The 72,089-nt window shown below is 45.9% G+C and overlaps 1 protein-coding gene across 1 annotated transcript; it reads right to left on the bottom strand.

Annotated features, from left to right (window-relative positions):
* Nucleotides 1-25,295: 25,295 nt before the first annotated feature.
* On the bottom strand, nt 25,296-52,136 carry LOC138283055 (lymphocyte antigen 6E-like). Its single transcript, XM_069221197.1, has 4 exons — nt 51,993-52,136; nt 48,443-48,562; nt 28,053-28,241; nt 25,296-25,602 (listed from the first exon to the last, which is right to left on the bottom strand). Exons 1-3 carry the CDS (start codon nt 52,042-52,044, stop codon nt 28,054-28,056), a joined length of 360 nt encoding a protein of 119 aa, XP_069077298.1. The 5' UTR covers nt 52,045-52,136; the 3' UTR covers nt 25,296-25,602; nt 28,053.
* Between the last annotated feature and the right edge of the window lie 19,953 nt (nt 52,137-72,089).

Here is a 72,089-nt window from a genome sequence, read left to right on the forward strand (position 1 = left end):
AGCATTTTACATGAGGACAAAGGCTGTCTAAAATATTCCCTGGAAACAACAGGAATTGTACTAGGGACTTAATATGCACAAAGAATATCGTACTTTGCATTAAGCATCTTCACAGAAAATCCAAAAGCTCGGCATAAATGTGTGCACCTAAACAAACACAACACACCAAAGTTTTCAATGGCATGACATGATCGCACACACTGTTGAACTAAGAGCCAAGCGCTTTATGACAGAGTTGAATCACGCACACTGTTGCCGATTCAAACAAGAATATGTAAATACCATGAAATGATCACGCACACTGTTGCCGATCTGAATGCCAAGTTTTAATGAGAGAAATGAATCGGGCACTCTGCAGATTCGAACAAGAATATGCAAATGACATGAACTGATCTGAATGCCAAGTTTTACATGAGAGAAATTAATTGCGCACTCTGCCGATTCGAACAAGAATAAGCAAATGCCATGAACTGATTGCGCACACTGTTGCCGATCTGAATGCCAAGTTTTACATGAGAGAAATGAATTGCGCACTCTGCTGATTCGAACGAGAATATGCAAATGCCATGAAGTGATCGCGCACACTGTTGCCAATCCGAATGCCAAGTTTTACATGAGAGAAATGAATCGCGCACTTTGCCAATTCAAACAAGAATATGCAAAATGCCATGAAATGATCACGCACACTGTTGCCGATCTGAATGCCAAGTTTTATATGAGAGAAATGAATCGTGCACTCTGCAGATTCGAACAAGAATATGCAAATGCCATGAAATGATCGCGCACACTGTTGCCGATCTAAACGTCAAGGTTTACACGCTAGGAATGAATCGCGCACACTGAAAGTTTCACAAGTAGGCCCAAAACTCGAAAGTCTTTGAGAACGGGGTCGGGGCCCAGCCCGACCTCCGCCTTACCACCCTGCTTAAGGATCACCAATATAATGAGGGCAGGCGTGGAATATCAAGGTAGGCCTCCGGAACAGGAGCTCAGAAAGTTGCTGCTGCTCTGCACCGGGACCTCTGAATAGTGAGCACGTGGAGCTGGGCTGGCTCCCTTATATAGAGTCTGGCCCAGCCCACAAACTATACCCAGTCATGCTGCAGGGAAAGCTTCTAGAAGGTCCTGCAAAGGGACCACACCCAAACACTCTCAGTAAGCCTGCAGCAATACCTTGCAAATTAACATTATTTGCAAACATTATTAATAGTGGTTCCAAGGTAAAACTCTGCATTGCAAAAGGTTAACAAACTGCATATAAACGCAATGCATGAATTATGCTTTTGCATAAAGCCTGGGTTTTTTCATTTTAGTCGCCCGTAGAGCACGCACTGTCCTTATGTTGACACTCATACAGACACTCACATTCCTAGTCACTAACCCATAGAGCCACTCGCATTCCACGTCATTCAATTATACAGCTGCTCATGCTCCCAGTTGGTCACTCACACAGCCACACTAACAGCCACTCACTCAACCATAGAGCCACCCACATTCCAAGTCACTCAGTCATACAGCAACACACAAACCCAATCACTCATCCATACAGCTACTGACACAGCCACTCAGTCACCCATACAGCTACTCACACACCCAGTCACAAACCCATCCATCTACTCACACACCCACTCACCCATACATCCACTCACACATCCAGTCACACACCCATTCAGCCACTCACACACCCAGCTACTCACTCATATAGCCACTTACATTTCCAGTCACTTGCCCATAGTTCTACTCACACAGCCAGTCACTCACCCATACAGCCACTAACACTCTCAGTCACTCACTCTTACTGCAGCTCTTGTTCCTAGTCGGTCACTCACACAGGCACAAACACTCACTTATACAGACACTTTCACTTACTCACTCATTCAGCAGGCCACAGACCCAGTCACTCACCCATACAGTCACTCTACTTCCAGCCACTCAGTCATACAGCCACTCACCCACCCACTCACTCATACAGCCACTACCACAGCCACTCATTCTTCCATAGAGCTGCTCACACACACTCACTCCTACATCCACTCACACTCACAGTCACTCACTCATGTAGTCAATAATACTGTCAGTTACTCACAAATACAGCAACTCATACACTCAGTCACTTGCTCATACAGCCACTCACACCCCAGTCGGTCAGTGAGACAAAAACTCACACAGCCAGTCACTAATCCATAGAGCCACTCGTAATCCCAGTTGCCCACTCATACAGCCACTTAACACACCCAGTCACTCATTTATAGAGTCACTCTTTCTTATACACTCACAGTTTGACCTTTCTTTAACCTTGAAAGGTGTTTCTAACGAAAACATTTTTTAAAATATTTTTCTGAATTTGTTTTTTTTATTTTTTAAGCCTTTTTATTTTCTTGTTTCTTTTTTCATAAATAAAATGGCAACTGTAAAAAGTAATAACTGCAGAAACTCAAAAACAGGGTAACAAGTGGCATAAATAAAAAAAAAAGATTAAAATTTGTAATTATTTGCTTTCTCCAAAACTACAGCAATTGACTGTTTGCCTTCTTTAAAGCCTTTATAACAATCCAAACAAAATGTCCCTATTCTGCTATGTTCTGTGGACCTCATTGGCAGACGTTGCTCCCCTTTGCTTGGAATTCACTGTTCCACAGTAGTTGGTGTACCAGTAGAAGTGAATGTTCCCCATGCACTTCGCTTCCTCTGTGCTCTTGCCAAATGCTTAATGTGATATGTCTTCAAATGGGACAATATACTTGTAATACATCATTGATATTTTCTAGATGTCCCCCTTGAAAGAGCTTTTTCACATAATGAACACTTTACATGCTTGGCCACTATTTGTTTTCCCCAAAGCGGATAGTGAAAAATTCCCAAGCGATGGATTGTTGCTTTGATGGGCTTTCCTAATCTGATGAGTTTTCTGCTCAGACCTTTGCTCCTCCTTCTCTCTTTTAGCCAATGCCATTTTATTTGTGAAATAGAACAAAAAAACTCAAAATGGAGTAACAGTAGTTCAATATAGAGGACAGCTCCAAAGATGCTTTCAATATCTCCACTAGAAGTGTGAAAAAAAGAAAGCTGGTTAGGAACTTCCCTTCAAGATTAATAAAAAGTGTCTTGTCCAATGAAATCTCTCTTATGTAGTCATGTGATATTTGCGAATGCCGGCATCATTGCAAATACTGGTGTCATTGCGAATACTGGAAATAGAATAAAAAAGTGTTCAACAATAAAATTACTTACAGAAATATCAGTACATGTATCATATAAGTACACTGCTGATCTCAAACATTAATTACAATATGTGTATAGATATGCTTTACAGTTTTTGCAAAACATGCTAAATTCGCGAATATCCACTACACCGGATTATACGTAATGCAACTTTTTGCAACAAATTTGTGAACAATATTTTTTTTAAATACAGTAAGCAAACCACTCCATAAATTCCTTAAAGGAATTCTTTGTATCCATGCACTTTTCAGAACAATATCACATATATTGATTTCTCAACATATTAAAATGACCTAGAAACCCCACTTGATACACATTAGTGGTATGGATCACCTTCCACCATATTTCCCAGGGTGATAAGCATCTTACCAAAACTCAAGCACATTTCCCACTTATTTTAGAGATGCATTATTGATGCACAGAAATAAGATCACATCACCACAAAAAGAAAAAAACACTTACTTGTGTATAAAACTAAGAATGTGAATGTGTACACATTGTGAAAGCAACTATGTCACTATTCTCCACTGCTCTAACTATGATTCAACTCGGTGCATACCTTACACACACCTCTGCAGTGCATTAACTAATAAACAGGTGTTATATTTAGGAAATAGATTATAAAAAATTCACTGAAAAAAACAAAGGTTACTGTGATGTTGTGTTTTGGTAATAGACAAAAAAAATTGGGAAATTCACTAATCAAAAACAAAGGTTATAGACGCATTATATGTAGGCACTGAATTTACTCGTACAAAACCACAAAAATTCAGCAGTTATAGATACCAGACCTAATTATAACTTATGCCTCCGTAAACCACTGCTTCTGACGTCACGTATTACATAACTCATGACATGGTCAAGGACATCCCTGATTACATCAGTCACCAAACACCCACCCCCCATACACTCACACCCCAATACAAACCTCTGATACACCCACTCATACAACTACTCACATATATATTCACACACCCATACAAATACACACAAAACCACTCACTCATTGCACCCATTCACTTTCTCATATAGCCTGTCAGACAACCACTCACTTACCCATACAATTACTCAAACACCAACTTATACATCAATACAGTTATTCAGGAAACTACAAAGCCATCTACACTGCTAATACTATCTGCACTTATTCTTGTATGCAGATACTGTCAAAGTCACTCACACGCCCATATATTCACTCATTCACACACTTACTCAGCAATACAGCCACTCTGACACCACATCATACAGGCATGCAGCCATCCAGACACTGAGTCACTCACCCATCCAACTACTCTGCCCACTCACTCACCTGTACAACAAACAACATAACCGCTCACTGAACCACAAATATACTCACACACCTAGTCACTTAGTCATATATGTACTAACACATGTAACCCGTCACCTACACAGTCACATGTAAAAGTACATACTCACCCATACTTTCAGTGACACACTCATTCCCTCATACAGTCACTGAAATATCCAGTAACTCATCCATTCAGAGGCTCACACAGTCTCTCTTTTAAAGAACCAGTCATTCAGCCATAGAAGCACTCACTTACTTACCACTACAGCTACTCATAGAACAACTAACTCACACATGGAACTACTCACACATTCACTTTTTCACCTATAGAGCCACACATAAATCCACCCAATCATAAAACAGCTACTAACACAGTCAGTCACCCAACTGTACAGCCTCTCACACACCCATTCACATACAAATGCAACGCTCACATACCTACTCAGATGACATACGTTACAAATAGTATCACTGATCAGTAGTAATGGAAGAATAGTAATTTAGCTTATACAGTACCTTAGTATGTATATTTAACTTTCTGAAATGTTTTGTACACACTTTCACAGACTGGATGATGTCATGAGTGATGTCATGAGCGTTGTCAAGAGTGATGACACTGACCATGCAGTGAGTGATGTAATATGTAAGGTCATAAGCAGTACTTGCGGGGTGTAAGTTATAATAAGGTCTTGTAGCTATAACCGCTGAATTTCTGTGGTTAAGTAGTTATAGTCAGGACCACATGTCCATAATAAAAACATTTTTTGACTTGCCTATATTTGTGGCATAGTTTTACAAGTCTTCATTAAATTTCCCCCAAAAAAGTGTGCCAGTGATTCTTGTTGTGCACAAAAAGTTTCGGGTGATCCGTCAAGTGAGAGTCAAGAAAAAGGGGGAGGGTCAAAAAACATGTGTGTCCTATGTTAATGCCCATAGGGGTTTGAACACAACTACAGCCCGAACCTCTGGACAGAATTAAACCAAATTTGGTAGTAAGGTAGCTTTCGGTACACAGATTATGCTTTCAGTTATTTGGTGTAAATCCATTCAGTAGTTATTGAGAAATGTAAGGAAATCCAAATGTGTATATCTCTGCCCACGATGACTTGGCTTGACAAAAGAACTGTGCATGGAGGGGGCGCGATATATAGTTACCATAGGCACAAGTTATAGTTACTTGAGGTAACTCTAATGATAACAGGTGCATTTCTGTGGTTTGGTACATTTAAAATGTGAGCCTAGCTATAACGTCCCTGTAACCTTTGGTTTTTTAAGTGAATTTCTATGTTTTTTAAAATTCTGTTACCTAATTACAATGTCCCCATAATCATGGGCCATGCTTTATTAAGTCAGAGGCCCAGGCCTCTAAGTGACGAATATGAGGTGTGTTGCCTGGTATGAAATCAATGTGCTTCTTGGAAGAGACGGATAGCAATTTCTGACTACTGTTTCCAACTCTATCCCCGTCTATTGCCTTTGGTATGTACAGGGCCCTGCACTTGTAAATGTTATCTAGGTTAATACATATGACCCACACCTTGTTCCTTTGTTCAACCTTTGTTTAAGTTTACCTACAGAGTTGTTGGAGTCGTCAGTTCATAAACTGCTGGCTACATGGTTTCTGTCCGTGTCAAGGACTAGCTCAGGTTAATGCTGCGATTGTCAACAAGTTGAAAACAGCGTCATGGTTTCTCACATAGTTGAAGGCAGACACCAACGAGAGAGGAGACATTCTACAACCTTATTACTGGAGGTGGGCCCAGCCCTGCACCAATCCAGGAGAGCTGAAGGCAGTGCGCATTCTTTGCACCTATCCAGGACAGAGGAAGGCAGTGTGCAGGCCCTACACCGTTGCATGGCAGAGGAGGGCAGTGTGCAGGCCCTACACCTATGCAGAGCAGAGGAGGGCAGTGTGCAGGCCCTACACCGTTGCATGGCAGAGGAGGGCAGTGTGCAGGCCCTACACCGTTGCACGGCAGAGGAGGGCAGTGTGCAGGCCCTACACCGTTGCACGGCAGAGGAGGGCAGTGTGCAGGCCCTACACCTATGCAGAGCAGAGGAGGGCAGTGTGCAGGCCCTACACCGTTGCATGGCAGAGGAGGGCAGTGTGCAGGCCTTGCACCTATCCAGGACAGAGGAAGGCAGTGCGCTGGCCTTGCACCTATCCAGGACAGAGGAAGGCAGTGTGCTGGCCTTGCACCTATCCAGGACAGAGGAAGGCAGTGTGCAGGCCCTACACCGTTGCATGGCAGAGGAGGGCAGTGTGCAGGCCCTGCACCAATCCAGGAGAGCTGAAGGCAGTGCGCATTCTTTGCACCTATCCAGGACAGAGGAAGGCAGTGTGCAGGCCCTACACCGTTGCATGGCAGAGGAGGGCAGTGTGCAGGCCCTACACCTATGCACAGCAGAGGAGGGCAGTGTGCAGGCCCTACACCGTTGCATGGCAGAGGAGGGCAGTGTGCAGGCCTTGCACCTATCCAGGACAGAGGAAGGCAGTGCGCTGGCCTTGCACCTATCCAGGACAGAGGAAGGCAGTGTGCTGGCCTTGCACCTATCCAGGACAGAGGAAGGCAGTGTGCAGGCCCTACACCGTTGCATGGCAGAGGAGGGCAGTGTGCAGGCCCTGCACCAATCCAGGAGAGCTGAAGGCAGTGCGCATTCTTTGCACCTATCCAGGACAGAGGAAGGCAGTGTGCAGGCCCTACACCGTTGCATGGCAGAGGAGGGCAGTGTGCAGGCCCTACACCTATGCACAGCAGAGGAGGGCAGTGTGCAGGCCCTACACCGTTGCATGGCAGAGGAGGGCAGTGTGCAGGCCTTGCACCTATCCAGGACAGAGGAAGGCAGTGCGCTGGCCTTGCACCTATCCAGGACAGAGGAAGGCAGTGTGCTGGCCTTGCACCTATCCAGGACAGAGGAAGGCAGTGTGCAGGCCTTACACCGTTGCATGGCAGAGGAGGGCAGTGTGCAGGCCCTGCACCAATCCAGGAGAGCTGAAGGCAGTGCGCATTCTTTGCACCTATCCAGGACAGAGGAAGGCAGTGTGCAGGCCCTACACCGTTGCATGGCAGAGGAGGGCAGTGTGCAGGCCCTACACCTATGCACAGCAGAGGAGGGCAGTGTGCAGGCCCTACACCGTTGCATGGCAGAGGAGGGCAGTGTGCAGGCCTTGCACCTATCCAGGACAGAGGAAGGCAGTGCGCTGGCCTTGCACCTATCCAGGACAGAGGAAGGCAGTGTGCTGGCCTTGCACCTATCCAGGACAGAGGAAGGCAGGACAGAGGAAGGCAGTGTGCATTCCTTGCACCTATCCAGGACAGAGGAAGACAGTGTGCATTCCTTGCACCTATCCAGGACAGGGGAAGGCAGTGTGCAGGCCCTACACCGTTGCATGGCAGAGGAGGGCAGTGTGCAGGCCCTACACCTATGCACAGCAGAGGAGGGCAGTGTGCAGGCCCTACACCGTTGCATGGCAGAGGAGGGCAGTGTGCAGGCCTTGCACCTATCCAGGACAGAGGAAGGCAGTGCGCTGGCCTTGCACCTATCCAGGACAGAGGAAGGCAGGACAGAGGAAGGCAGTGTGCATTCCTTGCACCTATCCAGGACAGAGGAAGACAGTGTGCATTCCTTGCACCTATCCAGGACAGGGGAAGGCAGTGTGCAGGCCTTGCACCTATCCAGGACAGAGGAAGGCAATGTGCAGGCCTTGCACCTATCCAAGGCAGAGGAAGGCAGTGCAGTGTGCATGCCCTGCACCTATGAATGACGGATAAAGGTAGTGTGCAGTCCTTACACCTGTTCATGACAGAGGACAGTAGTATACAGGCCTTGCACCTGTACAGGACAGAGGAAGACACTGTGCAAGCCCTTCTCCTTTTCAGGACAGAGGGAGGCAGTGCACAGGCTGTGCACCTATGAAGGTCAGCAGAAGGAAGTGTGCAGTCCTTGCACCTATCCAGAACAGAGGAAGGCAGTGAGCAGGCCTTGCACCTATCCAGGACAGAGGAAGGCAGTGTGCAGGCCCTTCTCCTATGCATGACAAAGGAAGGCAGTGAGCAGGCCTTGCACCTAAACAGGACAGAGGAAGGCAGTGTGCAAGCCCTACACCTTTGCACAGCAGAGGAGGGCAGTGCGCAGGCCTTGCACCTATCCAGGACAGAGGAAGGCAATGTGCAGGCCTTGCACCTATCCAGGACAGAGGAAGGCAATGTGCAGGCCTTGCAGCCAAACAACCATGAAAGACTACGTCGGAGGTGCACACTGTAGCATAATGTTGGACATGGTTCCTGAATGTGCTAATTGTTAGATCTTAACCAGAGCTCAAAAAATGTACTCAACCACTCCCTTTCAGGTCGTACTATTGTTAGATCCTACTCGCCCCTTTTTGCAATTTGACAGAACAGGTGTTCTTTTCAGTCAGATACTGACTTAGCAATTAAGATGCCTTTAGATCTTATTCTTGTCACATTTGTTGAAAGTTGCTTTGTCTTCTTGCATGCAATTACTTTTCTGCGTGACTGCAGAGTTCCAGGAGTTTGTAAAGTGAACTGTCTGAGGTGTGTGAAATGAAATGCTGTTGGTATCAGATTTTTCCTAACACACAACATTTATTTAACTAAGTCAACTTTACAAACGTATCAAAACATATTTCAGTAGCTATCAAAGACCAGATTTTGTACTTCTGTGTGATGAAGAAAATATTTTTAGGATGAAAACAAAATTAGAACACTTTACTTGGTGATGTGCAAATGTTAAATATGTTTTCTGAAACTCAATTTTCACAAATTATTGTTGAAACACCATATAGTTTCATCTGTAAAGCTGCAAGTTGGTGGGAAGGTTTTTGGAACTTTCTTTGAAATTTACTGTCTTTACGTGACAGTGCACTACCACTGTAGACGGTTGGCCTAGTTTGTAGTGGGTACCTAAGGTACTTACACCTTATACCAGGTCCAGTTATCCCTCATTAGTGACAAGTAGACAGTGTCGAGAAGCCAGGCTCTCTAGGGGTAGTGTGGATGAGCAGCCAAGGCCTAACTAGCAGACATGCAAAGCTCATGCAACACCACTGTAGTCACACAGTACTCACACACATGAAAGAAAATACTCTGGTGTTATAAAAATAAAGGTACTTTATTTTAGTAACACAAATGCCAAAAATACCATAGAGACTATACTTTCTTAGGAGGTAAGTAATACACAAATTAAATACACTAGTATGTAGAAATAGCTGTAAAAACAATGCAAATAGTGAAAATCACAATGATTAGAAATTGGCCTAGTGGGAACACAAACCATATACTAAGAAAGTGGAATGCGAATATTGGTTTCCCACCTAGGCAAGTGTAGTGTGTGAAGGGGCGCTGGGAGTATTGGAAAACATCAAAGGTAAGTAATAGAACCCACCCCAGAGCCCAGGAAAGCAGGAGTGAATCACAGTAACTTTCCTAGAACACACAAGACCACGAGAAAGAAAATAATGCAAGAACGAGAAGAGACTGCAAGACATCAACAGTGGATTCCTGGACATGAAGACCTGTGGAAGAAGGGGGACAAGTCCAAGAAGCACAGACGAGTCCAGGGAGAACAGGAGCCCCTGCTAACCTGGATGAAGGCGCAAAAGAAGAACCACCGGTGAAGAACAACAGTCAGTACAGTAGCCAGGAAGAAGGATGCAGTTTCCTTGTTGGTGCAGATGATGTCCTACACCGGATGGAAGATTGCAGTCTGGTTTGCATTGCTGGATTCGGCCAACAAGCCTTGGCCCATGCAAAAATCACAGTTTGCGTAAAATGGCACTGCCCGGGACCTGGAAGGACCAGGTGGACTCTAGCCAGGAGGGGAAGCCAGAGGGGGCTCTCAGCAACTCAGAGAGCCCACAGAAAACCAGGCAGCATTCACAAGAGACCAACAACATGGGGACAAAGAAGGAGCAAAAAGATGCCCACACAGCACTACACAAAGGGATCCCACGCTACCGGAGAACCACTCAGGAAGCTGTGCATCGCAGGAGGGAGTGCTGGGGGCTGGAGATGCACAGTACATAGAGAACTTTGTGGAAGGATGCAAACAAGCCTTGGCAACTGCAAAAAACTCAAAGTTGGACAGAAGCGGGTCAGGGCTGTTGGGACCACTTCAGTCCATCACCGGTGATGCTGGATCCACGTACTTTATCAGGAGAGGGGACCCAAGTCATCGGTCGTCACTTGCGAGGGGTGCCTGCTGAAGCAGGGGAGTGACTCTTTCACTCCAAGGGAGAATCTTTCGTTCTTCTGGTTCAGGCTGAAGACAGGCTGTCCTCTGAGGATGCACAACCTGGAAACAGTTGCAGTTGCTGGCAGGAGCTAAAGTTACAATGTTGCAGAAGTCATCTTTGCTTCTTTGTTGCAATTTGTAGAGTTCCTGGAGGGTCCAGATACAGTTTCTTCTATAACAAGGTGAAGTAAAAGATGGAGAGGATTCTTGCTGGTGTCTTGCAATTGGAATCTCAAGAACCACCCAAGAGAGAGACCCCAAATAGCCATGAAAGGGGGATTGGTCAGCCATACAGGTAAGCACCCATCAGGGGAGGGCTTTGACGTCACCTGCTGGCACTGGCCACTCAGATGATCACAGAGTGCCCTGCCAACTTGGTACCCAACATGGTAAAACCCAGGGACCCTCTGGAGGAGCTCCAACACCACCCCTGGGGTAGTGATGGACAGGGGAGTGGTCGGTCCCCTTTCCTTTGTCCAGTTTCATGCCAGAGCAGGGACTGAGGGTCCCTGAACCATTGTAGACTGGATTATGCAAAGAGGGCCTTCAAAGCATTTCCAGTGGCTTGTGAAGGCTACTCCTCCCAAGCCTGTAACACCTAATTCTAAGGGGAGAGGGTGGAACACCCCTTTCCCAAAGGAAATCAGCTGGAGCTGCCTGGAAACCTCAGAAGGCTGTAATGGCAGAACAGGGGGTTCCCCTAAGGTGGTGTGAGTATGTGGGTGTGGTGTGTATGTGTGTCAGGTTTGTGTATTTTGCATTGTCCAATGTGGTGTAGTTTTGTTGGTGTGTGTGTATTTTGAGCGGTGGTTCGTGGATCCTGATACTGTGGGCATATTTCTGTTGGTGTAACGGTGTGGGTTTTGGTACCACCAGTTTATCACTGACCTTTGGGCTGGCAGACTTGTGTGGGTATCTGTATAATGGCAAATTTCTCTATGTGGGTCATAATACCTGTAGCGGTATACCACTGCGGTCACAGTATGTTGGCGGCCGTCAGCACGGCGGTAGGCGGCATTTACTGCCAATGTTGTAATGAGGGCCTATATCTTCCAAACGGGGCATGTTAATTTATAACAAACGCAAAGTTTTTCGGACCACTGTCTCTTACAGGTAAAAACATATATACAAAAAAATAATAGCAAAAAACAAGAACTTTTTTTCCGTTCAAAAATTCATGCAATCGATTACACAATTTATAAAACTCTGATTAATGATTGTTACACAGGTACTCACAGTCCAGAAGTCTGTCTAACTGGTGGTTTTCAGGTGCATGGTGCACTTGCCACTTTACAACGAACAGGCCCTCCCCAAGCACCGGTAAGTCAATGCAATGCTGTGGACGCAAGGGAAACAAGTGTTGGGGCCAGTTACGCTCAATCGATGCTTGACCTCTCTGCTGGAAGACTGAACTATGGTTGTGTCTTTAAGCGCTCCTTGGGAATGGGTGGCGGACTGGGTTTGTCTAAGAGATGGCCGGGTGTCTACAAACTGAGAAAATTATTTTTCTTACTTTCATTTGGTGCACAAGTAGTTAACATCAGATCACTTTAATAACCATTTGCAGTGACCAGGGTGCCTGAAAAAAGACACTCTAAACTATGTACATTTAGAGTTCTCATAAATGGCCTTCCATACATGACAGAAGTGATATCTGAATGAACAAAAGTTGTGAGTGAAGCACTTGAAGCATTGCTTAATTTGTGCTTGTTGTTTCTGGTGGAGAGCACCCGCACTTATTTTTGAGGACCATTGGTTATTCTTCTGCATCAAGTATTTGCTGTGAGCAAAAGACACATATTGGAAAGGCGGAGGAAGAGAAAAATGAAAAAGCGCCACAATGGAAGAAAGCAGAAAGCTGTAAGAGTGAGCTGAAGGGGCAGGGAGTGGATGTAAATGGACTAAAGAGGCCTGAGAAGGCTTCAGGATTACTATGCCTTAGTTTTCTGAGTTTGTTCATATATGTTTTATTGACAGGATCCCCGTATTTACATGGATAGAAATATGGATTTACAATGTTTGATGTCTCATTAGGTGGTTTTATTCCAAGCAGGACCTTAGTATATAATACGTGTTTATTTATCATATGGTCTGGGAATATCAACTGGGTTGAGTTACATTGTTATGTCCTGTTCTATTTCATTTCCCTTTGAGGGTAACATATAGGGATATGAATTTATCTTGTCTAATCGAATAACTAAAAAACAAAAAAACAAATTTTCTATAATAGAAATCAATAGAAACTAATAACTGCTAGGTATTGCCTGGTATTAAGATCTATAGATATATTGAGGCTATTTAGATGGGATTTGTTAGCTTTATTTACTCAGTTTTATTTATTTAGTTCGATTTACTGATTTTCTTATTTACGTATTTATTGTCCTATTTCTATGTTTATGGAGGGAAGTATTTAAGGGGGCTCTCATTGGTGGTAATTATCATGTGATCATATATATATATATATGTATATATATATATATTTATAGCTTTAGCCGAGTCCCAGAAAAATAGTCGGGGAACAAAGAAAAGAGGACAGGGTAAGTACAACCTGACCCCTTAGCACGTGCTTGGGTAAGAAAAATCACTTTTTATAACTCACGCCCTCCCAGTGCACTGCTTATTACCCCAAATATTACAGCACTCATAACAACTTTTATTACACCAGTAAAAGTATCAATGAAAAATTAGAAGTCAAATTATTGAAGAAGAAACTGTGCATGGCAGGGGTGTGAGTTATAGTTACCTTAAGCCGTGAGTTATAGATACTTGAAAGACTTCTTAACTATAACTGCTGAATTTGTCTGTTTTTTTGTGAATACATCCTAAACCTAACTATAACAACCTTGTAACCTTTGTTTTTTAAGTGAATATATATATAAATACCAAGTATTGTTAATGTGGTTTGGCTACTGAGTTGAAAACACTGTGAATGAAGGTGTTGCGTAACTTATAAATTATAGGTTTTGAATACATTTTTGTGTACTTTAAGATTCGCTTGTAGCTGAAGAATAAATAAGGTTATCTGAATGTAATTCTGGTGCATAACTTATAAATGTAATAATGTATAACTATAACTAATGTTGTATTTTAAATGATTTGTATAGAATGAATAAATAGTTTCCCTAACTATAACTAAGATTTAACCTTTGTTTTGTTTTTTTTCATTCAGTTTTAATGGTTTTTATTGTGGAGTTTGCTGTCATTGAGTGGAGTATTATTAAAGGAATGTGGTACAGTACAGTAGAGGAGAGTGCTGTTAAGTGTACTGTCGGACAGTATAGTGTTGCAGAGTGAAGTAGAGAGGAGTGGAGTAGTGTGGAATGTGGTACAGTGGAGTGGCATTAAGTGGAATAGCACACAATGGAGTGGTGTAGAATGGAGGGCCGTAGAGATGACTGTTGTAAAGTGCAGTGGGTAACAGCAGAGTGACGCATAGTGGAATGGCATAGACTGGAGTGTTGTAGAGTGGAGTGGCGTAGAGTGGAATGGCGTACAGTAGACTACAGTACAATGGAGTTGCGGAGAGTGGAATGGCATAGAGTGTAGTTTTGTAGAGTTTAATAGCGTACGGTGAAGTAGCGTAGAGTGCTGTGACATAGAATGGAGAAGGATACAGTAGAGTGAGGTACAGTGTGGTGGCATCCAGTACAATAGTGTATAGTTGACCGTTGTAGAGTGGAGTGGTTGGGGAGTGAAATAGCTTATACTGGACTGTTTTACCGTAGAGTACCATAGACTGTAGTTACATATAATCTAATAGTGTACAGTGGAATGGCATAGAGTGGAATAGCATAGAGGGGACTATTGTAGAGGGCACTAGTGTAGAGTACAGTGGAGTGATGTGGAATAGAGTGTCATACAGTGCAGTGCATACACTGCAGTGGCATACAATGCAGTGGCGTATAGTGGAGTTGCATACAGTGCAATAGCTTAGAGTGTAGTCTAGCACAGTGGAACACCGTACAGTGGAATACTGTAGAGTGGAATGTGTACAGTGTAGTGGTGTATAGTGCAGTGGTGTGCAGTGGTGTGCAGTGGAGTGGTATACAGTATAGTGCTGTACAGTATGGTTGCACACAGTGGTATAGAGTGGAATGAGGTACAGTGTAGTGACATAGAGCAGAATAGTGTAGACTGGAGTGGCATAGAGTGGTGTGTTGTAGAGTGGAATACCATACAGTGGAGCTTTGTAAAGTGAAATGGGGTATAGTGTAGTGGTGTACACTGGAGTGTGGTAGAGCAGAGTGGCATTCAGTAGAATAGCATAGAGTGGCGTACAGAGGAGTAGCATAAAGTGGAGTGGCGTGGAGTATTGTAGTGTGGATGACAGAGTGGAGTGAGGTACAGGATAACGGAGTACAGCGGAATAGCGTAGAGTAGAGTGGTGTAGGGTAGAGTAGTGTTCATAGGAGTGGCATACAGTGGAATAGCATACACTGGAGTGTGGTAAAGTGGAGTGGTGCTCAGTGGAATAGCTTAGAATGAGTAGCACACAGTGGAGTAGCATAGAGCAGAGTGGCTGTTAGACTTGGCATCCTTAGCATGGTTTCCCCAGACTTTTGCTTCCTTCAGACCTCCAGTTTTTACTGCTTTTGTTGACTTTGTTTTGCTGGCTTTATGAATCTGGGCACTTTACCACTGCTAATCAGTGTTAAAGTGCATGTTCTCTATACCTAAAACATGGTAGCATTTGCTTTTCCACAAGTGTCACACTTAATTTACTTAAAAGTCTCTAGTAAAGTACACTACATGTGCCCAGGGCCTGTAAATTAAACAATACTAGTGTGCCTGCCGCACTAATTGTGCCACTCACTTAAGTAGTCCTTTAAACATGCATCAACCCTACCACTGCAAAGCATATGAATGCAATTTTAAACTATCTATCACTATAAAAAACCCAGGCCTGTAACCAGGACAATCTAAGGTAAAGGAAGAAAAGGGAAGAAAAGAGAAAGAACACGCAACGAGGCCTAGCTACAGTGAAAGCATATTTTATAAAGATAAAATTCCCTCACCCATCCGAAGGTGGCATGCTTCATCATAGGGAACTTTCTCGCACTGTGATAACTAATCACAGTACGAGCTACAAGCCCCTCCTCCGAGAGAAGCTCTGCACTTTTTAGAGGTAGAATCAACCTGCAGTGATGGTCAAACTGTGGTGAGAGAGCAGAGTGTAAACCGAAACAACAGAACAAGAAAAAAAGGATATGTGTTAAAACTAACTCCAGAGTATGCTTGTAGATTTATTAGTGCATCTCTGGGTCAGGATTAAAGACAGAACAACAATAATCCATAATCCAGAAATGTCTGTTCACATTTCAAAGAAGGTCAACATGTTTCTGCCTATAGCCCTCAGAGGTGTTGGGGCTTCTTCATGACCTAACGTGAAATTTAATAAGTGCTCAAAATGCAGAGAAACAAAAAGTGAAAAATATACAACACCATCCAATGGTCCTCAACAGCTACCAAATAGTTTGGAGCAGTATGGGTGGTCCACTGGCAGAACCTGTGAAAGACAATACAGGAGGTTTTTATGCATTGATTAAAAAACATCCAACTCTTGGTACGGTGATACCAGCACCTGACCCCAAAGTAAGCCTTTGGTGTATCCACCTCGGATACTCAATTTTACAAAACTATGAAACATTCAAATGATTAATATGATCAATTAAAATAAGCTTGAAGTTGGAGCTCAGGGATAATATTCACCTATACATTCATAGCTAGGAATACGAAAGAAAAACAAACCAAAATAATGAGAAAATATTTTTTTTAAAGGTGCGGAAGACTGAAAAAACTTGATATTACATCACAATTTCTGTATTCAAATGTTCAAAGTAGAACATTCCTATGTATGCGCATGGTTAACATAGTGAAGTTGGTGAATGCCTCCCCTATATGGGTGGGCACAGCACCCTGGCTCTTTGTTTTTGTCATGGACTAGATAAATGTCTCCCATCAGGTTCATGTCAGGGAACATCAATTGTGCACCATTTGCTATTAGTGTTGAGAGTGAGGCACCTCTCTATATATGCCCATATGGACCAAATGAGATGGGTAGGTCTGTGGCCCTAAGTGAGTTAACTTAGTCTGCATAAAGGGGCAGATTTAGGAAAAGTGGCGCTGCACTATGTGCAGCGCCACTTTTTTTGCACCCCGCCCCCTACCGCCACCATGTGTGCACCGTATTTAAAATACAGTGCACCATGGCGCAGGGTAGGGGGCAGCAGCATTAATTTTAATGACGCTATTGATGTACTCTGCAGGAAAAGCGCCAGAGTACATAGGGGCCCATTTAAGATAATGGAATCCCCCTTTTAACGCCTGCTCTGAGCAGTTCTGTTAGATTTCCTTGCGCCATTTTTTTGGCCCCCACAATGGGAGAACGCCCCCTTTCCATACATTATGCCTGGCGCATGCATAATGTAGCGCAAAGGGTTACAAAGTGGCGTAATGCATGCTTTGTGACATTTTGTAAATGTGGCATGAGGATTTTGGCCTCATTGGGCCACATTAGTGTAAAAAGAAATGACACTAACGTGGCCAAGGTGGCAGTAGGGGCTTTTAAATATGCCCCAAAGTGTCTCTATACTTACAGAATAAGCAGGGTGAACAACTGCATGTCATTCTAGTGGAAGGGAACCTCTCTTTCATGCTTAGCTCCTGTGCCCATATCTCTGTGACCTCTACATGCATAGATGGAAGAACTGAGGCACCTGATAGACTGGTGCAGCAGTACTGACTACCAGGTGGTACAGAAATGCTGCTGCATGCTAGGCATGTCGTTTCACTGCTCCAATGATTATAGCGCTCTTAGTATGAAAGCACTAAGGGATGCAATACCATTTGCGACCGCGTACGCGGTCGCAAATGGCATCGCAGTTACCATCCACTTCAAGTGGATGGTAACCCACTCGCAAATTGGAAGGGGTCCCCATGGGACCCCTTCCAGTTTGTGACTGGACCCCAAAATATTTTTTCAGGGCAGGGAGTGGTCCAAGGGACCACTCCCTGCCCTGAAAAAATACCGAAACAAAAGGTTTCGGTTTTTTTGCAGTGCAGCTCGTTTTCCTGTCAGGAAAACGGGCTACACTTCAAAAAAAAAAAACTGCTTTATTTAAAAGCAGTCGCGAACATGGAGGTCTGCTGACGTCAGCAGGCCTCCATGTTAGCGAGTGCCTATACTCGCAATGGGGCCGCAATTTGCGACCCACCTCATGAATATTCATGAGGTGGGTCATTGCGACCCCATTGCGAGTCGCAGTCGGTGTCTGAGACACCGTACTGCATTGCAAATTGCGACTTGCAATTTGCGAGTTGGATGGACTCGCAAATTGCAAGTCGCAATTTTGCATTTTGCTACATCTGGCCCTAAGTTCCTTACCTGTTGCAGTTTGTCCATGTGCTCACTCCATAGGACTTAGACTAGGGGCAAACAACAAACCCTGCTGTCCGGTCTCCAACTGAGAGCAGCTGCGGTCATGAGCCTGCTGGGTCGTGTGACGTACTAGGCCCCTGGGAAATGTAGTCTCTATGTCTAATGTCACTTTCAAACTGAAAGTATCTGCGACCTCCAGGGCAGTCTTTAACCGCACAGGTGATATTTTGGATGGGGGGAAAAGGAAGAAAATCCAATAGATTTAAACACACATCGATAACAAGTTAAAATGCAGAACACCTATGCTGGGAAACATTCTAAACCCTGATAGGTGTGGTGCAAAATACTCAATGATCTGATTTGTCATGGTGTCCTAATTAATTAGTTACAGGATACAGATGGGGCTCCCCTGCTATGGTGGAGGAGCGCAGCCCCCCTGCCACCAGCACCAGCTGCTAAAAGTTTACTACAAAATGATAATAAACTAAGTTTATTATCATTTTATAGTAAAGGGGCAGGCCCACGGGCTATGATGGGTACAAAGGGGAGTTCTCAGCACTCCCCCTCAGTGCGCATGTGTGTTTGGCTGGCCGTCTGGAGCTGCCCAAACACACATATGCACTTGGCTCTCTCCAGCCCAGTAACACAGTTGCCGGGCTGGAGAGAACAGGCACAGGCTCCCAGTCTACCTGGTCAGTCAGCAGCGTTCGGATTGGCTGCAGGGCAGGCTGGAAGCCTGTGCCTGTAGTGTAGGAGAGGAGCAGCGCGTCAGTAGCGGCGGCAAAGCAGGTAAGTGATTTTTTATGTTTTTTATTGATTCCCTGCACCCCCTGACCCGCACGCACCGCCCCACCCCACCAAAGCCCAGCGAGCCGCTCCTGACTGGATACGTTAACTCTCTACGTAGTTGATACTAGCAGATATACATACTATCCTGTTAATGGGAAAACAAGTATATCTAATGCATGCATTAGTTAGCAAAAAGCACAATTGTGGCTATCCTAACCTATATGGAAGCACCTAGATCCCAGGAGCGAAATGATCAAACTAGAGCACCTATCCTCTCTGATGCATGTGTTGTTTGTAAAGCAACAGGTCTGTGGGAGCCTCTGCGACCCAGTGGTTGTAATGTCTATCTGTTAGTTAGCTTAGTTGTCAGAAAGGGGGAGAACAGCCACAAGTATCACAACTTGGCTTCCAGCCATGGCAGTACTCAGAGCTAATTCAGGGAATGGGTAGCCATGGGATGTCATCGTTCAGGCCGTTCTTCTCACTGTGTAAGCTGTACACCATCCATGTTCTTTGATGAACAAAAATTGTGTGATATTTGTAACTGATGTGGTAATGTCTGGCTTGTTAAGAACTGTTGATCGTAAATCCTCTGCTGAATGTCCATTCTCTATAAAGTGGTTCGTTACTTTGGTTGCTTGTCTTCTGCATCTTATTCTGCTCTTGTGCTCAGTAATGCGGGTCTTCACTTTGCATGCTGTCATCCCAACATAGCACAAGCCACATGGGCATGAGATCAAGTATATCCGTTTGTTACTGTTGCAGATGTTGTGGTATCTATGCCCCCATTGTGTTGGTGTGCCAATGTCAATGTGGGTTGAGTGTGTTGTCTGCTCACAGGCCTCACATGTACCACAGGGAAAGTGACCCTTCACTGGAGGGAGACCCCACAAAGTCATTGATCTTTTGGAATTTGTTGGTACGGGTCTTGTATGAGCTAGTTCGTCCTTCAAATTGCTACTGCATTTGAAGGCAAACAGAGGTGAAGGGATCCTTCTGTCACCCTTGTTTAGAATGTGCCAATTCTTACAGATAGATTTTTTCATCAGTCCTGAAAGGCTGCTGAAGGTATTCAAACACACAAATCTCTCAATAGGTGGTTTTGATGGTCCAACTTCCAAGAGTGCTTCTCTGTTATTGTTATGCACGCTTTTGGCTGATTTACATGTGATCAGAACTGGATAGTGTCTTTCTTGTAGTTGAGCACATAGTTTTGGTCCAGAGATCCCCCTTGTTCCCAGCTAGGACTAAAAAGAACTTTTTTCAAACTTCTCAGAGAAATCCGGGAATAGATCCGCAGATTTTACAGAGAATTTATTTTAAAAGCCCAGTTTCCGGTGCTCTTAATTTATTTTGCCCCTGGATGGGTCAGATCCTGGGGGCATTAGGGGATGTAAAAATAGGAGGTGGACACATGGAGTCCCTTTCCTAGGGCTTTTAGAAGCTGTGAGGACCACCAACTCCCTGGGGCAATGTGTAATAACTATATGTGGGACGCTTGCCCCCTCCATGCCCTAGGGACCACCACCTCCCTGGGAATATATTTAAAAAAATATATATGTGGATCCCCAGCCCTGGGGACCACCACTTTCCCAGAGCCAAATAGAGAAGAAAGTGCCATGCATGGATCTGGGAACTGCCACCCCCCAGGACCGGCTCCTCCTACCTCCTGAGGTACCCACCCTCAGGAGATAGCGCTGTGCTTTTGCTTCGTGGGAGCTGTGACAGGGTCTGTGAGTGGGTGCATCAATGTCTGAGTGGGTCGATGAATGGATGTTTCAGTTTCTGTGTGGGTCTGTAAATGGGTGTATGAGGGTCTGAGTGGGTGCAACAGTGTCTGAGTGGGTCTGTGAGTGGGTGCATGAGGGTCTGAGTGGATTTGTGAGTGGGTGCTTGAGGGTCTGAATGGGACTGTGAGTGGGTGCATAAGGGACTGTGTGGGTCTGTGAGTGGGTGTGTGAGGGTCTGAGTGGGTCGGTGAGTGGGTGCGTCAGTGTGTGAGTGTGTCTGTGAGTAGGTGCATGAGGCTCTGAGTGGTCTGTGAGTGGGTGTATGAGTATCTAAGTGGGCCTGTGTGTGGGTGGATCAGTGTCTCACTGGGACTGTGAGTGGGTGCATCAGTGTCTGAGTGGGTCTGTGAGTGGGTATATGAGGGTCTGAGTGGATCTGTGAGTGGGTGCATCAGTGTCTAAGTGTTTATGTGAGTGGGTGCATGAGTCTATGACGAGTGTGTGTGTAAGTGAATGAATTAGTGTATGAATAAGTATGTGGGTTTTCTACCCAATATCTTCATAATTGAGAACATTTTGTGAATAAATCATGAAAATTCATAAATATTTGTAAATTTTCACCAATCTCTTGCATGGCGACACAATTGTTTTCATCATAATTTGCCCCTAAAACACACATATATCACACCCCTGGGGTCAGGGTAACTCCACCCAGTTCCCTTATGCTATTTTCAATTATGATTTTCATCCCTGGGGACCATGTCTCATGAATTAAAATGTTGCCGCAACTTTCTAGTCAGGCTGCAGTCAGCAAATTACATTGCTTATTTTCGCACGGGCATTTGCAAGTATTTGCGAATTATTAGTGAGCCCAGATACACAAATGTGTTTTCCCCTTAATATCTCCTAAACTACTGGACAGAATTTTTTGTAATTCGTCCAGTAGTTAGGGCTGTAGTTGTGTCTAAAGGTACTATTGGAATTAACTTGGGAAATGCAACTTTTTTGCCACCCCCCCTTTTTCTCAGGCCATTCTTGACGAATCACCCCAAAACATTCTGTGCGCTGGCAGGGCACTTTTTTTGGAAAATTTCGTAAAGATTCGTCAAACGGTGCTAAAAATGCAGGCACGTAAAAAAAAAAAAATCTATGGAAACTAGGTCCAAAATGTAACTACTACTGATGACTGCCTGTAGGTAATATATACATCAAATTCACTGACAGCAATACTAAACAGAAGAGTCATCCCCCTTTTCTGGATGTGTTACTCACCATTCATGAACAGAAAATTATAACTGATCTGTACCACAAGCCTAAAGATGCTCATTTGTATCTAAACTGGACTTCCTGTAACCCACGCCACGCTAACCTCAGCATCATCTAACAGCCAAGCACTCAGAATAAGACGCATCTGCAGCAATGAAGACACTTGTAAAGACCATCTACAGGAGCTTGTTACATTATTTAAGAAGCGAGGCTATCCTCTGCAAATCATTCTGCAGCAAATTGACAAGTCTTTGCAGTTACCCACGGAAGCACTTTTTTGGAATACCAACAGAAGAAACAAAAGTGACAGAATCCCATTTGTGGTTGACTATCATCCATCAACTCCCAACTACAGAAATATTATACAACTTTTATCTTACTATCCACTTGTGAAAAATTGCAAAAGCTTTTTCCAAAACCGCCAGTCATTGTTTACCGCAGAGCTCCCAATTTACGTTCACTTATTGTGAGAGCTGAACTTAAGCAAGCTGTAACAAATGTAGGAGTTCATTGCAGTGATTCTAAAAGGTGCATCACATGTGAATACCTTTTACAAACATCATCAGTAACTAGCTCAGTTACAAGAAGGACCTATGGAATAAGACAAAATGTTACATGTCACTCATCATGCATTATTTGTGTGATTCACACCAAAGCTTTAAATGTAAAAAAACAATATGTAGGCCAAAGAGTGAATGACCTCTGTACAATATTCAGGAGCCACAAATCAGCAATAATTAACAAGAAACTTGACCAGACTGTAGCCAATTATTTTAACCGTGTGGACCATTTACTATCAGATTTGAAGATTTTTCCTGTGGGACATGTCTTAAAGGAAGAACTACTGGACATCAGAGAAAAAGTTTAAAAATCACTGCATCCAGATGGACTGAACATCCCTGACAATACCACTTGATTTCTGCATATCTGAAGAGTTCTGAGGACTGCATTGATTCCACATTCCAACTGGAATCTTCACTCATGATGCTTTTTGAAAATCCACCAGCGTCAGATGTGCAGCCACTGAGCAAACCATCTTATACTACCCGAGGAAGGCTGAAGCTGAAAACGTAGTGGAAATATATTTTTGTTCTTCGGTGAGATCATCTGTTTGAGTCACTTCTTTCTTGGATATATATACTGTATATATATTTACATATATATATATATATATATATGTAAAACAGAAGAATACGCTGAAGCTTAGGTTTCCAAATCGTCATGCACTTTATTCAACATTCAAGGTAGCAGCACAACTCTCCATGCTGACATGTTTTGGCTCCTCCTCGAGCCTTAATCATAGGTTCACATCTTACTGGTAACAGGTGACACTCACACTTATTAAAGACAGATTCCACTGTGATTGGCAGTCCTAATGAGCCTACATTGACCAGAATGCACCTTGAATGATATAACTCCTTTTAGACTGCAGTTCATTGATTTTCGATTTCAATTCATTATTGAAAGTGCTGCAGTTTTAGTTTCAGTCACATCCTTTCAAACCGCAGTGCAATACTTTTCAATTTAAATCCATCATATGTAAAAGCCTTAAAGTCTTGTAACTAATCTGCATTGTTTTAAAAATAATGGGGCATATTTATATTCTGTTTGCACCAAATTAGCGTCATTTTTTTTACTCTTATTCGGTGCAAAACTAACTCCATATTTATACTTTGGCGCTAGACCTGTCTAGCACCAAATTTATGGAGGTACAGTCAAACCATGGAAACCTACCTTTCCTTCATGAGATGCAAGGTAGGCGTTCCCGTGCAAAAAATGACTCTATGGCCTTAACGCCATATTTATATTCCTGTGCAAGAATGGTGCACAAGAGGGAGGAGGGGTCAAAAAATGGCCCAAAGCTTACTTTGCCCAATTTCTTAACGCCTGGGTCAGGGCAGTTGTTAGGGGACCTGTGGGCTTATTTCCATGGTGAAACACAATGGAAATGGGCCCATGGGTGCCCTCCCCAGGACCCAGGGTCACCCCTACCCACACCAGAGGGACAGCGGAGGATGGGGGACCCCATCCCAGGTAAGTACAGGTATGTATTTTATTTTTTAAAGTGCCATAGAGGGCCCTAAACAGGGTGCAATGGCCATGCCCAGGAAACCCTGGTCCCCTGTGCTGGCCATTGGGGTGGTGGGCATGACTCCTGTCTTTTCTAAGACCGACGTCATGTAGTATGGATGGTTTTGTGTAGGAAAATGACTCTGGGCAGGTTAGAGTCATTTCTTTTTTTACTCTAACCTGCCTAATGTCATTTTTTGGTGCAAAACCCCCTTCTCCCATACCGCCAGCCCCACCTGACTAACGTCATATTTTTTACAGTAGCCTACCCTTTGCACCGGCTTGCACCATTCCATAAAGATGGTGCCCGGCTGGTGCACAGAAATGGTGCAAGCCTGTGCTAAACTTTTTGGTGCAAAACTGCGTTAGTGCTGTTTTGCACCAAAAAGTATAAATCAGGGCCAATATGAGTTATAACTAGGATAAAACAGAACAGCAGCTGGAACTTATACAAAAGGGGAGTAGCTCCTGGTTTTAATGGCCGGTAGAAGCCCGGAGCTCAAACATTCCAATGTTTTTGTTCGCAGCTGTTGCTGTGAACAAAGGTCTCATGGAGCACAAGGGGGTTATAATCCCCTCGGGCTCCTGTGAAGCCTTTGTTTTATTTATTAGAGCATTCTGCCCTCTAGTGACAGAATGTTGTAATAGCCTTATAGCCCCACTTAGCTGGTTTATACTGGCATTAAAGACCTGCTCACTTGTTAAAGGCCTTGCCTTTGGCTCATGCCTTTAACGTTCCAGCGGACATTTAATGGTCATTAAAGCCTGCTATGGCAGGCTATAAGGCTATATTAAATACATGTGAAGGAGGGGTTATTAAGAGAGGAGGGGCACCGTTGGGGGATGGTAGTGAGGGATGCACCAAGATAGATTGTCAGACTGGGCACCACCAATGCTGAAGCCAGCAATGGCTCAGATTTATTTTGGAGGGATATTGATGTTGCTGTGTGTTGAGGCTGTAGGTTCGGTGGATGCAGCCAGCTGACCAAGAGGACCTCTGACCTCTCACCTCTGAGGTCCCAGGGAATGCTCCAGCAGCAGCTTTCTACTGTAGGCTGCAACAGATGGCATGGGTTGGCGAGGATCACAGAGCTGCTTTAGTGACCTAATGACTGTTTTCCATGACATGCTGTAACCTCAGGTCTATTTACACCTGCACATTGAGGCCCTGAGGTTGGACCTGTGCTCTCCTGGCGCCCTTGGAACTGAATGAATAAACGTTCATTGGAAACATCTTTATAGGTCTTTAACAATTACAAAGTGCCACGAAGCCTAGTTTGAGACATGCTAAGCAAAAGCTTAGGGAAAGCATTTCTTTATTTATGGTTGACAAACAATAAAAATGACAGCTTGGCTGTATCCACATTTACTGAACCATGGAGGGTATAAAGTGATGGGCCAGCTTCAATATATTAGTTTATAAAAGAACAGAAAGCACACATGTATATTCATTTAATCCGACATTATCCGATCACCATCGCTGATATCAGAGTCCGTATTGTTGCCTTTTCTCTAAATCACAGACAGCAGGAAACGTGCGGGCGGACCGGGCGTAGACCTCTCTGTGATCTTGGTCACCTCAGCTAGGAAGAAACAAACAGGAGATCATGTCACGGCGTTTTAAGAGACAGTAAATAAAACAAGCATTTTCAATTCAAGGTCTCGAATTTGCTCGAGTTAGAGCTATTAGTGGTGTAAAGAAAAAAAATGCAGCGCAATTGCACTATGTAAAATGCAGCGCGATGGCGCTGCGTGGAAAATAAACAAATAAAGTAGTCCGGACTCCAGGCTGAAAACATCGAGCCTCGTATGTTTTCAGTAGTTTACCGGTGCTGTGTAGGTGGGCTAAACACTGTAAAAGGCATGACGTATGCATGCCTTTTACAAATGAAAGCAAGCGGGTTTTAAAAGGCAAGCCCACCAACCAATGTGAGTGACTGACGTGACATGGGCGTGGTTTGAAGCCCAAAGAGAGATTACAGAATGGACTGAGCACTTTGCGCTCGCCCATAACAACTACTGACCCCTAAATTGAACCTTTTTATTAGAGGATGAAACAGACAAGGCTTAGCAATAGAGCCTCACTTTAGGACCTGCCCCCTCCCCTCCCCCCACCAGGAAATGCTGCTGAGGGGGTCACACCAGGCAATAGCCTGAACATTTTGCTAGAGGTACCCCACAGGGGCAAAGTATTTTTGTGCCCCGGGGGGTCAGTCTGTTGGGCTGTGTGGGCTCTGACACACACAGTAGTATTTACACTACTGCGCACACAGAATGAGAATCAGTAAGTGTATGGTATAATTTAGGGTCACTCAGAAAACCAGCGTCAGTGCACCTCAGTAGTTGTTATAAAGTTTAGTTCTTGCAGGTCCTTTCCCACAAAGTTCAGCTGAGGTCAGGGTGGATGCCTTGAACCGAAGTAGGGTCCCTTCTTTCTGAGTACCTCTACAGAAGCTAGCAACCCCTCTACGTGGGATGGGGGCACCCCTGCTTCTGGCAAAGATCTGCTGTAGTTATCGGGCTCCGTGTAAGTCATGGTATGTTGTTACTAACTCCAGATGGAGCTTTCCAGGCGTACTCCTGGGAATGTTTGTGAATTCCAAAAAGCCAGAAAATTCATTACAGGCAGAGAAAAAGATCTTTGCAGGTACCTTTCTGCCTGTTTTGCCAATAGTGGCCTTGGCTGGGGTTTCAGTAGAGATTGGAATAATTGTTGGCTGAACCAAAAGCAATTATGTGATTTGCAAATCCCGAGTTATCAGGGTGATGGCTTTTCTCACATCGTTCAGAATTAAGGATCAAAAACACTGGGAGCAGATGATTGGTGCTAGGATTCTGGCAAAATCAATATATGTTCTGTCCCTGTGAGGGAGGACTCGTAGTGTTTGCATCTTCGGGTCGTGCCTCAGTGCACCCTGGAACACAAAGGTGTTTTTCTGGTTGTGCCAAGCTGAAGATGGAGTGAACCAATGAGATCCTGAGCTAGGCACCTCCACTGTGAGTAATTCAACATGCTATGGACTGAGGTTCATTGCTTTAAAAGGCCAGGTACCAGTGCTTTAAATGGGCAGGTACCGCCTGGCACTGAGTACCTGCACTTCTGTCATTTCACCGGGAGAGGGACTGCACTTCTCTGAACTGCTGTAATAATTGAATTGGAGAGTACCAAGAGCAAACAGGTACTCTAATTAGTGAGTACCTGCACTTCTAGGGTTCAGCAGTTGCTATCAGGCACTCAGTATCTGGAAGGAATAGTGCCAGCACTGATCAGCAAAACTTCATTGATTTTTATGGAACAGTACTGGTACTTCTCAGCACCAAATAGGTACTCTGAAGTCTGCGAGGCAAGGAGCAACTGCACTTCTAAATTTCCATTTCAAGCACTGCTGAGGTGTGTATCCCCCTTGGCACCAGAAGGCACAGTATCCTGGCATCAGAGGGACATCCCCCCATCCATCGTGCTGCATGCTGGGATACTCTGCAGTACATCCTGGTGCATGCCGGGATACTCTGCAGTACATCCTGGTGCATCCTGGGATCTCTGCAGTACATCCTGGTGCATGCCGGGATACTCTGCAGCCAGTCCCCGTGAAGGTATGAGGTACAGAAAGGGAAAGAGATGCTTGAGTGTGTGATAGGATGCTGCGGCAGGGGCAGCTAGAGGGGCGGGGCTCCAGACGGCCAGGTGGGTGATTGGGACAGCTGGACCAGGACTTTTTCCCGGCAAGTGTGTTCTTGAATCTGGACGATGCTTGCTTGATTCACACAAAACACATCCAATTGCAATATCGCTACATAGCAGCTGTTCCTTGGCATAATGTGAGCTGTGTGTGCTGTGTAGGGGCCACCCATGGTTGGCATGGCATAAACGGGCCACTAATCCAGCACTGAAAGGTGGGCTTGCTTTTTTCTTTCTTGTTTGAAATCATGGACACGCAGCATGTGTAGCCACACCGTGAGAAAGTTTGACAACTACCAGCATCTTCCAAGGGTTCTTCCATGGGCGGCTTTTATCCAGCCCCACTTCCCTTACCTTACAGAGCACCTTTGACCAGGAGGGCGCTGATGCCCGCTGCCAGGGAGAGAAGGGTGTAGCTCATCCTGGCACTGGAAGCGCCATTGCACAGGTCAGACTTGCAGCAGAAAACACTCCCTGACGACCCTTGCGCAGAGACGGACCCTTCCGTACAGTCTGGAGCACAGCTCTTGGAAACCGCTGACACTGTAAGGAAAGAAAAGGGCTAATATGTAGAAATCCACTGCTTGAAGGTCATCACATTCAAACATGGCATCCTACCCTGATTAAAAATAAAAAGTATTTAGTGTCAATATCTCTACAAATTCTGAGTCCCAGAGACGAGATAAACTAAACATTTCATTATGTGATTCTATTTATCATCAATTATTCATTATTATTTATAACAAGTTAAGTGGTGCCACCTCCTAAATTAAGTTTCAAACCACGGTTATAAAATCTGATGAAAAAATCTAGTTGTGGGGAGGGGTATAATTACAACACCAGAAATACCACAGTGTTGATCAGGTATGTGTTAGATCTGGCACCTTTTTGGCGTGTCTCCCCTGTCTTTTTGCCTTGAGACCTCCTGTTTTTATGGTTTCGTGGAGTCTGTGTTTGGTGATTTATTGTCTCTGCACACTTTACCACTGCTGATCAGTGCTAACGTGCAAGTGCTCCCTAGGTAAATTGTACTGTTGATTGGTTTATTCATGATTGGCATATTTGATTTACTGATAAGTCCTCAGCAAAGTGCACCAGGGGTGCCAAGGGCCTATAAATCCAATTCTACTAGTGGGCCTGCAGCACTGACTGTGCCATCCACAGAAGTAGTCCTGCAAACATGGCTCAGACCTGCCACTGCAGTGTCTGTGCGTGCAGTGTTAAACTGCCAATTCGACATGGCAAGTGCACCCACTAAGGTAGGCTCTAGGTAGCCCTATGGGCAGTGTGCAGTGTAGTTAAAAGGTAGGACATGTACTGGTGTATTTTGCATGTCCTAACAGTGAAACACTGTCAGATTCAGGTTTCACTGTTGCAAGGCCTATCTCTCTCGTAGGTTAACATAGGGGTTGCCTTTAAATCACTTTAAAGCTCAGATTTCCTTTGAGTGCAGATAGAAATATGGAGTTTAGGGTCTCTGAACTCACAATTTAAAAATACATCTTTTAGTGAGGTTGTTTTTTGGATGGCGAGTTTGAAAATGCCACTTTTAGAAAGTAGGCATTTTCTTGCTTAAACCATTCTGTGGCTCTTTGTGGATTCCCCATCTGGGTCAGTATGACAGTTGGTCTGTTTACACCTCTCTTCTACACAGTGACACAAAGGGAGCTATGGTGTAGCCGGCATATCTGGATGAGCCATCTGAGCTAGAGTGGAGGGAGGAGCGGTCGCTTGCACCTGAAAGGACTGAGCCTGCCCTCACACAATGCATTCTCCAACCCCCTAGTGTGGCCTGGATAAGGATGGATCTTGCAAACACTTGAGACTTTGCTTTGAAAATTGCCAACTTCAAAGGCAAAACGGGGTATATGAAGAAGACCCAAAACCCCAGACTTTTATAATCTTTCTAGAAACCAGAGAAACCTCTGCCCAGGAGAAGAGTAGGAGGAGGAGTACTGTCCCTTTGCTGTGTTTCTTTGCTGGACTGGCCTGCAGTTGCTACTTCTGCCTGAAAAGAGTGCAAAGGGTGAACTTTGCTGTGTGTCCTGCTTGAGAAAGTTCTCCAATGGCTTGCAGTAGAATTTGCCTCCTTTTGGAAGTCTCAGGGACACCAAACACTTCAGTTTCCTTGACTTGCTGCACTAGGAACTGTGGCCCATATTTATACTTTTTTAGTGCTGCGTTTGCGCCGCTTTTTGACGCAAAAGTGGCGCAAACTTACAAAATACGATTGTATTTTGTAAGTTTGCGCTGCTTTTGCGTCAAAAAGCGGCACAAACGCGCCGCTAAAAAAGTATAAATATGGGCCTGTGTGTTTTGTGCTGTTCAAGAGCAGAAACCACTGTGACACCGCCAATGAAGCCGCTACCTGCATCGTGACCTGATGACGTGCCACGGAGCTGCACTGCCCCGCTTCGCACTGCGACCCTGGTTCCACCGACGCCGTCATCAGATGACTTCACCTCATGACCTGTGGGCCCACACTCTGGCATCGCCTGCTCACACCGCAGCCTGGACATCCCCGGTGACGATGCTCCTGCTGAACCAGCGCTGCTTCCTGCACCCTGGCCTGTGGACACTACTCATAAGGTACACAAAGCACCGTCCCGCCCGCATCACTGGCCTGGGCTGACTGATGACAGTAGTCCATCATCTATGTTGTGAACGTGGCTGCAGAAGCTAGTCCTCTAGAAGCCTCTGTGGTTTAACCACTGCACTTATTGTTGGTTGCCTAAGGAGAATGTGCACACATTTTAGCACAACAAACCCCTCACTGTAGTGAATGAGCTTCATAGACTAAAATCGGGAGACTTTATATTCATTAATAGAGTCCAAATAGGAGCCAGATATTTCTACTTTGGCATCAAAATAACTGCTACAATAAATCCCACAACCTGACATTGTTAGATTTAATATAACTAATTCAGGGAAAGATAATAAACAGATGAGACCACAGCACACACAGCATATAAAGTAGCGGAGTACAGGTACAAGCTTAGATGCAGCAAATCGGTTGATGAATGGTACAGTACTCCTCTTAATGTTCAAGAGAATTGTTGATTCGGACCAATAGTGGTGTGTCCAGAAATACAGTCAATCAAGTATTTCTGAACATTCCTGGACTCCCTGAAGGTAGCAAAAACCAAGCTACTTCCTGTGCAACCTTCAATGAAAAATGTATCCCCCAAGTACTCAATATAAACTTAGATATGGACTTTGAAATATCCCAAGCGCACAGAGTGCCCACACATGAGCCTGCAAACACCAAAGCCCCAAGAGCCCTCCTTTTCAGACCCCTCCGCTACTCACATACTGAAGCCATCCTAACACAGATGAAGAAAATACAGAGAGTTAAGTGGCAAGGTGCCTCTATTCGAATCTTGCAAGATTACTCCAAAGAGACTGTCAAGAATGTCAAGAAATGAAATGTATTCCTTTCCCAAAAGACAACTTTTAAATATAAGTCAATACAATTTTTGTTTACTGGTCCTGTATGAATAAAAACAGCTTACAATGGCAAGACCCTAAGGAACTGGACTCCTACGTTGCGGAAATCAAAGACCTGAAAATGACATCTTAAAGACTCAGACAGAATGGCTAAAACTTAACAAAAATCGTTCCTACTAACTTTCACTAGCTTTCAACTTCTTTAGTAACATACAATAAAAAAGTCTGCCCACAAACGGCCTAATGAAAACCCAATTCATGTTCTTTCCATAACGTTACAGAACTCTGAATGGCCCATGTGATCGACACATGGGTGTACAAGCTCATTCTTCCATAATAACTATAACAGGCTGAAATATTTGTTTGAGTTGCTTCCACTTCTTTAAGCCGGGACAGAATAAATAAAGTGGTCAGCAGCCTACAAAACCTTAAATAAACTAACTAGCACTTACTAACCTACCAATAGCCTAACAATAAACCTAACCACATAGTGTTAAACCCTAACCAATGGTAAGATTTTTCTTCTCTTCTTTAATGACTGGTACTGTATCTCTTTAACGACATTCAACCTACTCTGGTTAAATTGAATGTTTCATAATTGCCTTCAACCTGATGACAGATTTATTGCAATGTTTCATCACCTCACTTTCAACACAATTTAGATTTATCAAATCTCATATTGACATTTATTAATATTGATACCATTCTCACATTGATAATAATATCATTCAAATCCAGTGCCATCCAATGGGTGCTTATCGGTTGTCCAATTGCTATCGAAACTACAATACAGTAACCTGAGGTCACTTGACTGAATCACTTTCAACATAATAGTGCCAGCATGTTAAGAATATGCTGGCACTACGTGAACATTATGCTGGTACTGGGTTGCTAATATGTTGGATCTAGGTGGACACCTTACTGATAACTCGTTGAAACTCTGTTAGCTCACATTGACACTATGTTGATATAATGTTAGCACTATAATGACAATAGGTTTGCGCACTTACTGCAAACTGCACATTGTTCCCCATAATTATGAAACACATTGAGTTCCATTTTTCCCAACACTTACTGTTGACATAAAATCGTAGCTCGGCAGAAATAATGACACTTGTCACCAACTAACACCCACCCCACAAATAGCCACCTCACTCACTACAAATATTACACTTTCTCTATCTACTACAACTACTATACCTGCAAATGCATTAATATAAAAAGCAGAATACACATTATTATCCACTGCCGCTAAATGGCAACGAACTCACTAGGCACCACTATGGAAAGAATGCCAGGTACTCCAGCCACCATACAATATAGGTACACATACCATACTTAGACACTGCAGTGACTCTTAATACACACCTTATTCTAAACCGGGCTCCGCAAGACTGCACTCCGGACCTAGGCTTGACCACTCGTGGCCTCTATCACCTCTCCTCAGTTAGATTTTGTCAGATACCTCTCCATGGTATCTAGATTACCATCACAAATATTTAATCTATCACTATACTATAATTTTCGTCTTCATTTTATTTTTACCTTTTATATCTTTCCTCCTGTCCTGTGCTACTCTACTATCCCCTTTCCCTCCTCCATACCCCATCTCCCTCGCCTTTCAAAATTTCAATTTCCCCTCAGCCATGCCATCCCTTCAAACCCACTCAAACAGCCCCCTGCCAGCCTAACCTCACTGGCAAACAATAACTGGCATTTAGCTGGTTACATTGATGAGAAGACTCACCTCCCACAAAAATGCAGAACATAAAAATACTCTCCCTTAATGTCCAGGGTCTAATTCACCCAACCAAATGACAGATAATCCTAGATTATACACATAAACTTAAGGGAGACCTCATTCTTCTTCAAGAAACCAAGGTGTCCATGAAAGAGGCAAAGAATGGGTTAGTGACTTGTCATGCACCCCAGCCACAAACAAAAAAAATGGGCTGATCGCCCTTATCTCGAAAACCTCTGGCCTCACTATCCTGTCATGAACATCTATTTCCCAATAACGACAATCCTACCTTTTGGATTAATCTCAATAAAAACACTCTCAACTTTACCACCAAATTGCAGAATGATCCAAGAGGAGATTTCAATTTACCTTGAGGCGCCACCCTTGACAGAATTCTGCATGCCAATTTAAACCCAGTAAACCCCAAAAACTAATGCTAAACATGTGCAATTCTCTAAAACTTAAAGACATATGGAGACTATTCAATCCCACAGGGAAAGATTACTTATTTTTTTCCAGGCCGCACAATACATTCTCTCACATCAATTATATCTTAATTGATGAAACTCACCTCCCAGCCGCCTCTCCCCCAACCATTGAACCAATCCTAGTCAGTGGCGTAGCGTGGGGGGGTGCAGGGGGGGCCAACCGCACCAGGCGCAACAGACTCGAGTGCTAAAATCCACGGGTTAGGGGGCGCAAATTACTTGCCTTGTCCGGGGTTAGGGGGCGCAAATTACTTGCCTTGCCCCGGGTGCTGACAACCCACGCTACGCCACTGATCCTAGTCTCAGACCATGCCTGTATTTTATTACTCTATGATATCGCTTGCAATACTCAGGAAGAAAATCATGGAGAATGAATGACCTCCTCACGGAGGAACCCTCCTTTAAGGAAATAATAAAAAAAGAGATAGATAAATACATAGAAGTCTATAGGTCTTCTGGTCCAAACGCAAATTTGATCTGGGATACCCTTAAAATGCGCTATCCACGGGCACTTGTTGAACTTATGTCAAAGAAAAACAACTTAAACAACAAAACACAAACCAACTAGAACTAAAAATAAAAGCATTAGAGAAAGATCTCAAACACACCAAAAACAAAACTCAGTTAAACAATTCAGTTGAACTCAAGTATGAATACAACAGGATTCCGGGAAACAAAGCCCACCAAAGAGTTCAAAATTGCAAAGGCATCAATTTCTGTGGATGTAATAAAGCTGGCAAAATACTTTTGTCTTATTTAAAACAGAGCAGTCAGAAGACAAGAATAACCTCAATAACCAATGAGCATGGCATCACATCAACAAACGAAAAGGACATCCTAAATACATTTGAAAAATATGACCATACCCTCTACTTCAAAAGTAATAACACATCTTATGACACATGCTTAAACTACCTCAACAAAGTTAATGTAACTAAGATAGATGAGTCAACAAAAATATCACTAGAACAGCCTATTTCTTGCAAAGAAATCATAAATGTGATCAAAACAATGAAAGCTAGGAAGGCTCCGGGCCATGACGGCTTCTCCGCGTCATTCTATCAAACTTGGCGTACCTCCCTGATCACTTACCTAGAAGACTTATTCACCCACTTCTCCTCCACTGGCTCTGTTGAGGGCTCCACCACGGAGACAACCATAGTTGTTATACCCAAAGAAGAGACCAATCAAATCCTAAGAACTACTGACCTATATCCCTCATAACGACAGACTGCCAAATATACACAAAGATCCTAGCCCTCAGAATAGAGCCCATTCTCAAAAACATCATCCATCCATCTCAATCAGGAATTATCTGAGGGAGATTCAGGGTGGATAATATCAGACTTTTTAGCCATGAGATTGAAATAGGCAAACTCCTGCCCCAACTAACCTGCACAATAGCACTAGACGCAGAGAAGGCCTTTAATAAGGTATCATGGACCTTCCTCCAAGCCTTACTTACCTCCTTCAACTTTGGCCCTGCTCTCTCAAAAATAATCCTTGCTCTGTACAAACAACCGAAAGCTAGAATAAACATCAGTGGAAAGTTGTCAAATCCCATTTACCTCCAACAAGGAACCAGACAAGGATACCCTCATCCCCCCTTACTATTTTGACTAATGCTAGAACCCCAGATTACATTGATCATGGAATATCCATTCATCCCTTGTATCCCCTTCTCGTCAGGCCCACAAAAACTAGCCGCCTACACGGATGACATTCTCCTTTTTACCACCTAGGCATACTCAGCCTTACAGCACATCATATCCAACATCAATGAATACTCTAAGATGTCAGGCTACTGCCTCACCAAGGAAAAAGTTATTCCTCTCAATGTGTACTGCAACAGTTAATACATCAGCCCCTATGGACTCAAATGGGCCCAAGATAAGATAAAATACTTGGGTGTATGGTTCACCCATAACTTTAAAGACTCCATCAATCTCAACGAGAACAATACGCTAGATAACATCAAAGATAGCTTAGACAAATGGTCAACCAGCTTCATTACTTGGTGGGGTAGAATAGAATCCATCAAAATGATGATTACCCATTCATTAACTCTTTATTCAGCATGTGCCCCATATACCTCAAAGACACCTTTTTTTCTAAAATAGACAACGTTACTTGCCGAATTCCTATGGAAATCTAAAAAGCCCAGAATTGCCCTAAAGAAACTGAGACTTCAGAAAAAACTTGGAGATCTAATCTTATCCAACCACCGGAGATACCAACATGCCTTCCTAGCGAAACGGGGGAGCCGCTGGTTCCTAACCACCACCAACCCCTCGCCACCATGGCTTGCTATTGAAATTACCCTCACTAACACTTAACCTGCATTTCACTTTTGTCAAAAAAATTAAAACACACCACTCTATAAACATTATAAAAACAGTCTATCCAGCACAGTACAGGCATTTTGAAAAATTAACAACAAACTACTGGTCAAAATTAAATACTCATATCTAGCCTCGCTATGGCACAGTGACAACTTAAAACTAGAAGAGAGAAAAATGTATATAAGTATATAGGGAAATGGGCAGAAAAAGATATTCTCCTGGTGGGAGATATCGGCACCCTCTCACCTATACCATTCTCTCAAATTAAAGACAAATTTGACTTAAAGTACCTAGACTCTTACTATTTCCTTCAAAAATCACTTATAGCCAAACATAAAATTCCAACCCACCTGACCTATTCGACACATTAGAAAATTACCAAAGCAGGTCACTTAACTTCTAAACTTTACTCCCTCCAATCCCCCACAAAAACCTCACTAAATAAGCCAACACAAGACAAGTGGGAAATTCTACTATCAGATTCCAACAACACTCCAAAGGTCTCAGAGAACTGGCCAATTACCTAGAGTAACCTCACTTCCAACATAATAACTCCATGGTAACTCAAGCTGGATTACCAATATGGCCCCCTGAACTCCAGCCAAACTTTATAAAGTAGTCCTCCAATCCTTCGACATCTGCTAAAGCTGCGGGAAACAGGAGACTTAAAACACATGCTAATGGAGTGCACCTCCACCAAAACATTCTGGCAGGACATCAGTAATGCAATATCTCAAATACCTCATACAAAAAGGATTCCTACTGTAGACTCTACTACACTGGGCATCCTCCTCACTGACATTAAACAGGCATTAAAAAAGAAATGATCATCTCCTATGGGACACTCCAGTCATAAATGGCCTTAAAGCTATCCTCAATGAATGGAAAGACATCCAAACTATCCCCCCACACATGGTGCGAAAGGGTCCAGTTCACCAGAACCACCTGTAATTCACTAAACTTATACTTGATAACAACACAAATGAAGAATGGTAAACTCTGGTGCAAACTAGACAACTTTGGGGGTGATTCTAACTTTGGCGGCCGGCGGAGGCCGCCCGCCAAAGTTCCCCCAACAGAATACCGCTACGCGGTCAGAAGACCGCCGCAGTTATTCTGTGTTTCCCGCTGGGCTGGCGGGCGACCGCCAGAAGGCCGCCAGCCCAGCGGGAAACCCCTTCCCACGAGGAAGCCGGCTCCGAATGGAGCCGGCGGAGTGGGAAGGGTGCGACGGGTGCAGTGGCACCCGTCGCGATTTTCAGTGTCTGCATGGCAGACACTGAAAATCTTTTTGGGGCCCTCTTACGGGGGCCCCTACAGTGCCCATGCCATTGGCATGGGCACTGCAGGGGCCCCCAGGGGCCCCAAGACACCCCTCACGCCATCCGGTCAAAACCGCCAGGAACAGGATGGCGGTGAGGGGGTCGGAATCCCCATGGCGGCGCAGCAAGCTGCGCCGCCATGGAGGATTCCTCAGGGCAGCGGAAAACCGGCGGGAGACCGCCGGTTTTCCGTTTCTGACCGCGCCCATACCGCCGCGGTCAGAATGCCCTTGGGAGCACCGCCAGCCTGTTGGCGGTGCTCCCGCGGTCGTTGACCGCCAGGGTCAGAATGACCCCCTTTATGTCCCACTCGTCTGTGTAACCTGCATCATTAGATCACTTGATCATTCATGCATTCACTCACTCATTCTCCTCCTCTCCCCCTCTCCCTACCCACCCCCTTCCCAATGTACTCCCTACGCTTCACCTCCTATCACCTTCTTCTTCTCTTCTCTTGTCTCCGCTCTTTTACTTTCACTCTTTCATCTACAACTGTGGTATCTTAATCATTCAACACAACATCAAAAAACCACTCTGTCATATTATATACAATGATCAAACTCACCTCACCTCACCATTTCAAACAAATACACTTATATATCCTCTCTACTTTTAAATATGTGTACCGACTGCTCATGCTGTACCCTAATCTACTGTTCCTACTTGATGTTACCCTACAATTGTAGGAACGTACCCTCTTTTGGTATGGTTACCCCATTTTTCTGCCTGAGGTCAGTGTGTTTTTCTGTGTTCTCTGGGATTCTGCTTACTAGGACCCGAGTGATTATGCTCTCTCCCAAAAACTCTGTATATCATCCCACAATTGGCACAATAGTGCCACACTATAAGTTCCCAGTATATGGTACCTAGGTATCCAGGGCATTGGGGTTCCAGGGGATCCCTATTGGCTGCAGCATATATTTTGCCACACATTACTAGCCTACATGAAAAGGTGCAAGCACCCTTTCACTGCCACTTTTCACTACACTAGATCACTTATAAGTCACCCTTGTGGCAGGCCTTTTAGCACAGAGAGCAGGGTGCAAAGTACATGTTTGTGAGGGCACCCCTGCACTAGTAGAGGTGGCCCCATGAACTCCAGGCCCATTTCCCCAGACTTCGTGAGTATGGGGACACCATTTTAGCCGTGTACTTGACACAGGTCAATACCTGTGTCCAGCTACATAATGGTAACTCAGAACATAGGCATGTTTGATATCAAACATGTTGGAATAATACCCCAATGCTCTTGCAAGCATTGGTTGTATGATCCCATGGACTCGGGGGGCTCCTTGGAGGACCCCCAGTCTTGCCACTTCTGCCTTCTGAGGTTTTCCAGACAGCCCAAGCTGCTGCCACCTCACAGACAGGTTTATGCCACCTGCTGCTTGAGCAGCTCAAGCCCACGAAAGCAGAACAAAGGATTTCCTTTGGGAGAGAGGTGTCACGCTCTTTCCCTTTGGAAATAGGTGTTACAGCACTCCCCAAGCCCCTGGCAATACTTTGAAGGACACATTTGGTGCCCTCCTGGCATAAACCAGTCTAGTCTAGTCTAGGGCTATTTCTTTCCATTGTTATTTTCACTAATTGCACTGTTTTCTAACTGTTTTTATGCCTATCTATGCAAACTAGTGTATATAATTTGTGTATTACTTACCTCCTAAGGAAGTATAGCCTCTATGGTATTTTTGGTATTTGTGTCACCAAAATAAAGTACCTTTATTTTAGTAACACTTGGTGTTTTCTTTCATGTTTGTAAGTGCTGTGTGACTACAGTGGTATTGCATGAGCTTTGCATGCCTCCTAGACAAGCCTTGACTGCTCATCCACAGCTACCTCTAGACAGCCTGGCTTCTTGACACTGACTTCACTACACTAATAATGGATAGCTGGACCTGGTATAAGGTATAAGTGCCATATGTACCCACCACACACCAGGCCAGCCTCCTACAGCAACATATAGGCCCTCATTCTGACCCTGGCGGTTTGAAACCGCCAGGGCAGAGGGCCGCGGAAGCACCGCCAACAGGCTGGAGGTGCTTCATGGGCAATTCTGACCGCGGCGGTAAAGCCGCGGTCAGAAAAGGGGAACCGGCGGTTTCCCGCCGGTTTACCCCTGGCTCAGTGAATCCTCCATGGCGGCGCTGCTTGCACCGCCGCCATGGGGATTCCGACCCCCTTCCTGCCAGCCTGTTTCTGGCGGTTTTCGCCGCCAGAACCAGGCTGGCGGGAACGGGTGTCGTGGGGCCCCTGGGGACCCCTGCACTGCCCATGCCACTGACATGGGCACTGCAGGGGCCCCCTAACAGGGCCCCACAAAGATTTTCAGTGTCTGCTTTGCAGACACTGAAAATCGCGACGGGTGCCACTGCACCCGTCGCACCCCTGCAAATCCGCTGGCTCCATTCGGAGCCGGCTTCCTCTTTGCAGGGGCTTTCCCGCTGGGCTGGCGGGCGATCTTTTGAAGATCGCCCGCCGGCCCAGCGGGAAAGTTGTTATGACCCCCGCGGTCATTTGACCGCGGTGCGGTCTTTTGGAGGCTTCCGCCCGGCGGGCGGCGCCCGCCGCCCACCGGGGTCGGAATGACCCCTATAGTTTCTTTTCATGTATGCTATTTAATATAAAATTCCAATAAAACAATCTTGACATAAAAAAGAAGCATCTAATAGTGTTAGACTCCTTTTAGAGGTAGTATTGTGTTGAGGTTAAATACCATCATCTGTGTCTGTAGGTCTCTAGGGTAGTCATTCTCAACCTGTTGTCCACAGCGCCCTCAGCGTCCCCAGTGGCGTTTCACGGGGTCACAGGGTCTGCAACTATTATAGTCTATTTAATTCTTCAGGACCTATAAAGCACATTGGTACCCGGAGGCTTCCCAGTGCCAGACCCAACACAGCACTAACCACTCTGCAACAGAAGGAGAGGAGGCTAACTCATGAACAACCAAGTTTTCAGGGCCTTTCTACAACGAAGTTCTCGGTCCAGTTGGAATAATTCAATTGTTAAAGAGTTCAACTATTTAGAAAAAAAAGAATATTATCTGATTAATAAGGTATATATCCTTAAATTTTTTTAATTTAAACATTTACAAATCTCTGTCAATGTGAAGGGCTTTAAAATTGAAGACTAAAAATTAAGGGCCTGATTCAGGTCTTGGCGGCGTTACTGCCAACCTGCAATAGTGCTGGGCCCGAAAAGATCGTCAAGTTGACGTTGTTCCACCAGCCCTATTTAGATGTATCGGGACTGAGACGCAGACTGCCATGACAGAGTTCTCTTCCTAGCCGCCAGGTAGGCAGGATCTCGACGGACGTATTTAGATTTGTAGGTGTCCTGCCAACAGTTTGCTGATTGAGGGAGGACATTGCTGGACCCAATGGACATCGGACAACGGCCGTGGCTACGGAGTACAGGTAAGTCTCACACAGACACACACTCTACAGTCTTGACATATGCCCACTCCTGCATCACACATGGCACCACACACCACATACACACCATTATCCATTGCCATCCCAACACAAGACTTACATGCCACAAAGACACATTGACACAACATACTCACACTAGTGACACTGCACTCGCACATGATAAAAACAAAACAACTACACACACATCTACACAAACAACGTGCACACAAGCACAACTACACACATCACAACAATGACCACCACAAAACAACACTCACCTGAATGTTCCACACAGCACCACAACACACAACACAACCCACAACAACATCCATGCCATATGCAAGTGGTATACATATTAACATAAATAAATCACCCACTACGTCTACCTCCACCGCACCCAGCTAATTGTGTCGCACACACATATACACATACAGAGTCACACAAACAACTCAATGCACAACATGACAGGTACAGGTCCCCTTGCAATGTTTATAGTTGACAAGTGTGAATGTACCATTATTGTGCTGCCAGCATTCATGTGGCAATGAATACAGTCACGATAATGAAAGTTGTCTATGTGTTCGATATGTGTTGTGTACTAGTGCAGTGGTTCCCAACCTGTGGTCCGGGGACCCCTGTGGGTCCGCAAAGCCTCCTCAGGGGGTCCGCGACTGCTTGGAAAATAACATAATATTAACACATTAGGTCCATAGCTTTCAATAATGACTCAGTTGGGGGGTCCCTGGAATCCAATACAAATTCACTGGGGGTCCACGGGCTCAGGTAATGATAAAGTGGGGATCCACAGAAGTCAAAAGGTTGGGAACCACTGTACTAGTGTGTCCCCATCTGTGTCTGACCCACTAATGTCCCAGACATATGCAAAATACTGTGACATGTATATGTCTGCACTGGTCCCGTGCTCATGTTCAGTGACCCCCTAACATACACAGCCAATGCAGGTTACCTATCTTTGTGTGCAGTGACTGGGGGTCGTGTTTTCTCCATTGTACCATGGTGTCAGGAACGGAGGGTCCTGTCCATTCCTGTCCAGCCAGAAATGGAGGAAGAATCGGGAGAAAAGGTGAGTTTTCACCCCTTCCCCACTAATTTGCCAAGTCAGAAGTGGAGATCGGATCGCCACATTTTGCTTTGTGGTATAACACTTCCAAACCTGCTCGGTGGGAAATGTGGCTGGAGTTCCTGCCATGAGCCACACTTTCCTATGGTGTTGTCATGGTAGATGGGAATCCCTGGCAGAGTGAGCAGTACTCAGGTGGGTTAAAGTCTATGGGACTGCCAAAATCTAAATCTGGCAGGCAGATTGTCATGGCCACGGGTGGGTTCTCAGACAGGAAACTGACAGTCAGACCATTACTGCCAAGATCTAAATAAGGCCCTACATTGGTATCTTTCTTTTTGTTGGCATATAACAGTGCTTTACTGGAGGCCAACAATCAGCTATACTAGATTTTTACTGTACACTTGCATCTCTCCCATAATTCAAGATAAAGAGACATTTAGATCAAAGCAGACAAAATGATATGCAAGCATCCAGCGAATTGCTTCATCTTTTAGACATAAAACAAAAGTTTCAACCTTCCCATTGAAATTAAAAAAAATGATTTGTAAATGTTTTAGTCTATTAATTAAATACAGTATGTAAATGTTCGTATTGGTTTGATGTAAGTTTGTATCTGTATTTTTGTGTATTGAGATTCAATTCATGGAAACTGCTTGGGTGAGGGTCCCCATCCCCAAGTACTGATGCATTGGGGTACACAGATAGCAAATGTTAAGAACCTCTGTTCTAGGGTGAAAGACGCCTAGAGTTCTATTTTTAGTCAGTGTTGTGTTTGTTTTCTTAAGTGATAAGAGTCACATCCTCTTTTCTCTGGCAAAAGAGTTGTGTATATATGTATGTCTTTGCATTTGCATGTTGCAAACCTAGCCATAGAGCAACAGGTTGGAGTGTGTGAAATGAGAATTTGCATCTAGTTTTCTTGTGTTCCATTTCTGGGTGAAAATGGTATGTACTTGCCTGAGAGGTGATGAGGTATAGCAGGTGCTGTCCCTTCTTGGGTTTTTGTATTTGGAATTCTGTGAATGTTTTTGTGCAGTATCTTACATGTGCTGTATTATAATCCCTTGGTGTTCTATACTGCTTCACAAATATTCCGTATTGTGATATGTGAGCACTCTACATGACTGCACAGAGGTGCAGCCTTGTGATACCTGAGAGTTCTATATTGCTCTAAAACATACAGTGTAGTGATGCCTGCATGCTCTAAATCACAGTGCAGATATAAAATGTCATGATGCTCTAGTACTCCCACCCTTGTTCAGATGTACAGCGTTGCAATGCCTCAATGTGCAATATCCCTGTGTGGCTTTGCGGTGCTATGTCGCCTGAGGTCTGTATATCACTGTACAAATGTGAAATGCTTGTATGATCCATATCACTGTACAGATGAACAGTTTGTGATGCCTGAGTGCGCTGTAACAATGTACAGATGTACAATTTATGATGCTTGAGTGCTTTGTAACCATGTAAAGATATATAGTTTGTAATGCTTGAGTTGTCTGTAACCATGTACAGATGTATAGTTTGTGATGTCTAGTGCTCTGTACCTGTGTACAGATGTACAGTTTGTGATGCCTGAGTGCCCCTGTAACCATGTACAGATGTATAGTCTGTGATTCCTAGGTACTCTGTACCTATTGTACAGTTATACAGTGTTGTGATAACTGAGTGCTCTCTAATGATGTATAGATGTACAGTTTGTGATGCCTGTGTGCTCTGCAGCCTTGTACAGATGTATAGTTTGTGATTCCTGTGTGCTCTGCAGCCATGTACAGATGTACAGTTTGTGATGCCTGTGTGCTCTGCAGCCTTGTACAGATGTATAGTTTGTGACACCTGAGTGCTCTGTAGCCGTGTACAGATGTACAGTTTGTGATGCCTGTGTGCTCTGCAACCATGTACAGATGTACAGTTTGTGATGTCTGGTGCTCTGTACCTGTGTACAGATGTACAGTTTGTGATGCCTGAGTGCCCCTTTAACCATGTACAGATGTACAGTTTGTGATGCCTGAGTGCTCTGTACCCATGTATAGATGTACAGTTTGTGATTCCTCAGTGCTCTGTACCCATGTATACATGTACTGTGTTATGCTCCCTGTGTGCTCTTTATCGCTTTACAAATGTGCGCCATTCTATATCACTGCAGAGAATCCTGAGTGCTCTATGTTGCTGTACAGATATGCTGTGATGTGAACTGTGTCATATCAATATACAGATGTGAAATATTCTGGTGTTTGAGTCCTCTACCCCCATGTAAAGTGCCCAGTGTTGGGGTGCCTCAGTGGTGTATATCCATATGCAGATGTACCGTGTTGTGATGCCTCGATGGTCTATATTGCCACACAGATGTGCTGCATTGTGATGCATGAGTGTTCTATTTTTCTTTAGAGGTGAGCAGTGCTATAATGAGTGAATGCTGTATACCCCTATACAGATGTTCACTACTCTGATGCTTGAGTAATTTCCAATGTACAGATGTTGCGCTGCAATGCCTGAGTGGTCTATATTGCTCTATATGTTCTGAGCGGTGATGCCTGAGTGTTGTATATCCCTGCACAGATCTGTAGAGATATCAGAGCTGTGATGCTTGAGTAGTCTCTATGGCTGTACAGATGTTCAGTGCTGTGAAGCCCAGGGTGTTGTATATCACTGTACAGAGGTGTGGTGTTGTGATGCCTGGGTGATCCATATCACTGTATAGATGTCCTGAGCTGTGATGTTTGTTTGTTCTGCATCAATGTAGAGGTATGATGTGGCATGGAGCCTGAGTCTTGTACTTGGCTCTACAGAAGTACTGTGTTCTGGTGCCTGACTGTTCTATGTTTGTACAAATGTTCAGTGTTGTGATGCCTCAGGACATTATACTGCTTTAAAGGTGGATATTTTTGTATGCCTCTCTATTCTAGATCACTGTACAGATGGTGTGTTGGGATGCCTGACTGTTCTATATTGCCTTACAGATATTCAGTATTGTGAAGCTGAAGTGTTCAATGTCACTGTAGAGATGTAAATTGTTATGATGCCTGATTGTTTCAAATGACTGTGAGGGGTACAGTGTTGTGATACCTCTGTGTTCAATACCTCTGTGCAGGTGTGCAGCATTGTGACATCTGGGTGTTTTAAACTGACCTACATATTTGCTGTGTTGTGATGCATGCATGCTTTATGGTGCCTGAGCGCGATATATCCCTGTACAGACGTATAGTGATGTTGGTTTGTTCTATATCAGTGTAGAGATATTCAGTGTTGTGATGCTTGAGTGTTCTACATCACTGTACAGACCTGCAGCGTTGTGATGCTTGAGTGTTCTACATCACTGTACAGACGTGCAGCGTTGTGATGCTTGAGTGTTCTACATCACTGTACAGATGTACAGTGTTGTGATGCTTCAGTGTTCTACATCACTGTACAGACGTGCAGCGTTGTGATGCTTGAGTGTTCTACATCACTGTACAGATGTGCAGTGTTGTGATGCTTCAGTGTTCTACATCACTGTACAGACGTGCAGCGTTGTGATGCTTGAGTGTTCTACATCACTGTACAGACGTGCAGCGTTGTGATGCTTGAGTGTTCTACATCACTGTACAGATGTACAGTGTTGTGATGCTTCAATGTTCTACATCACTGTACAGACGTGCAGCGTTGTGATGCTTGAGTGTTCTACATCACTGTACAGACGTGCAGCGTTGTGATGCTTGAGTGTTCTACATCACTGTACAGATGTACAGTGTTGTGATGCTTGAGTGTTCTACATCACTGTACAGACGTGCAGCGTTGTGATGCTTGAGTGTTCTACATCACTGTACAGACGTGCAGCGTTGTGATGCTTGAGTGTTCTACATCACTGTACAGATGTGCAGTGTTGTGATGCTTCAATGTTCTACATCACTGTACAGACGTGCAGCGTTGTGATGCTTGAGTGTTCTACATCACTGTACAGACGTGCAGCGTTGTGATGCTTGAGTGTTCTACATCACTGTACAGACGTGCAGCGTTGTGATGCTTGAGTGTTCTACATCACTGTACAGACGTGCAGCGTTGTGATGCTTGAGTGTTCTACATCACTGTACAGACGTGCAGCGTTGTGATGCTTGAGTGTTCTACATCACTGTACAGACGTGCAGCGTTGTGATGCTTGAGTGTTCTACATCACTGTACAGACGTGCAGCGTTGTGATGCTTGAGTGTTCTACATCACTGTACAGATGTGCAGCGTTGTGATGCTTGAGTGTTCTACATCACGGTACAGAGATGCTGTGGTCGGATGCTTAAGAGCTTAATATGAATGTAAAGGTGGACAGTGGATTGATGCCTGAGTACTCTATGTGGGTCCATAGATGTTCTGTATCATAATGCCTGAGCCTTCTATATGGCTGCAAAGATATACTGTTTTCTGATGCCTGAATGTGCAGTATGTCTGTACAGACGTGCAGTTCAGAAAGGCCTCTGTGTTTTACTGTATAAGTGTACAATACTGTGATCCTCTGTGTTCTGTATCACTGTATAAATGTTGTGTTGTAATGCTCGAGGGTGCTGTATTGCTCTATAGATGTTTAGTGCCATGGTGCCTGATTGCTGTATATCCCTGTACAGATGTGTACAGATGGAGGCCTATGAGTTCTATATCACTGTACAGATGTGCAGTGCTGTGATGCCTGAGTTCCCTATATCACTGTGCAGATGTACAATGCTGTTATGCCTGAGCTAGCCACCTCACTGCCCACATGTGCTGTGTTGTAAGTCTCAGTTCTTCACATCACTGCACAGATAGGTTGTGTTGTGAAGCCTGGTATTGTGACATATGGGTGTTCTGTTTCAATCTACAAATGCACAGTATTGTGATAAATGAGTTCTCTATATCACTGTACAGATGTGCAGTGCTGTTATGCTTGAGCTCTTCATATTGCTGTACAGATGTGTAGTGCTGTGATGTCTGAGTTCTCTATATCACTGTACAGATGTGCAATGATGTGATGACTGAGTTCTCTACATCACTATACAGATGTGCAAAGCTGTGATGCCTAAATTCTCTATATCCCTATACAAATGTGCAGTGCTTTGAAACCTGAGTTCTTCAGATTACTGTACAGATGTGCTGTGCTGTGATGTCTGAGTTCTCTAAATCACTGCACAGATGTGCAGTGTTTTGGTAACTGAGTTCTCAATATCACTGTACAGATGTGCTGTGTTGTGATGGCTGGGTTCTCTATGTCACTGTACAGATGCACAGTGTTTTGATGTCTGAGTTCTCTATATCACTGTACAGCTGTGCAGTGTTGTGATGCCTTAGTTCTCCACATTATTGCACAGATGTGCAGTGTTGTGATTTTTGAGTTCTCTATGTCACTGTCCCGACGTGCAGTGCTGTGATGTCTGAGTTCTCAACGTTACCATACGAATGTGCAGTACAGTAATGCAGAGTTCTCCAGATTACTGTACAGATGTGCTGTGCTGTGATGTCTGAGTTCTCTAAATCACTGCACAGATGTGCAGTGTTTTGGTAACTGAGTTCTCAATATCACTGTACAGATGTGCTGTGTTGTGACGGCTGTGTTCTCTATGTCACTGTACAGATGCACAGTGTTTTGATGTCTGAGTTCTTAACGTTACCATACGAATATGCAGTACAGTAATGCAGAGTTCTCCAGATTACTGTACAAATGTGCTGTGTTGTGATATCGGACTTCTCTAAATCACTGCGCAGAGGTGCAGTGTTGTGATGCCTTAATTCTCCACATCATTTCACAGATGTGCAGTGCTGTGATGTCTGAGTTCTTTACATCATTGTACAGATATGCACTGTTGTGATGCCTGAGTTCTCTGCATCACTGTACAGGTCTCCAGTGTTGTAATGTGTGAGTTTTGAAATTATTGTATAGATGTGCAATGTTGTGGAGTCTGAATTATCTATATCACTGTACAGTTGTGCAGTGTTGTGATGCCTGAGTTCTCTATATCACTGTACAGATGTGCAGTGTTGTGATGCCTGAGTTCTCTATATCACTGTACAGATGTGCAGTGTTGTGATGCCTGTGTTATCTAAATGACTCTACAGATGTGCACTGTTGTGATGTCTGTGTTATCTATATCACTCTGCAGATGTCCTCTGTTACGATACCCGAGGTTCTCTATATCACTGTACAGATGTGCAGTGTTGTGATGCCTGTGTTATCTAAATGACTCTACAGATGTGCACTGTTGCGGTGCCTAAGTTCTCTATATCACTCCACAGATGTCCTCTGTTACGATACCTGAGTTCTCTGTATCACTGTACAGATTTGCAGTGTTGGGAAGCCTGAGTTCTCTATATCACTGTATAGATTTGCAGTGTTGAGAAGCCTGAGTTCTCTATATCACTGTATAGATTTGCAGTGTTGAGAATCCTGAGTTCTCTGTATTACTGTATAGATGTGTAGTGTTGGGACCTGTCTCCTGAAGGACATTACATACGTACCTACGGACCCACAGTTGGCTCAAGCATAGCTTCCTCTCCATCATCATGCTGGCTTCCACTGAGGACAGACAGGCCTTCGATAGTTGCGCCCCCCTCGCCCCCCCCAGCCCCTCTGGGCTCTGTAGCAGACATCACATCCCAGGCTTTCTGAGGTCACGGGGTGGGAAGGATACACCAAGGTACAAGCTCTGGGACAAGAGTAGTTATCAGTAGTGCAGCAGGTGCAGCAGCGCCAAGCCCAGTGGTCTGTAGAGCTCACTGCACCACAGCTGTTTATAAACTTTCCAAGCAGGTGATGGTAGGGCCACCTTGAGCCACGGCTGTTACTTTTATGTTACAAGTGCTTAGATAGACCCTGCATGCTTGAACAGGCGCTGTGCTTGAGATCGGTGTAGTATGCATCTCTTCCTATACATAACATGATGACACAGACGCAGGAGCTCGAGTTGGCACTTACCTCCAGTGACAGAGGCCACCACTTTCATGCAGTATTGAGACCCAGCGGGGCAGGTGGTGGGAGTGTTGCAGGCCGCAGTGGTAAGTTCTGCATCGCAGGTGTAACACTTCAAGGAATGTGCTGTAAACCAAACAAAAAGACAGTTTACCAATTTGCTCCCAGCGCCTCTCCTGACTCTGGCTTTATATTGTGCTGTATGAGCACAGGTGTGATATGTTCAGGTACAGGTGACACTGCCCAAGGCACTTTATCAATCTGCCCTGACATTGCATGTATGAGTAGAGCACTGTAAATTGAGGGCTGTTGAAAGTAGATGCTCACTTCTTTCCCCATCACTTTGCGACTGGTGTGATCTGGTTTTAACCAGATCCTGCACTTATTGTTGAAACAAACAAACATTGACAAACCAAATACTTCTGGCTGTGTGTGTGTGTGTGTGTGTGAGTCATTCGTTCAGTGGGTAAATATTAGAATAAGTCAATGGTTGGAAGACAAATGGATGAGCGAGTGATCCAGACTGCATGTGTGGATGGATGGATGAATCCACAATTTGCGAATGCAGACATTATCTCGGTTCTGTGACGGAAACCTCAGAAACATTTGGAAAGTCATCCTGGACTAACAAATGCACAACAGTGGGCGAGTGCCCCTGGTGTAGGTGTCAGTAACTCTGAATGCATGGATGGATGATTTCACAAATGAATGTGTGCTGGGATGAATGGGTGAGAGTGCATGGATTAATGGGTGGGTGTTTGTGTGGATGTAAGGGGCTTGATAGAACAAGTAATACAGCCTTAGATGTGGCAGATAAATATGCAAGGTGCCTCTGTGCCTCCGTCCATACAACATTTGCAAACAGCCACCTACATTTGTGCTCATGAGTGGTCACATGATTTCTAGGGGCAGGTTTAAGTTAGTTGTGCCGGGGTCCAGCATTGCGTCAGGCATAAGCCCCATCATGACATGGGTGCGGACAGGGTGCCATTATTGCTTCTATTATGCAAAGATCAGCACTGGGCACGGGCACGGCCTGTGTGCTAAAAGGCAAAATGTCCTCTGTGCTAAAGGGCACAATGACCTGTGTGCTAGGAACATGATGGCCTGTGTGCTAAAGGGATATGCCTGTGTGCTAATGGCACGGTTACCTGTCTGCTAGGGGCACAATGACCTGTGTGCGAGGGGCACATTGACCTGTCTGCTAATGGGTACAATGACCTGTCTGCTAAAAGCACAATGACCTATGTCCCAAGGGCACGATGACCAGTCTGCTAAGAGCACAATGGACTGTGTGCTAAAGGGTGCAATTACCTGTGTGCTAAGGGCACATGGACCTGTGTACTAGGGGCACAATTACCTGTTTGCTAAAGGCACTACAACCTGTGTCCCAAGGGCACGATGACCAGTGTGCTAAGAGCACAATGGACTGTGTGCTAAAGGATACAATTACCTGTGTGCTAAGGGCACACGGACCTGTGTACTAAAGGCATAAATATTGTGTGCTAAGGGCACAAGGAAATGTGTGCTAAGAGCACAATGGCCTGTGTGTTAAAAGGCAAAATGTCCTCTGTGCAAAAGGGCACAATGACCTGTGTGCTAGGAACATGATGACCTGTGTGCTAAAGGGATATGACTGTGTGCTAGGGGCACGGTTACCTGTGTACTAGGGGCACAATGACCTTGTGCTAGGGGCCAAATGACCTGAGTACTATGGGCACGATGACCTGTGTGCTAAAAGCACAATAATATGTGTGCTAAGGGCATGATGATCTGTGTGTTATCGACATGATGAGCTGTGTACTAGGGGCACAATGAGCTGTGTACGAAGGATACAATGGCTTGTGTGCTCAGGGCGAAATGATCTGTGCGCTAGGGGCACAATGTTCACTGTGCTAGGGATACAATCACCTGTGCGCTAGGGACATGATGACCTGTGTGCTAAGGGCACAATGAACTGTCTACTAAGGGCACGATGACATGTGTACTAGAAACACAAAGACCTGTGTTCTAAGGGCAAAACTGGCCTATGTGCTAAAGGCACAATTACCTGTTTACTAGGAGCACAATGACCTGTGTGCTAAAGGCACAATTACCTGTTTACTAAGAGCACAATGACCTGTGTGCTAGGGGCACAATGACCTGTGTGCTAAGGGATATGACTGTGTGCTCAGGGCACAATGACTGTGTGCTAGGGGCACAATGACCTGTGTGCTAGGGGCACAATGACCTGTGTGCTAAGGGATATGACTGTGTGCTCAGGGCACAATGACTGTGTGCTAGGGGCACAATGACCTGTGTGCTAGGGGCACAATGACCTGTGTGCTAGGGGCACAATGATCTGTGTTCTAAGGGATATGACTGTGTGCTCAGGGCACAATGATTGTGTGCTAGGGGCAAAGTGACCTCTGTATTACGGGCATAATGACCTGTTTGCTAAAGAAAAGATGACCTGTGCACTAAGGGCACGATGACCTGTGTGCTAAATGCACAATGATGTGTGTGCTAAAGGCATGATGATCTGAGCGCTAGGGGCACAATGACCTCCTGGAAGGGTAGATTCTGGATCACGCCATGAGTCCTCATGCTTTAGTCCTAATTACTAACAGTTCTGTTCGGACGGCTGCTCGTGAGAATTAAGTTGCAAACCGGTAGGTAGAGACTATCAAGCAATGGGAATTCAGAAGAATATCATAACTACTGTGACTCCACTTCAACAAGGATTCACAGACTAAATCTAAAATTAGGTCTGATAACCCCAAGCATCCCACATCCCAGCATGGAGAAGGGCTGCACAGGGGAATGTGCCATTGCTCACTGTACCTAATTTTATCTTCTCGCATCACTTTACACCTGGAATCAACCCCTGGACACACCACGGCTAAATGTTTCAGCTGGAGTTCAACAGATCTAAACGGCCTTCTGCAGGGCAGATTGCTAATGCCTACAAAGCACCCTTGGAAGGGCAAAGTGGGGCTATTGGAGATCTAGATTTGAGTTATTGATCCATTGTGAGGAGAGGGTGTCCGGTCAGACTCTTGTGTAGTTCCACTAACATTGAAACCTCTGGTCTTCCGATGTCCAGGTCACGTGGCACAACTTTTACTAACTCCCAGAGATGGGAACTTTGCGCAAAATTTAGTGTAATAAGCACTAAAGAGGATTAGTTCTGTTTTGTGTATTTATTTCTTGTATTAGAAATGGTTATTCGTGAAAAAGATGAATAGTAGTTGTAGTGAAACAAAGAAGTGTGCATGGGTTGCTTCCTGGATGTTGTAAGGTGTTTGATGATATAAAGTGATACCGGGATACATTTAAAACATGACGTGGAAATAGATGGCTCCGGCATGCACCGACGTAGCTCAGTTCATATTAAAGCTCCTTAAGGACCCCCACCCCAAGAATAAGGAGCTGTTCGAGGGAGTAGAGACCCTCACAGCTTGTGAGCCTGCTTCACCCAGGTCGCCTTGGAATCTCCCCTCGTGGCCTTCCCTGGGGGGCCCTGGGGGTGCGCATCACAGGCACAATGTATGTCCCAGAGGGGGGAGAGTCTTACCTGCCCCGACCAGGAGCGCCAGCGCCAGGAGTCCGCCGAGCAGGCCCTTCATGTCTTCAGGTGATGGAGGGCGCAGGCAGGCCACGGGTGTGTGAGGGTGGGGTGTGTGGGGTGAGGTGCCTGTGGAGTTTATATACAGGCAGCTCCGCTCACCACGGGAGGCGGGAGGGGGGGCTGGAGCTGAGCCACATTTCTGGTTCCTCCGGCGTCCCTCCCTCGCATTACTGTAAGTTTACAGATGATTACAGGTTGACGTTTGATGCACTGAGAGGCATTAGGCTGCCTGGGCTGGGGTTGTTGCCTGCCAACCTGGACTTCAAGGCTGTCATTGCAAAGCCAAAGGATGCCGAATGTGTCCATGGGGGAGGCGTGAATGAAGGGTGCTGTTATCTGACCCTGACCCTGCCCCAGCCCCAGACACACAACACTCTTTCAATACAGTCTGCGTGATAAGCGCCCAACACAGGGAACTTACTCAGAGACAGTGTCCAAGAAAATCTGCAGGACATTGGAACTGTGCATGACATTGCAACCTACATATCAGCAGTGTTTTGTTTTATTTACTTAGTGTTGTGAGATGAACCATGAAGTACAGTAGGACATAAGTTAAAAATATATACCACCGTGGCGAAAGGCATCTGGAGTGCCATTTAAATGCATTGACAAAAAAAATGACAAAAATGCTTGAACCTTCAATTTTAATCAGCACTACTTTTAGAAAGACCTAAACCCTACCAGACATGGATTTGAATTTGAACTCTAACACTGGCATCTTACAAGGGCCTCAGAACATTTACAATCCTGCAAGACTATAAAATATTGTTTAGCCTGTTTAACACAGAACGCAAACATACTGATGATGTCGTGCGATGTGGAGTAATGGCATTCATTTAGAATTAGTTACAGCTTCAAAAAAACCATCATTTGTACCATACTTAAAACTTAAAGTAATGTGAACTTAAGAAGTTAGGCCCAGTTAATTAAAAAAAGTATGGTAACTCACTCTACAGCACATACTGGAGTCACAAGCCCCACAACCACATTTTTCCCAGGTACATTTTAGCAGGATTACGTTCCCAACATTTACCTGGGAAAATGTTTTCTGGGGTGTTGGAAATGGCCCTTTCTGCAGGGTTATTGCCAAACTTTTTGTCCTTCTCCTCTTATTTTTCTGACCTTTTTGTTGACTTTGGGACTATGTGCACTTTACCACCGCTAAACAGTGCTAAAGTGCATGTGCTGTCTACTCTCAAACTTGGTATGAAAGGCTTACACCTGTTTGTCATATTTAATTTACGGCTCGTCCCTTGAAAAGTGGTATACCATATACCCAGGGCCTGTAAATTAAGTGCTACTAGAGGCCCTGCAGCGCTGCTTGTGCCACCCACTGAAGTAGCCGTGCAAACCTGTCTCAGGCTTCCCACCGCACTGTCTGCATGCAGAATTTACCGCCACATTGCCTCACCATTTCAAGCTACTCGATGAAGTCCAAACTCCCCTTTTACTGCACCTAAATCATGCATACGGTAGGCCCTAGGCATCCCTGTGGGCAGGGTGCTGTGTATTTAAAAGATAGGAAATTTACTTTTACGTTTTACATGTCTTTGTAGCGACAAACAGCCTATTTCGATTTTTTCCTACTGTGAGGGCTGCTCCCCTTATAGGTTAGCATTGGGAATTCCCTTATGTATTTTTAGGTGGTAGTTTCTGATCTGGAGTAGGAGTAGTGTTAGAAATGGGTTTGCTGTTTGGCTAGAGTATGCACTTAAGTCAGGCAGAACCCACCCACTCTAGTCTGGGCGAGGGAGTTACACACCCAAAATAGCTCCTGCTCACCCCCTTGGTAGCTTGGCACTAGCAGTCATGCCTATCTCAGAGGCAATGTGTAAAGTGTTTGCGCAACACACACATGTGATGCACTATCCCCACCACAAAGGAAATACAACACCAAGTTATATAAAAAATAAACCGTATTGTACACAACATATTTAGACCAAACACAACATGTCAGTAATACCCTGCCACCCAAGCAGTTGTCAGAATGTTACACAGTACTATTACTCTGCAGAAATCAGCAGTAGTCACACATAACACACAGGTTACTTATTATTCTGGAACATAAGCAGCAGTCAGGAATCCCATTACCAAAGAAATGCACTTGTCATGAAAATATAAAATGCCCACACCAGGAACATTAGAAAACATATGGCAAGTCATAAAACATATCAGCATGTCATGCCCGTAAAAGGAACATCAGCAAGTATATGGCACATTATCAAAGAACCAGGTTAACATAATAGTCCACAACATTAGAAATTGTATGTCCTTTAACACAAACTACCTGTTTCTATGATGAAGACGGCACCTCTAGTTCCACGAAGCACAACAAGGGTGCCCCCGGCTCTCGTTACGCACAGCGGGGGCCTCTTGGTGATGTTAGGGGGAGGGGTGCGACATGCACCCCCTCCGGTTCGTATATCGGGCCCCTCCTGCGGCCTGCGATCTCTGGCCCCCCCCGGACCACAACTGGCCCTCCAGACGGGGGGGGCAAAACCACAAGAACAATTGGGGGCCATTAAGGAGACCTTGCGGTGCAGGGGGCCTCCATCACGGCTTATGCCCCGCCGCACCCGTGACTCCAGAATGCAAAGCAGGGGCTCTGGTGGGGCAGGGAGCCTCCGAACAGCCTTTCTTCCCCACCCAATCTAAAAAAAAACCAAGGGGTCCGGTGGGGCGGGAAGCCTCCAATGAGGCTTCCTTCATCACCCATCCCCCACAAAGGAAAAGGCTCACCCGGGCCACAGCGGTGATCGGCCCCAAGTTAGGGCCTTCTGGTGCCCCAGGGGCGCTCCTCGGAGCACGCTTTATCTGGAGGGCACCGCTAGGAGTGCACTCGCTCCAGATATCCCATCTCCGTGCCCAGGGGGCACTGAGCAGTGCAAATCACTCATGCTTAAGGAAAACTGCCCACCCTGGGCTGCGGTGGTGATTTTTAGGATCGTCCAAGTGCTTCCAAGCATAAATCCTCCTGATAATTATAGCAAAGTGCTTTCCAGGGGCTATGGGTTTAGGATTGCACACTCCTCATGTACCTCAGCCCAGGGAGAGCGCTCACGAGGCACTAGGCAGATTGTTGCAAGGGTCCAGGGCCACGGCACCCATCCCCTGGGGGACACAACAGAAGGAGCCCAGGGTGGCAGGACCCAGCAGCAGGCCAGCACAAAGGGTTGCAAGCAGTTGGCAGTTCCTCCAAGTGACCAAGCAGGTCACAGGTCAGAACAGCAGCAGCGGTCCAATGTGGTTCCTGGTGAGTCCCTCCAGCAGCATTCTGTGCCCAGTTACAGGTAAGTTCAGACTGTCTCCAAATTGTGGGGAAAACTCCCATGTACTTATACTCAGTTTTGCAGTGTGGTTGCAAAGAAGGGGAAAGGATGTTCCAGCCAGTTATAACTGGTTCTGGGAGTGCCCCCTCTCTCCTGTAGCACAGGCTCCATACATAAATTTGAGGTAAACTACCTTTTTTGTGTGAGGCCAGGCCACAGCCTTTACAGATGCAAGTGTGCCACGCCTCCCCATGGTCTTAGTCCAGGAAGACTATTCAAAATGCAGACGCACCTCTGTGACACCTCCACCCTCCCTGTGTACAGGCTGTCTGAAAAGTATGCACAATGCTCAACTGTCACTCTGCCCAGACGTGGATTGGAGTCAAGCTGCAAAACACCGGAGTCAGAAGCACAGAGAAATGCTCACTTTTTAGATGTGGCATTTTTGTAACAGTAATAAAAATTCCATGTACAACACTAAGCAGCATTTCTCACTACCATTACAACCATAAAAACACACCTTCTCTACCCCTCATAAATCAGACAACCCTCCTAGGCATAAGGCAGAGCATTTCCACTGCAATCCTATGAGAAGGCAGCACTCACAGCAGTGGGAAACCAAATAGGCTGTTTGTCACTACCAGGACAGGCCACGCAACCAGGCACATAGCACCCTGCCCACGGGGCTAGCTATGGCCTAGCTTAGGGGCGACCTACATGTAGTAAAAGGGGAGTTCTGGGCCTGGCAAGCAGGCCTGGGACAGGTTTGAAAGGCTACTTCAGTGGGTGGCGCAAGCAGCGCTGCAGGTCCACTAGTAGCATTTAATTTACAGGCCCTGAGTATAAAGGATACCCCTGTACAAGAGACTTACAGGTAAATTCAATATGCCAATTAGGTATAAACCAATCATACCAACTTTTGGAGGGAGAGCACCTGCACCATAGCACTGATCAGCACTGATAAAGTGGTCAAAGTCTTAGAGCCAACAGCGAGAGGTCAGAAAAAATAGGAGGAAGGAAGTCTGGGGATGAATCCGCAAAAAAGGCCAGGTTCAAAAAGGAGCATGGGTATGCTTGCTTTGTTTAGAATGGTAGTGAAAACTCCTGCTGACGTTTATATTACTATTTTAGAAAAGCCAGTTTTAGAAAGTGACTGCATTGCGGGGTTGGGCCTGCTTACTCAGCAAGGTTCAGCCACTTGTAGATCAAACAACAATAAATACTTATGCTGATTATTATTTTGTAGACTCAGTTTTTGAGAGTGATCACATTTTTAAATTTTCTAGACATCATAGATATTTAGTTAAACCTTTTGTTAGAAATGGGGTCTTTGGTTGACAGTCAGGTTACACCCTTTTCAAGCAAGGACCTTCACTTTAGTCAGGGTAAAAGAGAATCACCCTCTGCTAACCCCTGCTTACCCCCTTGGTAGCTTGGCAGAGCAGTAGGCTTAACTTCAGAGTGCTAGGTGTAAAGTATTTGTACCAACACACACAGTAACTTAATGAAAACACTACAAATTGACCCAACACAGGTTTAGTAAAATAGGAAATATTTATCTAAACAAAACAAGAAGTCAAGTTATCAATAAAAATGGAAAAAGAGTCTTTATGTAGTTTCAAACACACACTAACGCTGTTAGCATGAAAAAGTACCTTGGGTGCATCAAAAATAACCCCACAACACAACCCCCTACCAGCCTAAAGCCAGGGGAGAACAATCAATACCTTGATGTACTTCCCTGACTGGGGCGATAGAACAGGGACCCAGGCCCACAGCAACAGGGGCATGTTTCAGTTCTACGCCTTCCTGACTCCAGTTGGATCCCTCTGTCCATGCTCTCAGGGCCCATTAGGCTAACCCATGGGGAACACTTCTCCACATCTGCAGACACCATCTGTGCAGCACTTAACTTTACTTTGCTCACAGGTGTATCCCAATGGGCAGATAGTACCACCAGGGCCAACACAGTGGTGTTGCTCACTCCACCCCGGGGTGTGACTCTCGCCCCCCCCAGGGGCAACTATGTCCTCCAGGACAGCAAGCCACAGTGACCCCTGACAACTGTCAGAGATGAGAACCCGTCCTCAGGCCTCTCCAACCACTCTGACTGTGGAGAGTGGGGGGCGGTAGCCCTAGGTGCCTTGCACCTTTTGACCACTCTCTCTTCCACCAGGTCAGGGATGATAACCTGACCCTGGTCCTCCCCTCTGGGGCTCTGTACCCTCCGTCCAGGAGCGGCACCCCCAGAGTCAAAAATTGTCAGGGTGCTTGTAGAAGCAGTTTTGCACAATTCTCCCACCAGTACAGGGATGTTAACCTGCAACTGGTCCTCCAACCTGGGGTCTGTACCTTCAGGTTGGAACAGGGCCAGGGGTGAGGCTTCCCTCTCCCTGCCCTCCCTACTGGGGTCCTGCACCCCCAACTAGAAGTGCCCCCCTCAGAAGACAACATAGAAGGGGCACTGTTAGCAGTAGCCCCTTCTTACAGGTCAGGGGGGACACCCTGAACCTGGCCTTCCAATCCAGGCTCTGTACCCTTAGATTGCACTGGGGTCAGGGGTGAGTGTCTCTCTACCCTTCCCCTACTCTCAGGGTTCTGAACTCCCCCCTCAGGGAGAGTGCCCCTTGAAATCACACCAGGGAGGATGATTGGGCAAACCCCCCTCCCCTTTAGGTCAGGGTTTACCCCCTGCACCTGATCCTCCAGTCCAGGTCTGTACCCACAGACTGGACCACCGCCTGGCAACCCAGGACTTCCTGGGGGGCATACATACCCCCCACCAGGTCAGAGTTTATCCTCTGCACCTGGTCATCGAACCCAGAGTCACCACCCTGCGGTTGAACCACTGCCTGGCGCGCCAGGACTTCCTTGGGGCACACCTACCCCCCATCAGGTCAGAGTTTACCCCCTGGACCTCATCATTCAACCCAGAGTCTCCACCCTGGGGTTGAACCATTGTCTGGCACACCAGGACTTCCAGGGGGGCACACTTACCCCCCTCAAGGGACACTCCGTCCCCAAGGGCCACCCAAGAGTCTGGCTGGTGCAGGTCTACTGACCTCTGCCCATCTGGCAGAGTCTGGATTTCTCCAACCCAGAAATGGTCTCACCAAGATCATTCCTGGGAGACCCTCCAGGTTCTCCACTGGGGTCCACAACCCCCTCTCAACCCTCTGTCCAGACTTCTGCACCCCCTCACTAGGAGTGGTGCTGCCAGATACCAGAACTGGTGGGACGCTGGCTACAGCCCCTCCCCCCAAATTCTCCTGACACTGTGGGGTCTCCCTCAACAGATGGCCCTATGGTACAGGCTAAGCTCCCTTCCTGGTGTTCCCTTATGGAACCCTCCAGGACCTGGGACTGGATCTCGGGCACCCTGGGCCTCAGCCCATCCCCATTCCCTCTCCTCTTAGACTGGACAACGGGTCCCTCACCCGTCCCACTACACTGGGACCTACCTGGGACACTGCAATCCTTCCCTACCTCACCTGGTTGGGAAATACCTAGACAACTCAGTTTAGGAGCATCCCCAAATGCCTCTTCAGACTCTCTGGTACTCACCCAGAGGTCTGTCTCCAGTGTAAGTTCCATGGGATCAGAGAACTCACACTCTACCTGATGTTGGCGTAGCTCTGGAAATTAAGGACTAGACATATGCTGTCCAACAATTACATCACTCAGCTCCTCACATTAATTAACCAAAGTAGCCTTCACCCAACCATCTGCCTTGAAAAAGCACCCCACATCACCCTCCTGAGACTGGTGAGACAGTACCTGACTGTCCCTGACACTCAACCCACACTCTTCTGTGATGTCTTCACACTCCATAACCAGGACTTCTACTTGGGGGGAACCCCTCTCCCTGTTACTCTCACCTAGAGTCAGTAGAGTGTCCCTCCCACCAGTAGGAATCTGACTCCCATGCCAGTTCCCCAATCCACCTCAGGGACCCTGCATATTACTGGAGCTACCTCATACCCCTGAACCTCCTGGTGTATGTTAATTCCCTCCTTCAAGTAGGGCACCACATCTCCGGGCATGTGCATTTCTTCAGCAGCACTGGATATAAGATTTTTGCTGCCACCATCTGAACTGGACTCAGCCCTCATGGCTTCCAGTTTCAGCTCTTCACAGCTCAGCTCTTGAGCTGCCAACCTTTCTTTTTCCTATCTCTTCTCCTCAGCTCTTCCAGACTCCAGATTCGAGCTAGGAGCCAGTCATCTCTTTCTGTTCCCTCCTCGGGGCCACTGCCCTCCTCCGCAGAGTAGTCCTCCTCCTCAGAGTAGTTCTCTTCCTCAGACACATTTGGTGGTGTTGCTTGGCAATGTTTCAACTCATACTGGTACAGGGCTGACTCAAGATCCTCCCTTCTGGATTTCTTGTTCACAGCCAGTATCCTTTCCATGCAGAATGCTTTAGGCTGCTACTTTTTTATACATATCTGTGAGCCAGAAATTGACTTCCATTCTGCAACGGCTTCACAACCAAAAACCAGATTCCAATAATATTAGCAATATTTCCAGGAGGACATCAGAGAACAAAAAACAGACTCACAAGACAAGTAGTATGTGGTCATGTAGTGGTTTAAACTCAAAACAGTAGTGTACACTTAATTACTATGTGTCAAGTACAAATACAAGTCCAAATCCCAACCGCTGATCACCAATGTTAGAAATGGGGTCTTTGGTTGACAGTCAGGTTACCCCCTGTTCAAGCAAGGACCCTCATGCTAGTCAGGGTAAAAGAGAATCACCCTCAGCTAACCCCTGCTTACCCCCTTGGTAGCTTGCCAGAGCAGTAGGCATAACTTCAGAGTGGTAGGTGTGAAGTATTTGTACCAGCAAACACAGTAACTTAATCAAAACACTACAAAATGACACAACACAGGTTTAGAAAAATAGGAAATATTTATCTAAACATAACTAGACCAAAACGACAAAAATCCACACTACACAAGTCAAGTTATCAATAAAAAAGCAAAAAGAGTCTTTAAGTAGTTTCAAACACACACTAACGCTGTTAGTGTGAAAAATTACATTGGGTGCGTCAAAAATAACCCAGCATGGACGAGTGTGCGTCAAAAAGGGCTTGTGAAGCGTTGATTCCACTCACGAGCGGGACCTTGCGTTGTTTCTCCTTTCACCGGGTCAGGGTGCGTTGTTTCTTCCCTCCGCAGAAGAGCGATGCGTCGATCCGGTCAGCACTCTCAGGTCCGGGCAGGCCTTGCGTTGTTTTTATATGTCCAGAGGTACTTGAGTCAGAAATCCAGCCGCACGTTGAGCCGAAAACCCTGCAGCGCGGGTTGCGATCTCCCAGCCTCCGTCACCGATGCTGCACGTCATTTCTCCTGCTCCGTGCATCGATTCTTTGGTCGCATTTCTGGTGAGCGTCGATTCGCAGCTGCAGAGCCGGAGGCGTGTCGTTTCTTCAGCCGCAGATCGGAGTCGCGTCGATCTTTTCCCCGCAAGGCGCTCTGTGAGTGGATTTCCTTGTCTTTAGGTTGCCAGCTTCTCCGTTCAGGGTCTCAGGAACTGGATGGGCACCACAGGGCAGAGTAGGAGTCTCTCGAGAGACTCTAGGTGCTGGCAGAGAGAAGTCTTTGCTGTCCCTGAGACTTCAAACAACAGGAGGCAAGCTCTAAATCAAGCCCTTGGAGATTTCTTCGCAAGATGGAATGCACACAAAGTCCATTCGTTGCCCTTTTACTCTGGCAGAAGCAGCAACTGCGGGATAGCGCTACAAAGAACAGTCACAGGCAGGGCAGCTCTTCTTTCTCAGCTCTTCAGCTCTTCTGCAGGCAGAGGTTCCTCTTGTTTCCAGAAGGGTTTTCTAAACTCTGTGGTTTTGGGCGTCCTTCTTATACCCAATTTCTCCTTTGAAGGAGGCCTACTTCAAACTAAAGTCTCTTTTGAATGTGATATCCTGCCTTGCCCAGGCCAGGCCCCAGACACTCACCAGGGGGTTGGAGACTGCATTGTGTGAGGACAGGCACATCCCTTTCAGGTGTCAGTGACCACACCTTCCCTCCCTCATAGCACAGATGTCTCATCAGGAAATGCAGACTACACCCCAGCTCCCTTTGTGTCACTATCTAGTGTGAGTTGCAACCAACTCATCTGTCAAACTGACCCAGACAGGGAATCCACAAACAGGCCGAGTCACAGAAATGGCATAATCAAGAAAATGCTCACTTTCTAAAAGTGGCATTTTCAAACACACAATCTTAAAATCAAATTTACTAAAAGATGTTTTTTAAAATTGTGAGCTCAGAGACCCCAAACTCCACATGTCCATCTGCTCCCAAAGGGAATCTACACTTTAATCAGATTTAAAGGTAGCCCCCATGTTAACCTGTGAGAGGGACAGGCCTTGCAACAGTAAACAACAAATTTAGCAATATTTCACTGTCAGGACATATAAAACACATTACTGTATGTCCTATCTTACCCATACACCGCACCCTGCCCTTGGTACTACCTAGGACCTACTTTAGGGTTGTCTTAAATGTAAGAAAAGGGAAGGTTTAGGCCTGGCAAGTGGGTACATTTGCCAAGTCTAAGTTACAGTTAAAACTGCACACACAGACACTGCAGTGGCAGGTCTGAGACATAATTACGGAGCTACATATGTGGGTGGCACAATCGGTGCTGCAGGCCCAATAGTAGCATTTGATTTACAGCCCCTGGCACCTCTAGTGCACTTTACTAGGGACTTACTATTAAATTAAATATGCCAATCATGGATAAGCAAATTACATTCAATTTTACACAGAGAACATATGCACTTTAGCACCGGTTAGCAGTGGTAACGTGCTCAGAGTTAAAAAACCAACAGTAACAGGTCAGATAAAATAGGAGAAAGGAGGCAAAAAGATTGTGAATGACCCTGCATTAGCAAAAAGTCCAACACGTTTAGTTATTTTAAACAATACAGTTATACACTCGCCATATTTGTAAGACAAACACTACACATTTGACAATATTTTAAGCTCACAAACTCAAAAAACAAAGGCCATAAATCATATATCACAAACCACAGTACGGTAAACACAAATACATATTACCAGCCATTCATTCAAGAAATGAGTGGAGTTGTCCTGTTCTGCTCTGTTTTTAAGCTCGCCCCTTATTTAAATGCACTTAAAGGGGTTGTGCCACCATTTTGTTTGGCTAGAGCAAGGCATCCAATGTTCCTTGTTGGATTGCCTTTGTGTGGTTATTAATTGTTACCAACATCTTTACGCAACACGGGTAACGTGTTTCCAATTCCTCTTATCATGGGTTGTCCTGAGTACCAAGACTGGTTTCTAGACCGTTGCCGGTGTTTAGCTGCAAAAAAATGAGCAAAGACAAGTTTGCAAACTAAGTTATTTCAAAGAAAGGGGCTATGTATTATGTATGTCATTTACTTTTTTGACATTTAACTCTCCTTTTTCCCCTTTTAAAGGGTGGTTATATCCAAGGATTGCATCGGGTATTTCAAGATGTCCGTCTGCTTTTTTCCTTCGTTTCTTTACCTTAGTTTTGAATTTTAGTTTGGCAACACCATTCTTTTCATGAGGAGAATGAGATAAAAAATGAAATCCCATCTTATTCTAGTTTTTTTCACATCGTGTTTGAAACATTCAGGTCCATATTTATACTTTTTTAGCACCACATTTGCGCTTCTTTTTGACGTAAAATCGGCACAAACTTGCAAAATACAATACAATACGTACCCGGGGGGGCTGTGTAGAGCAGTCAGACCCAAGCACAGAATTCGAGTTGAAACTCCAGCCTGGTCAGGACAGCATGAATATAGGGTCACTCGATGCTGTCAAAAGCCACCCTGGCATCCAATGAGAGCACCACTGCCTCCTCTGCCCCCGAGACCCCTGTAGTGCTCAGGATCCCATAAAGGCGCCTCAGATTTAACCTAGTGCTTTTATGTGGCATAAAACCAGTTCTGCCCTTATGTATTAGTTTAGCCATGTGGGGTCGTAGCCTGTTGACCATAATCTTTGCTAAGACCTTATGTCGGAGCCTGTGACACTGGTGTAGGTCAACTACCCCTCCCCTAAGCCTCTATGTTGGAAACCTCCTTTTCCAGAGCTGTGTACTTACTCTTCTGCTCCTTTTTGTGGCCCCATACCAATGACCGGGCTGCCCCCTGAGCACCGTCATGAATGCCTCCCAGAGTGCTCCAGACGAGTGCACTGTTCCACAATTTTCAGAGAAATATCTCTTTGCTCCTTTATGTATCTGGCCGGAGAACCCTTCCTCTCTCAAACACCATGGATCGAATCTGGGCATGTGTTTGTGTCCCACGAGGATCCCTTTAATGTAGGCTTCACCAGAGAATGATCGGAAATACGCATAGCCAAGTGGGCTGTCCCATGGAAGCTACCTACAAAAGAGTGGTGGGTGAATAAATAATCTAGGCGCGAGAAGCCTTGGTGACCTGCAGACAAACAGGTATATTGCAGGTTCATTCCGCTGAAAAGCTCCGGAATCCTAGACTTCCAGGATTTCACTGGTGGCTCCCGGAAAGGCAATCCGATGATGTTGACTCAAAATCGGCTTGCTGTGGAGGGTCATCCGACATCGGAGAGAAGAAGCTCTAAAAAAGTGACAAAGTCTGAATGTAAAAGGTTGACCAGGACTTCCCTTGCAGCGTATCAGAGAAGGGCTACAGGGTCGTCGGATCCATATTTAACTTCGGCCCAGACAAAGATTTCTGTCCTTAAAAATCATTTAAGTCCGAAAGTAGAATGCTTCACCGAGTCTCTGCGATGTGCATCTGAAGAAGGCTCTAGGGAGGTCGGAAAAAGACTAAGGCCCTCATCAAGACCTTGGTGGACAGGTGACCACCACACCAGCAATGGCGGCAGTACTGTCACCAGGCTGGTGGCAATTACCATGACAGTGATCCCTCCCATAGACAGCCAATGTACCACGCCAACCGCCAGCACAGTATGACCACTGAACACGAAGGTAGCCATTTACAGGCAGGCAGAAGACAAGGATTCGCCTACAATATTATGACATAGCACACCGCCAGGATTTCTGGGGTGGTAGCAACGCAACCAAAAGCCTGTCAGAAACACATAATATAAAAGGAGACACTCACCTCCAGGGACACAGAGGAGTCCGAGGATGCCATGGAACCTGAACTGCAAGTGTTCCAGATGTTGTACCACGCCATGGCCGTTCTGGATCACCAACACTGATGAAGACGGCGACAGTGAGTACAGCCGCCTAGCACACAAAGGATGGAGGGAAGATTGTCACACAAACCCACAAGACACACCATACACACACACACCACACAACCAGAACCAGCTGCAGAGTAAATAGAGTAAATCAACTGTTACAGGACCCAGGAGCAACGAAAGCCAGGCCACATACCTCTGTTCAAACCACTGTAATCCTGTTGGATGAAGAGCCCAAAGCTAAAAAATACAGAACTGCATATTTACATGCAGGCCCAATGGCCAGTTCAAAGTCTGTAATGCCCACAGGGCAAAGTCCAAGCCCCAAATTGACTCCTGACAACATTGGGATTCCACTGTTCAGGGGCATCATGTTGTAAATGGGCAGGCACCTCAGGGGGCATGGATTGGTGGGAGGGTGGGGGTTACTTCTCATTGGGAGGGGGCTCTTTGGTCTCTGGTTCTGGAGGGGGTCCTTGGCCTCTGGTTCTGGCGGAGGCTCCTTGCCCTCTGGTTCTGGAGGAGGCTCCTTGGCCTCTGGTTCGGGAGGGGGTTCCTTTGCCTTAGTTTTGGGAGGGGCCTCCATGGCCTTAGTTTTGGAAGGGCCTTCTTGGCTTTAGTTTTGGGAGGGGTTTCCTTGGCCTTTGATTTGGGAGGGGTCTCCTTGGCCTTTGGTGTGGGAGGGGTCCCTTTGGACTTTGTTTTTGGGAGGGCTATCCTTGGCCTCTGTTTTGGGAGGGGTCTCCTTAGCCTTTGGTTTTGGAGGTGGCTCCAAGGTTTTGGTTGTTTCTTTGGGAGGAGGTGGCTCTTTAGCCCTCCATTTTGGGGGTGGTGGAGTGTCCTTGGGACAGGGAGCCGGCGCTCCACCCGTGTGCCCCTTAGTGGCAGCTGGAGACTTTGGGGGTGGAACAGGGTCAAGACTAGGTGCTTGAGGTACTGGGCTGGGGGTGGAACCTTCCTCTTATGAGCAGGACGGGGGGGGGGTAGGGAAGAGGTCAAGGCGGGAAAGGAAAAGCTTCTTACTGCCAATGGGGCGGGATGTGGGAGGAGGGATGGGAGTGGACGTAGAGGGAGTGGTTGTAGAAGAAAGAGGCATGCTGAACTTGGGTGTAGGTACATGGACAATGTGCGTTTGGAGGTGGATGGCTATTGGGGGTCTGAGTGCGAACGCTTGTGTGTCTTTGGAGGGGGTGGCAGACAGGGTGGGGGCGGTCAAACAGGACATGTGGATGGATGTTGTGGTGGAGTCTGCAAGTGAGATGGGTGTGCTGCATGAGGTGATGATGGTACTGGTGGTGACTATACATGTGCTGTGTGGGGTGCATGTCTGCGGGTCTGATGTTGTGGTGACTGTGAGCAAGGCTGTGCAGGTGTCAGGTTCAGGCTGTTGTTGCAGTGCATGCAGGTGTGAGTGCGGATGTGACTGTAAGGGAGGAAGAGGAAGGGGAGACAATGGAGGTTGTGGATGATGTTGTATGTGCATCTGTGTGTTGGCTGTATGAGTGCTTGTGGACTGAAGTGTGCTGCCTGTTTTTGTCTGTGTGAGTCTTGTGTCATGTTTTGTGTGCATGCTTGTCAGAATGTGTGCGTGCAATAGGTTTGGGGTGAGGAGACTGGGACTGGGAAGTGGTAGTTGGAGAGGGGAATGGAAGAAACAGGGACACTGTCTGGCATCAGTGAAGAGGCCAGAGCCCAAAACGATCTCTGTAGGGCCACCAAGCGTATGTGAATGACCTCCAGAAGGCATTGCATTGCTGCATCTGGGATACCAGCCCCTGGATGGCATGCACTATGGTTGAGATGGATTGCAGGAGGTCAATAGCCTCCTCACTGAGGGCAGCAGGGCTGACTGGGTCAGGGGCGAAGGAGATGTCCACCCTCCTTGATGAGCAGACACGGGCAACTCAATGGGGGGCTACTGGGAGGGCGGTGCTGGTACAGAGGTTGGTGGTAGAACCTGCAGCTGGGGTGGTCCTAGAGGGGTGCGCCACCACCAGGGAGCTCCCATCAGAGGAGGAATCAGAGTCAGTAGTATCAGCTCCTGTCCCCGCACCCTTGGTCCCACTGGTCTGCCCGGCATTATTGGACTCTGCCTCCTGGGTCCTGTGGGCTGCAGCTCCCTCACTCACAGTGCCCCTGCTCCTTTGCCAGATGATGCTAATGCACCCATGGATAGGATGACAAAAGGAGAGGGGGTAAAGAAAGGGAGCACAGATTCAATCACAGCACTAACAGCACAGATGGCATACTCATCACTGTCCCACACTGAGACTGAGAATGGGCAGTATGGACAACACTAGTGTACCATTGGCTAAGTACCACAGCAGGTAGGAGCAAAACACTGCCATCTGCACACCAACTAGGATCAATAAAGCCCTGTCTGTTTTTGATAGCCAGCTACCTAGCTATCAAAAACATGCATTTCACCCAATTAACCTAAGCTGCACCACACAGCAATGTCTAAACTGGCATATTGGGGCATCCACTGACTAGTACCCTGCACCCAATTCCCATGCCAGGCAACAGAGATGGTTGTGATATACACTGTGCATACCCCTTTGCGGCTGCTGTGATGCCCTGAAGCGCCCATCCAGCTCTGAGTAGGCCACTGCCAGTATGCGGGCCATCAGAGGGGTCAGGTTCCGACGGGCACCTCTCCCTTTTTGGGAGGCCGTCTCCAGCTGGGCCTCCGCAGTCTACCGGGACCAGAGTTTCAGGTCCTCCCACCATTTTCTGCAGTGTGTTCTCTGCCTGCTATAGACCCCCAGGGTCTGCACATCCTTGGAGATGGCACGCCACAACCCCTTCTTCTAATGGGCACTGACTTGCTGGGGAAACACAAACATAGGGACACCATGAACCAGACAATCCAGCCTGTCACACATATGGCCTATTAACTGCATTTGCCCCTCATCAGGCACACCCATGACCCGTACCTCTGCATTTACACTGCCACCAGCCATACCCCCCAAATGACATACTGCCAGCACACACACACATCTACATTCAGCCATGTTGCATGCAATGTACCCACGATGTACTCACCTGTTGGTTTGGAGGCCCATACAACTGCCCATACAGGGTTAGGACCCCATCCACAGAGCCTCTCCAACTCCTCCGACATGAAGGCTGTGGTCCTTTCCCCTGTTGCAGGGCCACAGCAGGTTCCAGACACAGGTCACAGCAGCACAAGCAGTGGACATGTCATCCTGTGGAAAGTTAGGAATAAAGAGAACTGGTAGAAAGAAAATGCTGTCACGTCCGTGGCGGTGAACACCGTCACCACCGACATTGATCATCTTTGGTTCCCATACTCCATAGAGGACCATGTTAGCCAATGAGGAATTGCACAGTGGTACAGACTGCCTCCCGCCATGACGCGAACGCTGGCGGAGTGAGGTCACTTCCACCTGTCCCTGCATACAGGACAGGTGGTTGCCATTTTTTACTGCTAGTACAGATTTTAAAGTGCGTCATTATAGTTGAATGTACACACCTATACAATTCCAGTGTCCAACATACAAGCATGCTCTGTGCACACTGCTGTAGTGTGTTCATAGTTTCTGTTGTCACTCCTTTCTTTCTTTTGGGTCCTTTAGGTATGAACCACTGCAGAGGAATAGGAGGAGGAGGATGCAAACACCCGTGTTCAGACCCCTTGTGGACAGGCACATCATACTCACCCGGACAGTGCCAAAATCACAGAGCTGTGTGCACAATTGGAGCCTGATCTGCTACCGTTGCACAACAGTAATACCCCCTCTTCTGCAGGTACTTCCAGTGCTCCATTTCCTGGCAACTAGCTCTTTCCGGGTGACAGTGGACTTGGCTGCAGGAATGTCACAGCCAATGTTCTCTATTGTTCTCTGTTGTGCTTGCAAGGGTTTTGGCAGCCTTGCTCAAACACTTGTGCAGCTACATTGCATTCCCCCAGATAGATGAATTACCCACTGTGAAGGCTAGATTCCATGCAGTGGGACATATACCACATGTTATTTGGGCCATGGACTGGAGCCATATTGCCTTAGCCCCCTCAGGGTTAATGAACAAGTGTACAGGAATAGGAAGAGTTTCCACTCACTCGATGTCCAAATGGTGTGCCTTGCTGACCAGTACATCTCCCACGTCACTGCCAAGTATCCTGAGTCGGTGCATGATGCCTTTATCCTGAGGAATAGCAGCATCCCACAGCTGATGGTACAACTACAGAGGCACAGAGTGTGGCTTATAGGTGAGCCTGAGTCCCCACCCAATGCAAGTCAGTGTATGCCTTCAGGAGTCATCCCCATGCCATTGTGCAGGGCTAATGTGTGTCACTCACTTCTTGCAGGTGATTACAGCTATCCAAACCTGTCCTGGCTCCTGACCCGTGTTAGGGATCCTGAAACAGGGGCTGAGAATAGGTACAATGATGTTCATGGGTGTACCAGGATTATTGTTGAAAGGACCTTTGGTCTCCTGAAGGCCAGGTGCAGGTGCCTCCATCTGACAGGCGGATCCCAAAGCTACTCCCCTGAGAAGGTCTGCAGGATTGTTGTGTGCTGCACAACTTGACCCTCAGATGCCATGTGCCTTATCTGCAGGAGGAAGGAGCTGTGGCAGCAGTGGACAGTGATGAAAGTGTGGAGGAGGAAGATGAGGAGGATGGGGACAAGACACATATGATCCTGCATTACTTTCAATGACACCCTTATTGCAGATGTTGGTGTGGTTACAACAGTGTAGTACTGTGATGTGTACAGAGTGTTGAGACATATTTGTAGAATTCATCAACATATTACTGGACATTTGTAAAGGATCATGCAGTTCATTACAGTTCAATACATTGAACATTAGCATCAGATAAAGCACTATTACTCAAGTTGTGTCCAAGGATGTTTATTAAAATTATGTATACAATGCAATGTTGAATAGAGTGGGGCGACAGTTGGGAAAAGTCCAGTGTAGTGGGCCAGTCTGTTTGTTGCACAGGTCCAGTGTCCAAGGGTCCATTGGAAGGGGAGCAATGTCAGTTCTAAGTGGACAAGGTGACACAATGTGACACAAGGGGGACATTCAGGAGAGGCTCATTTCCTGGCAGTGGTCTTGGTCTTGGCAACTGTCTCTGGTGTCTGTCTAGGTCGCAGGGACCGTTTGCAGGGTGGTTCATCTTCTGCAGGGGGAGGGGTGCTGGTGGCCTGTGGGTTCTGTGGTACGGCCTCCTGTCCACTAGCTGAGCAGGTGCGGAGGGCTGGTCAGTACACTGGCTAGCGGAAGGGTCCCGCTGGTGTGCTGTGTAGTCCCTCATGATGTTGGCCATGTCACCTAGCACCCCTGCAATGGAGACCATGGTGGTATTCAGGGCCTGCAATTCTTGCTTGATCTCCTGGTTGTCCTGACCCATCTTGTCCTGAGATTGTTGGTAAGCCCCCAGGACATTAGTGAGTGTCTCCTGGGCAGTCAGTCCCCTGGGCTTGTCCTCCCCCTGGTGCACAGCTATCCTCCGACCGTCCCTGGCCCCCTGTGCCTGTGTCCCCTGAATGGTGTGCCCACTTCCACTGACTCCAGGACCCTCATTGTCTTGCCTGTGAGGTGTGGACTGTGGTCCCTGTACAGGTGGGCACACTACTGATTGACGTGTCCTGGGGACAGAGGTCTGGAGACGCTGGGTGGCTCCTATGGTGTTAGATTCTGAGCGGGAGGCTCAGTAGTGGACTGGGTGTGGGATGAGGTAGCTGACTGACTACTGGTCACTGATGGGCCAGGGAGTTCATCCAAATCCAGAGCTCCAGGGTTGATGTCATTACTGGGGGCATCTTCTGGTGGGGGACTGGGTAGCTGTGGCACCTCCTCGCCGCTGAGATTGGCTGGGGCACCTGTGGGGATTTAAGTGGTATATTATGCTACATGTCTGTGACATATTTTGCATCACTAGCTTCCCCTATGTTATTGCTGTTGCCCTGCCACCTTTGTTTGTGTATGGTGATGGATTGTGGGACTGTTAGTTCTCCATTTTGTGCATGCATTGGTGGTGGATGTACATTTAGGGCTGGAAGGGATGTGCATGCAGTGGGTTTGGTATGCAGGGCTTGACTTTTCATTTTGGTAATTGTGGTGATGCACTGTGTGGGATGGAGTAGGGTGATGGGTGTTAGGGTGAGGGGTTGTGGTAGTATGCAGGTATCGGGGTGACAGGTAGTTAATGTTGACTCACCAGTGTCCAGTCCTCTGGCTACGCCAGTGAGTTCCTCAGGATGCAGGATTGCCAGGACTTTCTCCTACCATGCTGTCAGCTGAGGGGGGGAGGTAGGGGTCCACCTCCAGTCCTCCTGATGGCGAGTTGGTGCGTTTCTGCAATGGAAGGCACCTTCCCCCGTAGGTCGTTCCACCGCTTCCTTATGTTATCGTGGATGTAGTTCCACGGTGGTTACCCTGTCCACGATCCTCCACCATATCTCCATCTTCCTGGCAATGGCTATCTGCTGGACCTGTGCTCCAAACAGCTGTGGCTTTACACTGACTATTTCCTCAATCATGACCGCAACTCTGCATCAGAGAAACGGGGGTGCGTTTGTGGGGATATGGGTGTTGTGTGGTGTGTGTACGTTGCGCAGAGGAGGTGGGGTGTGTGGTGCTTGTTGGATGAATTGGTATTTGTGAAATGTGTGTGCTGTTCTCTTTTCGCAAAGTGCAGCCGTCATCTTGTGTTAGCAAAGGATTGTTGGTGATGTGGGTTTGTATTTTATAGTGCTGTTGGTGGGTGCTTGGGATGTGTGTATTTGTGTCAGGTATGAATTTTTTGTTCGGGCCAATGTTGTCTTATTTTATATTTGGGTGGCCATATCCGTGGTAGTGTTCACCGCCGACAGTTTACCACCATTGAATGTCTGCTGTGGTGATTTGTGAGTCATTATTTGGAGGGTGTAGTATTGCTGGCGTAAGGGGATAGGTGGTAGTACCAACAGTTTATCACATTCAGTGGGTCTGGCGGATTTCTCGTTGTGGCTGTTGTAGGAGGGTAGTCTGGTTTGTAGTGGGTACCTTGGGTACTTACACCTTATACCAGGTCCAGTTATCCCTTCTTAGTGAAATGTAGTAGTGTTCTGGCAGCTTAGGCTAATAGAAGATAGCTATAGCAGAGCAGCTTAGGCTGAACTAGGAGACATGCAAATCTCATGCAATACCACTTATAGTTACACAGTACTTATACTGTAAACAAGTAAAGACAATACTCAATGTTACCAAAAGTAAAGGTAGTTTATTTGGGTGACACAGTACCAAAAATATCTTAGAGGCAATACTCCTTCGGGAGGTAAGTATTTTGCACTAGACACCAAAATAAGGTAAGTAATTAGACATAGGATAGGGCAAACAATAGGAAATGCTTTAGAATGCAATGGGAGAAAACAGGTCTAGGGGCAACACAAACCATATACTAAAAAAGTGGAATGCGAATCACAAATTCCCCCCTAGACAAGTGTAGTGTGTGCAGAGTCGCTGGGAGAGTAAGAATACACTAAAGTAAGTAAACTATCCCACCCAGAGCCCAGAAAAGCAGGAGTAAAGTACTGCAAGTTTCCTTAGGACACACTACACCTCATG

The sequence above is a fragment of the Pleurodeles waltl genome, chromosome 2_2, assembly GCF_031143425.1.
Source record: "Pleurodeles waltl isolate 20211129_DDA chromosome 2_2, aPleWal1.hap1.20221129, whole genome shotgun sequence".
In the NCBI taxonomy this organism is placed as follows: Eukaryota; Metazoa; Chordata; class Amphibia; order Caudata; family Salamandridae; genus Pleurodeles; species Pleurodeles waltl.

What these genes read in the sequence shown, in the direction of transcription:
- LOC138283055 (XM_069221197.1), bottom strand. Translation starts at nt 52,044, where the DNA reads ATGAAGGGCCTGCTCGGCGGACTCCTGGCGCTGGCGCTCCTGGTCGGG. An exon ending in GGCGCTCCTGGTCGGGGCAG is followed by an intron (nt 48,563 to 51,992) that starts GTAAGACTCTCC and finishes TTTGGTTTACAG; the next exon opens with CACATTCCTTGAAGTGTTAC. An exon ending in GGTGGCCTCTGTCACTGGAG is followed by an intron (nt 28,242 to 48,442) that starts GTAAGTGCCAAC and finishes CTTTCCTTACAG; the next exon opens with TGTCAGCGGTTTCCAAGAGC.